This window comes from Danio rerio, chromosome 5, assembly GCF_049306965.1.
Source record: "Danio rerio strain Tuebingen ecotype United States chromosome 5, GRCz12tu, whole genome shotgun sequence".
In the NCBI taxonomy this organism is placed as follows: domain Eukaryota; kingdom Metazoa; phylum Chordata; class Actinopteri; order Cypriniformes; family Danionidae; genus Danio; species Danio rerio.
This window is the reverse complement of record NC_133180.1, coordinates 13,971,884-14,043,972: the sequence shown is the minus strand read 5'-3', so window position 1 is coordinate 14,043,972 and position 72,089 is coordinate 13,971,884. Positions and strand designations below refer to the sequence as shown.

General features: G+C 34.5%; 3 protein-coding genes and 4 non-coding genes across 18 annotated transcripts in view; 2 read left to right on the top strand and 5 right to left on the bottom strand.

Moving 5' to 3' along the window:
• Positions 1-6,273, top strand: part of ube2l3b (ubiquitin-conjugating enzyme E2L 3b) — a 16,376-nt gene extending 10,103 nt beyond the window's left edge. The window contains exon 4 of one of the 2 annotated variants that reach the window (XM_005165039.6): positions 4,516-6,273. In XM_005165039.6, the coding sequence (XP_005165096.1) occupies positions 4,516-4,670 (155 nt within the window). In that variant the 3' untranslated portion in view covers positions 4,671-6,273. 2 annotated transcript variants of the gene reach the window in all.
• Positions 3,061-29,702, bottom strand: ydjc (YdjC chitooligosaccharide deacetylase homolog). Of its 9 annotated transcripts, XR_012406062.1 has the most exons (8): positions 29,588-29,702; positions 20,102-20,280; positions 17,096-17,252; positions 15,664-15,763; positions 13,111-13,288; positions 10,837-10,871; positions 9,140-10,750; positions 3,061-6,759 (listed from the first exon to the last, which is right to left on the bottom strand). XR_012406062.1 is itself a non-coding variant. In XM_068221293.2 (7 exons), exons 2-7 carry the CDS (start codon positions 20,263-20,265, stop codon positions 10,611-10,613), a joined length of 774 nt encoding a protein of 257 aa, XP_068077394.2. In that variant the 5' UTR covers positions 20,266-20,280; positions 29,588-29,702; the 3' UTR covers positions 8,073-10,610.
• Positions 29,703-38,637: 8,935 nt separating this feature from the next.
• sdf2l1 (stromal cell-derived factor 2-like 1) lies at positions 38,638-45,881 on the top strand. 3 transcript variants are annotated; one of them, XR_012405850.1, is made up of 3 exons: positions 38,638-38,908; positions 41,499-43,101; positions 43,327-45,881. XR_012405850.1 is itself a non-coding variant. In NM_001003730.1 (3 exon segments), coding segments are annotated over 3 exon segments (657 nt in total). In that variant the 5' UTR covers positions 38,715-38,727; the 3' UTR covers positions 45,114-45,881.
• An 8,643-nt stretch (positions 45,882-54,524) lies between these two features.
• mir130b (microRNA 130b) lies at positions 54,525-54,608 on the bottom strand. The gene has a single exon (NR_030077.1). It is a non-coding gene; the product is annotated as a microRNA 130b (primary transcript).
• A 2,890-nt stretch (positions 54,609-57,498) lies between these two features.
• Positions 57,499-57,614, bottom strand: mir454b (microRNA 454b). The gene has a single exon (NR_030135.1). It is a non-coding gene; the product is annotated as a microRNA 454b (primary transcript).
• Positions 57,615-64,693: 7,079 nt separating this feature from the next.
• On the bottom strand, positions 64,694-64,774 carry mir301b (microRNA 301b). The gene has a single exon (NR_030126.1). It is a non-coding gene; the product is annotated as a microRNA 301b (primary transcript).
• A 438-nt stretch (positions 64,775-65,212) lies between these two features.
• mir130c-2 (microRNA 130c-2) lies at positions 65,213-65,293 on the bottom strand. The gene has a single exon (NR_030079.1). It is a non-coding gene; the product is annotated as a microRNA 130c-2 (primary transcript).
• Positions 65,294-72,089: the final 6,796 nt, after the last annotated feature.

Here is a 72,089-nt window from a genome sequence, read left to right as displayed (position 1 = left end):
AACGATTATATGACGCTGAAGACTGGTGTAATGATCTTAAATTCAGCTTTACATTAATGTGTAATTTGAAATTTGTGATTTTTCAGAAACCCAAATCATTCTGAACCCATCATAGTTGAATGGTAGACTGCTATTGTTGCTTGTGTATAATATTGATGTTATCTGTTATCGTTTGGTTAGATGAGTTCTTTTAACATATATGTGGTTGTTCTACTGCATTCTCATGACGTCACCCATTTCTTCAGAAAACCCCATTTATTTCTAGAAGTTTAACTCATGCAGTACTTAAACGTATAGTTCACTCAAAAATAAAAATTGTCATCATTTACTCACCCTTATTCTGATCCTGTTTGACCTTTTCTTCTGTTGAGTACAACTTGTAACTTGCATAGTATCTATTTTTCGAGTTACAGGTTTTCAGCTCTTTTTTTATTATCTTTTGCGTTCATTGGAAGAAAGAAGCTCATAAAGGTGTGCAACCACTTGATTAGTAGAATACATAGTGGGAATTTTCTTTTTTGGGTGAACTGTCTCTTAACTTAGTATATACAGCCCTTTAAATGAAGTTTAGTTTTTGTATCATGTTTTGCAACAAATGTTTCCATTTTCTTTCCTGTATAAACTAGCACTTTTAACACTAGAACTACAGAAGCAGTCATTTAGTCCGTTTATTTTGTAATGTAATAACTTTAAAATAAAACAGATATAACTAAAGCACCCTCTCTTTTCCAAAATGTATGTATATTTCATTCTAACATTATGAGTTCTTAGTATTTCTGTATTTAATGGCCATTTCAGCATCTGAAAATTTTTCCCATGCCTTTAAATATTTGAGTCACTTTTTGCAAAAAGTCTTTTAAACTTTCAAAACAACATTTCCACTGAGGTTTCCCTCCCACTTGCTGGACCAAGTGCGGTGTGCACCTTCTCAAGCAATCTAGTAACTTAATTACTAGATTTTTTTAACACAAATATATTACAAATTATATTATTATATTACAAAAAAGGTTGTAATTTTTTCATAAAATATGAAGACAGACATTTAAAGCTTAAGTCTAAAATCTCAATAGAAGCTTTGAATGTAAATATGACCCTTAATTTCTATTTGGTACAGTCTTGTATGAACAGTCAGACTGACAGATATGGCCATTCTTGTAATTATCAGGCTTTCTGTGGGGTCTTAAAATGTCAAAATCCAAATTTTAGGCCTCAAAGTCTTAAATTTACTGAAATATTGTGTTGTAGTTCTTAAATCTTATGGATGCAAGTAGTTTTTTTATATTTAAAATATTTTGCTAAGAAATTAAATCTTAAATATTTTTATTATTAATGTATTATTGTTTTTTTTAAGGTAATAAATATTTTTTGAATGGGCAAATGAAAATCTTTTCCCTCTGGGCCATTTGAAAAATTCCTTTGAGTCTAAAATTTCATTCATAATGGTCTTAAAAATGTCCTTAAAGTCTTAAATTTAAATGTAGAAACCCTAAGTTGTAGTCTCAAAGTGATTATTCACCCAAAAATGAACATTCCATCATCATTTATTCTCTCTCTACTTCTTTTAAACCTTTTTGAGTTTCTTTCTTCTGTTGAACGCAAAAGGAGATATTTTGAAGAATGTTGGAAACCTGTAACCAATGAATTAAATTGTATTTTTCTCCTTCAATGGATCTCAATGTCTACTGGCTTCCCACACTTTTTAATATATAAATATTATTATTGTTTTGTGTGTGTGCTCAACAGAAAGTTTGAGGAAGAGTAAATTGTGTGCATATTTTCATTTTTGGGGTGAACTTTCCCTTTAACCTTTTGCCCAAAACACATGGATGGTGTCTCTAGAATATTTACTACAAAAAAAGGCAACTTCTGCATTTTATCTAATATTTCAGAGCTCATTTGTGAAATTTTTTTTTTCTTCAGAATTACAAATTATACATGTAAAATTACAAATTACGATGTGTAAGATTCCGCTGAACTGTCATGCCATTATAAACTCCCCACATTTGAGTTCTGTTTTGTTTAAAATCAGTCATCTTCACTGCCTGATTGAGATGCAATATAAAGTAGGTCTCACACAGGACAAGAAGCACAACATTAAACTACATTGTTCTGTGTCATGTCTTAAAATACAAACATTTATTTTGCCACAGTATTATCAAAGAATTGTCTGCATTTGCTGCTCCTCACAATGCTTGCCTTTCAACTTGTTTTACACCTGACAAAACTAAATGAATGCTTAAGGCCTTGATCACAGCGAACACGTTTTCTGCATTGAGAGGCGCCGTATTTTAATGGTTTTCTAATGGCTGCGAGCATTTAAGGCATTTTTGCCATTGTGCTCTGTGCGCCTGCAGTTGAAAAAAAAAGGTAATTCTCTGTGGAACAACCACGCTACTTCAGTCATGTCTTTTGATGAGAACAGAGGCGGGGTTTCTGTTGAGCTAACAGCAGTGTTGTCAAGACGACTCCGGAAACTTTTAAAGATGGAGCAGAGACTAGTGCTCGCTGTTTAGAGTTATCTGGAGCTGTATGACTTCACAAATTGTGAATATCACAAAGTTATAAAATTTTACAATTATAACAATATCAACAGCAGCACTGATGCACAACACGCAACTGATTTAGTGGTTGCCTAGCAACATAAAAAGTGCAGCACACTTTAAAAAAAAAAAAGGCAGTACGGTCCACCTTGCATTCCCAGCATGGAAAAGCATGTTCAGTGTGATCGGCCTTTTACTGTGCATTCACTCGGGCTGTCAGTGTTAAAAGGTTCCATGATATTAAAATAAAGTTTTTTAAATGTCAGTATCAGTATTGTTGTTTTTTTAGGATATCTATAAGCTAGTGCGCTCCGAAACAGTGACAATTTGCGTTAAGAAGATGTGAAACCGATATAATCCATGGTTTTCACTACATTCGTTGTTCCATGGCGGGCGCCACACAAAAATTCCTCCCGCCACGCCTACATTACAGCTTCTCATTCAAAATATTTGTTGTTGTTTTTTTTAAATAGCATTTTTTTTTTACGTTTTTTCATTATTATTTTTTTTTTTTTAAATAGTGGGTTACAATCTAACCAAAACGTATTAAAAGGTAAGTGAATTATAACAGCGCAAACTTTTCTGTAACCGTAGTAGAGCTGTGTTATTTGTTTAACCCTTAAAGGTGACATACTGGCTGACAGGTGTGTGATGCTTGAGCCTAGCAAACAACAACGTAGCTTTCAGTTAAGATGAACACAGCTTCCAGAATTATACTTTTCTTTTTAGACAAAATTCTGTGGTTCTGCATACAATGACTTTATCTTGCTGGAGTTTACAGCCGTTTCACTTTACTTCATGACGCCTATTAATAATGCCACTCTGTAAGTCTACTGGAGACATTCATAAATATTCCTAGCCAATTTAATAAATCTTGAAGACATACTTGTTACATAAACGCACTAACTCACACTTCAGCATTGTTTATTTGAGAGCGCACAAGAAAATCTGCACTTGAGCAGCGTATATTTGAGGGTGTGCAAGAAGTTTTGTGCACGAACAGAGGAAATCGGCTCAAGCAAAGAGATTTACATGCTCGTATTACATTAATGTGATCTCGATTTGTAATAATGCACTCCCGACATTTGTCAGTGAAATAAAGCCATAGATCTGTGTATAAGGCCTGCCGCCACAGCTGGAAAAAATCCTAGAGGAAACATTGTAAACATTTAAAGCCTGCAGTTTGTCACTTCCGCCTGAATGGATCAATGTTTTTCAGTTCCTCGTCAAATCTTGACCAATTAAATGCTCTTAGTATTTGAAATGCCCTGCCCCCTTCAAGACGCTTCACATTTGATGCGCTTTCACATTTTGATCTCACTGGCAGAACTGTGATAAAGCAAAACGCTATTGGCTGGTTTTTAAAAAGGGGAGGAGCTACACCATATCCCACCCACTCTTCGTGTTAAGGTTGAAATTGCGTCAAACATCGAATAAAACTGCTCTTTTTAAAGCACTTCACAGGACTTTTAACACTTGACAGAGGGCGTGTCTGAAGCTTGGCGCTAACACGATCATCATAGCACCGTCAGCCAATGAAATTAGACCACAATTGGCTACTGTCTGAGGTGGGGTATTTGCATAAAGCGATTTGATTGGCTGACGCTTTCATTGGCACTTGTAAAGTTGAAAAATTCCCAACTTCTGCAATGTGTAACACCACTGACGCAGTGCCGACGGATCCACGTTAGCCAACGCTTTATATCACCCATTTAAAGTGAATAGGAAGCATTGACGCTAACGCCCATGTGAATTTAATCAATCTATTTGACTGTATTTTGATTAAGTTACATTATCAATGCTGTAAAAGGAACCATGCAAACTGAAGATAGTCACAGGAAGTAAAACAAAACAGAAGTGTCCCAATACCCTTGAACGTTGTAGTCCCCTGCAGCGATCTCCACTGGAATGTTAATATGTTTTTGCAGTGACCGGTGATAATGTACATTCTTTCCTCTCTCTCTCTCTTCTCCAGTAATCCAGTCGCTCATCGCCCTGGTGAACGACCCACAGCCAGAACACCCTCTGAGGGCCGACCTAGCAGAAGAATACTCAAAAGACCGTAAAAAATTCTTTAAGAACGCAGAAGAGTTTACAAAGAAACACGGCGAAAAGCGGCCAGTGGACTAACAATACCTGACAAGTGTGTAGCCCCAGACCCCCTCCTCCTCCTCCTCCTTTTCTGATCCTCTCCCCCTTCGCTCTGCTACCCAAACGCCATCCTTTATCCCTTCCTCCAGCTTTTCCCCTCCTTCTCCTTTCCACGTGTCACTGTAGTCGAGCTGGAGAAGATCAGCGCCGCTGCAGCCTCCGTCTTGAAGCAGGACGCCCTGAGGACATCCCATCAGATTCTGCTGTTAGCTTGAGGCCCTTATACTAACTTTCTTACCATGTTGTTCATTTTGGTTTTAATTTGTTTTCTTTCTAAATTTGGTTCGAGGATAACTTAAAAGACACGGAAGTCGGAAGTTGTACAGGGGCGTTTCAGTTGTACATGCTGTTGACCCTTTTTTGTAATGAAATCCAATCATTGCGTTGTTTATTATTATTATTATTATTATTACACACAACTTTCGGAAAGTACTTTTTGGAAGTGACAGTTCATTTAAATCTGAATGGATTGTAATTTATCATGTATATTATTATTGTTACGTTGTTCCCTTGCATTTTATTAACTTTTTTGATTTCTGCAAAGTGAAAGGAGACGTGTAAGGAGGTCATGCAGCTGGAGGATTTCGGCGACGGCGACAGATTATTTCATATATATCTTTTTACTTTTCACTGCACTTGTTGGGTTGCACCGTATGTCTGAGGAACAGGCTACTTTCAGCCCTTTACCAAGCCTCAAATCGGCAAAACCACTGTAAAGTCTGAAACAAGCGGCGGCTTAAGAGCCGATGTTGCTATGAAATACTTTTGTTTCACAAATGAAAAAAAAGGAAGGATGAAAACAATGCTCTTTGTGTGAGTGAACGTAATTTTTCCATGATGATCACTAATTTTAAACATCTTTTAACACGTTTCATAGGAAACTCTTGTATATTGTTGATTATTTGGGTTTAAACCTACAAATGGCCCCTAGGATTACGGACATGTGTGCTACTGAGGATTATTACTCCCGTTTTTTTTTCCCCCAGCACAGAATAAATGCAGTAGTTTACCATCAGTTTTCTAGAACATTCTCTTGGAAGTATATTATCCTGTCGGATTTCATCTTAATGGTTCCTTACGCCACTCTTTCTAATGCAAATGGACATTCGGGCTTTCTCTAGTTAAAGATATTCAAGTAATATTTGCTTCTGGATATGGGTGAAGTCTCGCGGTATGCCTCAAAGTTTTTTATTTTCTCGTTAAAGGCTTTCTTTTCGGTCATTTAAAAAGCGCTCCAGATTTTGTGTACCAAAATAAAGGAAGACCAAATGCAGGAGAAACTCGGGTTTGATTGACTTTTAGGTTTTTCTTATTGAAGTCAACCGATCCAAATATCTTAAAAGAGCATTACGGATTTTGTGTGATGAAATCAAATCCAATCTTGAGAGTTTAGCGATTTGTTTAACCTGAATATATTAGCATTAGTGAACTGTATGAAGACTACTAGTTAAACCCCCAAACTTGTTGCTTCAATTACAGCTTATTCTGAATTAAGCCGTCAATGGCCTGAATAACACACACAGGTTATAAACATGTTAACCCTAATATGTGACAAACTCACCAAATAAAGGCTATTTTGACCTAGTTTTTGAATGAGTTTCAATAGGATGGATGGATGAATACGTACATGTGCACATAAGTGGATCAAAACCTTTCATTGTATTTGGCCTTAAACTATTGAATGGGGTGTAAATGAGTAATACAGTAGTCAGCGCTTGATGTGGATCAAAACATTTTTCAAAATTGTCAATAGACAAGAATAAGTGTAGGACAACTTTGAAGAAAAGTGATGACCTACTTTAAATGTTGATCTTACGCCTTATCTAAAAATAAATAAATACATAAAAATTACACATACTTTCACATTACATTTTTAAAAAATAAACATATTAAAGTGTTTAGTTGCTTTTTATTTATTTTAAGTGACTCAGGATTTAAATATATTGCTTTTGTTTTTCCATTTATGTCTTAGGTTAATTTTGATAAACTTTTTTTGATCCATTTCTAATGTTGAGTACTGAATATTTCTGATTGGTTTATCTTTTCATACTGTAAAATCCTAGTCAATCTTACGCCTAATCTAAAAATACATAAATAAAAATCACACTTTTACGTTACTTTGCACAAAAAAAAAAATTGTCATAATAATTTAATGCTGCACACTGGTGTTGGATGACATTCCTTCCCAAAAAATGTGTGAAGCACTTGTAAATAAAAATCACACTTTTACGTTACTTTGCACAAAAAAAAAATTTGTCATAATAATTTAATTCCTTACATTTACAAGTGCTTCACACATTTTTTGGGAAGGAATTTCATCCAACACCAGTGTGCAGCATCCACCTAGATGATGTGACAGCTGCCATATTGCGCCAGACTGCACACCAGCTGATTGATGAAACCAATTATGTTATGAAGAGATGGTTACGAGGCCATGATGGACAGAGGCCAGAGGGCAAATTTGGCCAGGATGCCAGGATTAAACACCTACTCTTTTTTTTTTTTTTTTATATCCTGGAAGTCTTATCCAAAAGACGGTGCTTACTGATCAGTATAGAGCAGGGGTCACCAATCTCTGTCCTGGAGGGCTGGTGCCCCTGCAGGGTTTAGCTCCAACTTGCCTTAACACACCTGCCTGGATGTTTCAAGTATACCTAGTAAGACCATAATTAGCTTGTTCAGGTTTTTGTATAGAGTGGTAGCTAAAATCTGCAGGACACCGGCCCTCCAGGAACAAGTTTGGTCACCACTGGTATAGAGTCCCCTCCTCCATACTGGGGCATTAGGACCCACACAGACCGCAGGTTGAGCGCCCCCTGCTGGTCTCACACCTGGATTATTATGCCAGACCACACACCAGCTGATTGGTACAGGGGAGAGTGATGAAGCCACATATGATATGGGAATGGTTAAGAGGCCATGAGGGACAGTGGCCAAATTGGCACCTACCTTTTTTTAAAACCCCTGCATTTTTTTGAAGGACATCCATTCATGTCTTAGTTCATTTTTGATCCATTTCCAATGTTGACTACTGTATATTTGATGAGTTCAGATGCAAAAACCTCTAAATACCATCTGAAATTTTGTCCTAAAATGGGCATTTTTCTCAGCCTATGTTCAAGTATTTCACTTTAAAGCCAATTTTAAAAACGTATTTGTTACTATAAAAGTAAAATTTCTGAGCCAACACAAGAGTCCGACAAAAATGCTCATTTCAGAATATATCAAACAGCATTGAAGTTTTTGTATTTAAACTTCATTTCTGATTGGTTTGTCTCTTTATACTTATTGTAAAATCTTAGAATTAATCACCGATACAGAAACAACCTTTTTGATTTTTATATTTTTTGCGATCATATTATTTGTCCCAAAGAAAGAAAGTAAAAGGGACTGTGCTTTTAATTCAGGTTCATAAAAATATCATAAATATATTCATTACAAACAGTGTACCCCAAAAAAACATCTTTTTTAAATATATAAAGTAATCGCTACATGTTCAGTTGTTAAAATCTTCACATAGTACATTACGGTCATTAAAACAGTACTGCTATTGGAGTGTACAGTTCTCTATAACAGTGTTTCTCAACCACTTTCCTGGAAAACCACCAACTCTGCACATTTTCAATGTTTCCTTAAACACACCTGATTCAGATCATCAGCTCATTAGCAGAGACAAAAACCTGTAATGGGTGACAGACGAAGGAGACATCCATGCAGTGCTGGTGGTTCTCCAGGAACATGGTTGAGAAACACTGCTCTTTAATATCAATATGGATTTCAGAGAATTTTTCTGATCAAATCCAGGCAAAGTTGCACATTCCTCTAGTAAAAACTACGCCGGAGCAGCTTTACTAGATAATATCACGTTAAAATTTGAAAAACTGCAATCTAACTTCATCTTGGAAGGTTTTGTTGAATAATTACAATAATACAGTGTTTCTCAACCACTTTCCTGGAGGACCACCAGCTCTGCACATTTTCTATGTCTCCTTAAATAAACACACCTGTTTCAGATCATCCTTTCATTAGCAAGAGACTGAAAGACCTGTAATGGCTGTGAAAAAGGAGACTTCCAAAACATGCCGAGCAGGTGGTCCTTCAGAGACATGGTTGAGAAACACTGCTCTAAAATATCAATATAGATTTGAGAGTTTTTCTGATCAAATCCAGCTTAAATTGCACATTCCTCTAGTAAGAACTAACCCAGGGCAGCTTTAATAAATAATAGCATGCTAAAATTTTAAAACGGTGCAATCTAACTTCATCTTGGGTGTTTTGTTGAACAATTATTATAATACAGTGTTTCTCAACCGCTTTCCTGAAGGACCACCAGCTCTGCACATTTTCCATGTCTCCTTAATCAAACACACCTAACTCAGATCATCATTTCATTAGCAGAGACTGGAAGATCTGTTATGGGAGTGACAGACAAAGGAGACATCCAAAACATGCAATGTTGGTGGTCCTCCAGGATTGTGGTTGAGAAACACTGCTTTATAATATCAACATGGATTTGAGTTTTTCTGATCAAATCCAGGCAAAATTGCACATTCCTCTATTAAGAACATACCCAGAGCAGCTTTACTACATAATATCATGTTAAAATTTAAAAACTGCAATCTAACTTCATCTTGGGGGTTTTGTGGAACAATTACTGCAATACAGTGTTTCTCAACCACTTTCCTGGAGGACCACCAGCTCTGCACATTTTCCATGCCTCTACATCAGCTCATTAGCAGAGACTGCAAGACATGTAATGGGTGTGACAGACAAAGGAGACTTCCAAAACATGCAGTTTTGGTGGTCCTCCAAGAATGTGGTTGAGAAACACTGCTATAATATACTTCTCTACTTTAAAGGGATAGTTCACCCAAATATAAAAATTTGGGTTTCAGTCACTCAATATTGTCTTGTTCCAAACCAGTTGGAGTTTTGTCCTGTTGAACACAAAGGAAGATATTTTGAAGAATGTTAAAAAAACCTGTAACTATTCACTTCCGTAGTGTTTGTTTTTCCCAAATATGGAGGTCAATAGTTACAGGTTTTCAGCTTTCTTCGAAATATATTTTCTTTTAGGTTCAACAGAAACTTGTAAATCATTAGAACTATTTCATGGTAAGTACATTTTCATTTTGGGGTGAACTAACCCTTCAACATGTAGCAGCTTAAGATGATTTAGCATGGCTTTGGAAGCAGCACAAAAAAGAACCGAATGCCATTTTTCTGGCTTTTCCCAAAATCAAGCATTCAGTCTATTTCGGTGTTTCTCAACCACGTTGCTAATGAGCTGATGATCAGAATCAGGTGTGTTTGGTTAAGGAGGCAGAAAACATGCAGAGCTGGTGGTCCTCTAGGACTGTGGTTGAGAAACACTGATCTAGAGCAGTGTTTCTCAACCTCGTTCCTGAAGGACCACCAAACACTGCATGTTTTGGATGTCTCCTTTGTCACACCAACTGCAGGTTTGTCAGTCTACTAATGAGCTGATGGTCTGAATCCGGGTGTGTTTGGTAAAAAGTGCAAAGCTGGTGGTCCTCAAGAAACGTGGTTGAGAAACACTGATCTGGAGCAGTGTTTCTCAACCACATTCCTGAAGGACCACCAACACTGCATGTTTTGGATGTCTCCTTTTTCACACCCATTACAGGTTTGTCAGTGTACTAATGAGCTTGATGATCTGAATCGGGTGTGTTTGGATAAGAAGACATGCCAAAATGTGCAAAGCTGGTGGTTCTTCAGGAACGTGGTTGAGAAACACTGCTCTATATAATAATCTTTTGAGGTATGAGTCGAGATCTTCTATCCTTAATGTTATCCAACCGAATACTCTGAAGTGTTTAAAAGTCTTTGAAAGCACACAGATGGATTCCTTGTTGCCTGTAAAAGTTGAGCACCATTGGGTCTCTTAATGTGTTCAGCTCATGTAGTCGATCTGTGGACTGTGAAAAGTCGTCCGGTCCTTCTCCGCATCCACCCTGCTGAGGTTGACTGGGATATCCTGGATGCACCATGAGCTCTGCCGTAACCGGTCGGTAGCAGTTGCTCGCTGCATTGTTGGACTGTGTCAGAATCAATGGAGAAGATACACCGTCGTCCAGTGAAGCTTCCAAAGCACGTTTTAGGTTGGACAAACACATGTTCTTACCCATGGTGCTTAGGCCCAGGTACACATCAGGCCATCTGAGGAGCCATACAAAAACAGCAACGAGTTCATTCGGTTTCATCTGGGAAAATTAGATTTGATTAAACATAATACAGTGGAAAAAACGTGCTGAATAAGTTGGCGGTTCATTCTGCTGTGGCGACCCCAGATTAATAAAGGGACCCAGCCGACAAGAAAATGAATGAATAATACAGTGGAGAAAATAAGTATTGAACGTGTCATGTTTACTCCTGGGAATATTTGTAAAGGAGCTGTTGACATGGAATTGAACCAGATTTTGGTAAAAACCCAAACAATACAATTATAAAAATAAAACAAACAAAAAACTGTCATACCGATGAAACAACACAAGAAGAAAGTGCTGATCAACTGAAATGAATTTAGTACTTTATATAAAAGGCTGTTTTGGTGATGGCAGCTTAAATACGCCTCTCATATGGAGAATGAAGTCACATAAAGTTCTCAGATGTGAGTTTTTCACAGACTTCAACAGAGTGTAAAAATCTGGATGTTTCTGTGGGTCTCATCTACCAAATCGGATCTTTAATTTGTGTTCTTTATTGGATTCGTATCAGGGGATTGGCTGGGCCATTCCACAGCTTGATTTTCTTTCTCTGAAAGCATTTGAAAGTTTCCTTTGCTGTGTTTTGGATCATTGTCTTGCTGAAATGTCTCTTCATCATTCTGCTAATGTAGATGTTGGACTGAAGCAGCTGATATTCATTTACAAATGATGAAGGGTAGAAGGTTGCTGAAAAACCAGCTGCTGTCTGGGCTTTTACTGCCTTTTTACCTCTCCCTTTCTTCATGTGTTCAATAAATTTTCCCTGTGTCATTTCATTTTATTACACATAACTTAATTTTTTAACTAATTAGATTTGTTTCCTTTGCATATATGGATTGCTTTGGTTGTTACCAAAATCCAAATAATAAAAAAAAATCAACGGCACCTTTAGAAATATGTTTCGTATTCAATACTTACTTACCCCACTGTATGGTTGGCCAGAAGCCACAGTACACATCTAATTTGTAGAATCACTGCAAAGTTTAACCATAGCACGAGGAAAGTTTATCATCTGCATGTGTTTTTAAAGCCTATGACTGCTCACTGCAAAAAAAATGCTTTTCTTACTTGATATTTGGACTAGAAACAAGTCTAAAAATCTTAAATTAAGAAGCATTTTCTAGACAAGCAAAAAATATTGTCTTGTTTTCAGAAGTAATATGGTGTTTTTTCTTAACGAGCAAAATAATCAATGCAGAAAAGCATTTTTCTATTTTAGACTCCTCAGATAACTGTCAGAGCCATCTATTCATACAATCTGGTGAAACTGTAGTCATATCACAACAGTTATCACAGAAAAATTTAATATCGCAGATTTTTCCAATATCATGCAGCCCTAAAATGTAGACAAGATTTAAAACACGAAATGCATGTAGGAAATATTTTATAACATTTAGCAGTAATTAATACCAATTTTCATTTTTTTGGGTGAACTAACCCTTTAATGTGGGCTTTTATTCTTATTTACACACTAATAAGCAAACATAAGATGAACAGTACTTTCTTGACATGAGAGAACAAACTCACTGGTTGCATATCAAGCAAACATCATGACCAAATTTAAATTCTGCTGTTCATCGATTGTTGTTCAATGATTTATATGTGAATAAAACCAACTAGTTTATCATAAAATGAGTTTGTGTTACCTGGTTTGACCTGGATTAAACCACTTCATTCATTTTTGTTTTATACACGTGACCCTGAATCACAAAAACAGTCATAATTTTCATTGTCATTATCAAAATTTGACAATTTAGAAATATTCATCACCCAAAAGCTGATTAAATGAGTTTTCCCAGTGTCTTATGGTTTGTTAGGACAGGACATTATTTGGTTGAGATGCAACTATTAGAACATCTTGAATATAAGGGTCCGTAAAAATTTGAGTATTATTAAATATGCATTTAAAGTTGTTCAAATTCCCTTCTTAGCATTGCACATTACTAATTAAAAATTTAGTTACAGAATTATTATTTTTTTTCGATAATTTTGACTCTATTCGCAAATATATACCCATGCAATCAAAATAGTTTTCTGATCCAGGGTCATTTATGTGTTAATATAACTTCATGAATAATTGGAAACATCAAAGTTTTGTGTTAACTGATACATTAGGAGGGACAAAAATCTCAGATTTTATTTATAAAAATCCTCATTTATATTCCAAAGATGAACAGCGTTGCATCACAAACCTGATTCCATTCCGATGAAAAACCTCAACAGATTCAAGGGCATCTTTTTCCACCTGCGCGTTGAATTCTCTCAGATGGGATGGGAGGAAGTTGCAAAACCTCAGACCGGGCTCTATAGGGACCCGGGTGTAGGTGATCCCAAAATCAGAGAGAACTTGTGCAAAGACCTCTCGCACATCTGAAAAAAATATTTTTTTTTAATTATATTCAGCAAGGACTCATTAAATAAAAGTAAAAATGACAAAGACGATATCTTTAATGTTACAAAAGATTTTAGCTTAAAAAAATATCTTCTTTTGAAACAAATTTAATAGTTTCCAGAACATTATTAAGCCCAATGAACATTGAAAATATAAAACAAAACATTTCAGTATATCAAGTCAGTATATTAGAACGATTTCTGAAAGGTCATGTGACACTAAAGAATACAGTGGTAAGGCTTAATTCAGCTTTGCCTCGCACAAATAAATGTCAATTCAGACCATATTCAACTGCATAACATATACTTTAAATAGTAATAATATTTCACAATATTTACTGTATTTCAGACCAAATACAGCAGGTAAAATAATTAAGCACATCACCAATTTTTTAGAAAAACATATTTCTGAAGGTGCTGTTTTCTTTTGATGTTGGAAACAACCAAAGTAATCCATACATACAAAGAAAAGAATTGTTTAGAAATTGTGTATTAAAATGGAATGACACAGGGAATAAGTATCGAACACATGAAGAAAGGGAGGTGCAAAAATGCATGGAAAGCCCAGACAGCAGCTGAAATATCTCAGTAGTTTTCAGCAATCCTGCCCCTCAGCAGTCTAAATAAATATTAGTTGCTTTAGGGCCGGTACACACCAAGCAGTCTCGTTCCAACTAGACCAAAAAGCAGCACGTGAACATACCGAATAGACGAAAGCAGACTAAGCAAAGAGTGCGCATTCGGTGCCTGCGTGGGAGGATGCGTCTCTGCGCACACAGTAGCTGTTTATACAGCAAGAAACCGTTATCTAGACAAGTGGTACCCAACCTTTTTATCATTGCGCACCACGAGCCATGTGACAAGAACTGACCAATCAGATTTTACCCGGTCCACGGTAAAATTTTCAAGCGTTGATTGTTTGCTAAAAAGGTTGGGGACCACTAGTCTAGATAATGGTTTCTTGTTATAGAAACACCTACTGTGTGTGAAGAAAAAAAAAAGAATAACAATAACACTGAGCAATGCCTGTAGCTGTCATTACAAAAAAAAGCCTTTTATACAAAGTATTACATTCACCTCAGTAGTTCAGTAGTACACTTCGTGTAACCTTATTGTTATTACACATGATTATTTACAAAAAAAGGTTTGGGTTCTAGCTCTTTTATATATATAGGAGCTACAAGCATTGCTCAGGTGCGATTGTTATTCCTTTATTTTTCCAAACTTCAACAGAGGTTAAAAATCTTGACGGTTATGTGGGTCTCGTCTATAAACTCTGATCTTTAGTTCTAATTTTCTATTGGATTCAAGTCAGGTGATTGGCTGGTCATTCTAGCAGCTTTATTTTCTTTTCTGAAACCAGTGGAGAGTTGCTCTTGGCTGCTTTTGTGATAATTGTCTTGCCGAAATGTCCAGTTGGGGGCAGTGGCGTAGCGCAAAATGCGGAGGCCCCCCTGCAGGGATCGCTGATGGGGCCCCCTGATGAAGTCATACGTCAATTTGCATATCACTGACGTCATCACGTTCTACCGTTTCTGTTTAACAGCCTATGGTTAATAAAGGGGTATTTATAATTGCACTACACTTTATATAAGGATGTTTATTTAACTACATATATTGCTGTTTGAATACAGTATATCATTATAGATGTGTAACGTTAGTGAATGTGCAGTAATCTCTCATATGAAATAAACTCAGACAAGTTCAGAAACTGTCACTAAAATATCTGTGATTGTGAAAAAGAAAAGAATAAACGGTCCAAATAAATTGTTAAAATAAAGTGGAAGTAGATCGATTTGACATTACAAGTGAAATACCTTCACACTGCCTGTGCTAAATCATTTGTCGTCGGTACGCAGAGGGGTGATCTGCTCTCGGGCTGCAGGTGGGAGAGGCTGCTGTACGAGGACTGACTGGGCCGCCTGTCAGTGCTGTGAGGCGGGGGAGGGGCCGGCCCATCACACGCAGCTCGTTGAGAAGAGTAGGGACGGTACAGTATGGAAAAATGACAGTCTAAAAAAATCTCCAATAACACACAAAAAAGTCGCTAGGGGGTCTGAAAAGTCGCTAAATTTAGTGACAAAGTCGCTAAGTTGGCAACATTGGCGGCAAGCATTCAGAATGAAGTAGTCCACCGCTTGAGAGGTGTTCAGAGAACACAGACGTGTGAACTTTGGTTCCGACCACAGTTGTCCCCAACAGTTTATTGAAAATCGCGACGACGCGGGGCCCCCTAATCACGCGGGGCCCCCCCGCGGTGCGTGCCCCGCGGGCCCGTCCGCTACGCCACTGGTTGGGGGCTGTTTCATGAGGGTCAAATATAAACGCTGGGATATATATATAAACACCATTACCTGGCAAAACGTGCACATGCTGGTGTCCGTCCATATGGTAAGGCATGTGGCCAATCAGTTCAAAGAAGCGATCCACCTGGGCTCTAAGCTCCGCCTCCACCTTTCACAAAGAAAACACAACACAGCTTAAGCAAACAGTATGAACAAATCAGACAAACAGATTTCAAATAGCAAAGCATTGAGGAGTGTTTCATGAATGACTAACTTGTCCTTGAACTTGTAAATATAAAAGGTTAATTTACAATAAAAACAGTCCAGAAAGACCAGTAATTGAAACTAAGCTTCACTAAACAACATGTATGGTAGCAAAAAAAAAAAAAAAGTCAGAGAAACAGTGAAAAAGAGTAAAAAAATATATATTACGTGAGTTTTTGGTGCAAACATACTGATACTACAACTGATAAGGAAAATGTGTATATTAAACGGCCACATTTTTTGCTGTTTTTGAGTGCCAACTTCAGTTCAATGAGTACATCAGTCATAATGACTCCTTATATGAGTAAGATAATAAAGCTCTTTCATGCAATTGACTTGAGCAACCTTTAACACTGCTATATAACATCAGATGTTCAAGTAAAATAACACACAGGCACACACACACTCAAGTTTGAATGCATTACATGTGTGTATGTACAATATTTTGCCTCAACTATTGCATATGTTTGCTTATTTTGTAGCCATTTGCTTTTGGGGTTGGGTCGAAAGACGATGCCATCATCCATCGCCGATGGCCAGTAGACATCAAGATGCAGAGTCAGCATCGCAATCCTCCACACCGCCCCCCTCGCAGCAGCAACCCGCTCACAAAAAATAATTTAAAATTGGTAGACATCGCCAAACCCTATTTGCTTTAGCAATATCGCAATGTTTCACCACATTTTCCACAGTTAGAGCGAGATCATGTCTATCAGCTCATAGTAACCTGTGTTAGCTACCTCTTCGCAAATACTTGGTTGATCACCATTGGCCACCAAGATCGTAGTCAAAAAAAGACGAATAGTCAGAACAGGCGGCAAAGAATCAATAACAAGAAAACAAGGCAAGGATTACAACACAGAAAGACTAGACAGGGTTAACGCTTCTTAATGCTACAAGTTAACAGGGAATAAGACTCAGCCAAGAGTGTGAGAATGTGAGGTGTATAAATAGTCCAAGTAATAAGTCAATCATGAGCTTCAGCTGTCTGTGAAAGTGTCTGAATGATTGTCAGCTGTGGCAGGAGTGATGAGTGCAAAGACTTCTGTTCTGGGAGTTCATATGAGTGGCACATATGAAGAGTTCTCCAACAATCTCCACAGGCTAGATCACTGGTGATCATGACACAATGGGAAAAATATTACATTGCCCGAAAGTTTTTGTGGTTAAGTCTGTATATCACACCATGTTCCCATGTGACATTTGGTTTTTTAATTGTTTGCTTGTTTCTATTCACCTCTGACATCTTGAGCTGACCACTGTGCAAAACTTCCCTGAAGCCCATCTTGCCATGAAAGAAACCATCCTTGTTGAGGAGTGTTGAACCCTTCAGTTCCTGAGACACTGGAAGACCTTCGGAGAGATTCGCATGGAGTCCAATGGGGATGTGGTACCTGTATGTCACAATCAAAAATGACATTTTGAGATTCTGTATTAGATTTTATTTATCTGGGGTCCACACAACAGAATGAACTGCCAACTATTACGGCATATGTTTTACACAGCGGATACCCTTCCAGCCGCAATACAGTACTGGGAAATACCCATACACTCACATTTACACTCATATACTACAGACAACTAGTTCACCTATAGCACTTGTCTTTGAACTGTGGGGGAAACCGGAGCACCCGTAAGAAACCCATGCCAACACAAGGAGAACATGAAAACTCCACACAGAAACTGGATCAGCCAGAACTTGAACAAGCGACCTTCTTGTTGTAAGGTGACAGTGCTAACCATTGAGCCACCATGTGGCAAAAAATATAAAAAATGTTTAGCTAGTTTTAGCCTGTTTATTTAGTTAATTAAAATAAATGTAATTTAAATGAAACGATTTTTATTAATAGGTAGCCAATTTGGTTCTTCTTTGATCCCTTTCTAACGTGGGTTTGGCAAAGTGTACCAAAAGCAAACATTTTTACCCAGCGTCCTACCAATTTTACCATAATTTTACCACAGTTTCACTTTCATAGTAAAAACACAGTTGCACAACTTGTTTAAAGACTTATTTTTACTCTCTAGCCTTTGAGTGATGCATGCATTTTATGTTATACCTGTATTTCAGCTCATACATATATTATTTTTCTCTTATATTTTTAATACTAATTTATATTTTATTTTTATTACTGTAAAGCATTTTGGATCAACTATGGTTGTGGAAAATTGTGCTCTATAAATAAAGTTTGCTTTGCACCGGCAGCCAGCTCTCTGGACTCTCACATGGTCGCCCACTGAAGCTAAGCAAGGTCAGTACCTGGATGGGAGACCACATGGGAAAGCTAGGTTGCTGCCGGAAGTGGTGTTAATGAGGCCAGCAGGGGGCGCTCAACCTGTGGTCTGTGTGGGTCCTAACACCCCAGTATTGTGAAGGGGACGCTATACTGCTCAGTAAGTGACATCTCATCTCAGATAAGACGTTAAACTGAAGCCCTGACTCTCTGTGGTCATTTAAAATCCCAGGATGTCCTTCGTAAAAGAGTAGGGGTTTAACCCCGTCATCCCAAATTTGCCAACTTGCCTCTGTCCATCATGGCCTCCTAACCATCCCCATATCATCACTCTGTCTCCTCTCTACCAATCAGCTGGTCTGTAGTGTGCAGTCTGGCCCAATATGGCTGCTGTCACATCATCCAAGTGGATGCTACACAATGGTGGTGGATAAGGAGATTCTCCCCAATATGAAAAGCACGTTGAGTGTCTAGAAAAGCGCTATATAAATTATTAGTTATTATTATTATTATTATTATTATTATTACATTATGCTTTCAGTTACACTTATGAAAAAACAAAAACTTATATTATTTAATCAAAAAAGTGCATTACTCTAATATATTCCTAACATAACATTTCATTTGAATATCCACTATTTTTTGCAAGCAATGTTTTCTGGAAGCATGGTAATAGTTAGTGATTTGTGAATTGTAAATTATCCTGATTTGTTGCACAAGAGCCCCTTTCACACAGTGATACCGGTAAATTTCTGGAAAATTTCCGGAACGACTTTACCGTTATATTCAAAAAAGCGCTGTCCACACAGATGAGGACGTTACGGAAATTTTCCGGAAAAGAGCATTCACACATCCATTCCAAAATACCGGTAAATTCTGACATCATTAACCACAAATGAGCTTTAAACGGCTGCGCTTGTATTTGTAAACATTTTACTAAATTACAAACTCTGTGGATGATCAATATTGTGAACAACTTTCGCAGGATCACTTTCGCATGTCGAGATGTTCATAATATGTGCGTGTGCAGGCGCTTTTCACAGGCGCACGCAAAGCTTGAAGGTAAACAAACAACGGCTTATCATAAGCATCTCATCGATGATTATTTACACAGTTGGCATTAAGAAGAACATATAAACGTGATCTGACTAACTTCTAGCAGCTAAATGTGTCTGGAAAAATATTCAAAGGCTTTTATTCTTACAAACCGCGCGGACGTAAATGCGTCTGACTGTTGTGATTGGCTAAAGCAGACGTCTCACGTCAGCACGTTCTAGACATGCACGCGCTTATTATGGCAATCTTCCTTCTGCATTCACACAGCGCAGCATTCCGGCAAATTGCCGGTAATGTTACAACTTCTCTTTTCGGAAAATAGCCCGAACGAATTTACCGGTATTTTCAAAAAGGACCTGTTCACACATACAACCTTTCCGGAAAATTGCCGGCAATTTTCCGGAAAGGTCTGTATGTGTGAAAGGGGCTAAGGTTTCTGCTGGTTTTCTGTGTCATTGTTGTGTTGTAAATTAGTTTTTAATTTGTGGTTTGTGTCAGACGGCTGTGTAATGAATGCAAACAGCACTGTTTAATGCTTATGTAAACAACCCATTTGCTTAATCTAAAAGATAAACAGTCCATACAGTATGCAATTCAAATAAGTAATGTTGCATTCTGTGACGCATCTGCAGAGTACTACAATGTTACAGTTTATCAGTTTGTAAAATCAGTCATGGCACCAGCACAGCCTCCAACATTATTACACAGGCAGCACCACTGATTCACAATCTGGAGCCCTGAAACACGTCCTGCAACTTTGTAGTAAACAAACATTGTCAGCACATGTGCACAAGAACTTACCTCTATACTATCTACAGTATCTACCCTATCAGCTTTTACTGTCGGCCTACTCTTATCTTTGGCAGGAGGTTTAACCTGTTCACTTGTCTGAAGGGAGTTTTGTATAAACATAAGAGACTTGAAATGAAAAGTAGCGACAGTTTTAACAGCAGTACCTTTTAGCCAGGTCTGCCGCGTGTTTCGCTGACACTGCATTCACCAGGAGAGAGACATTGGAAATGCCACCAGCTCTGAAACAATCCACAATCCCTTGATTTCTCCTCTCGCAGTACCCAAAATCATCTCCTGTCACCACCAGCTTCACTTTGGGTTGAGGCATCTTCTCCTCGCCGAGCTGATGAAAGAGAAAAACACAAACTGGTATCACTTCTTATACATAGGGCTGCACAATATATCGCTTCAGCATCGATATCACAATGTGCGAATCTGCAATAGTCACATCACAGGATCTGCAATGTTGCGTAGGGATTGCAATTAAGCAGAAAACACAACAATTTTTAGGCCTCCATGTTACTATGCAGGATTTCAAGCGAATTTAAACCATGTGGGCACTAGAAAGGATCAAATGTATAGCTTTAACAAAGAATAACTGCATTTAATCATTTCTACAATGAAGACTATAGTAGTCAACATTTAAAGTGGATCAAAAATGTCTTTCAAATATGATCCGAGACCAGAACGGATGTTGTTGAATGCTTTAATGAAAGGTTTTAGTGTTATTTTACATTTGATATTTTAATTTCTGTGTCTTAATACTATTAGACTCTGCAGAAAACCAGACAATACTGTATATTTAATTTGTATCTTTGTATTTATTATTTATGCTTGTTACAACATTGAACTCGCGATTGAGATTACTACAATATAATTGGGTAATGAGACTAATATTACTCCTGGAAGATTAAATAAATGAAACCCTAATATCCTGGATCGTTGCTTTTAATGCAATGTACATTTTTATTGTGTGTGGGAGTGTGAGGAGGAAGAAAAAGTTTAGGTGGAGGTGACTCGATATATTTCACAATTTTACTTCCATTCCAATTCTGTATGTCCAGGATTATGTATATTGAATATGTATGAAGACAGTTGTGCTTTGTCTACTAAAGAAAGAAAATTGATTGATTTATGTTTAATACAAGCAAGGCGTTGTATTGCTTTATGATGGAAAAATGTTTATTGCCCTACATTGGACTTTGGTTAAGAAACCTAATAACATGTTTGACTCTTGAAAAGAGAGAGAGAGAGTGAGAGAGAGAGAGTCAAAAAAAATTGAATTCATAGGGGAGCTATTAATTCTGACTTTAACTGTATATGGCAGAAAAACTAAATCTCACAATGTCCATTTTTTCCAATATTATAATATATATATATATATATATTTTTTTTTAATTTATATATATATATATTATGTATGGTATTGTTTATGTTGTGTGTGTGTGTGTGTGTGTGTGTGTGTGTGTGTGTGTGTGTGTGTGTGTGTGTGTGTGTGTGTGTGTGTGTGTGTGTGTGTGTGTGTGTGTGTGTGTGTGTGAATATATATGTGTACAGTTGAAGTCAGAATTATTAGCCCTTCTTAGAATTTTTTTCTTTTTTAAATATTTCCCTAATGATGTCTGATTATATTTTTTCTTCTGGAGAAAGTCTTATTTGTTTTATTTCGGCTAGAATAAAGGCAGTTTTTATTATTTAAGGGTCAAAAGTATTAGCCCCTTTAAGCTATATATTTTTTTCTGATAGTCTACAGAACAAACCATTGTTATACAATAACTTGCCTAACTACTTTAACCTTCCTAGTTAACCTAATTAACCTAGTTAAGCCTTTAAATGTCTCTTTAAACTGTATAGAAGTGTCTTGAAAATATCTAGTAAAATATTATGTGCTGTCATCATGGCAAAGATAAAATAAATCAGTTATTACAGAGGAGTTATTAAAACTAATATGGTTAGAAATGTGTTGAAAAAAAATCTCTCCATTAAACAGAAATTGGGGAAAAAATAAACAGGGGGGCAAATAATTCAGGGGAGTTAATAATTCTGACTTCAACTGTACATAGACATACATGAATCTTTAGATGGCATGACAATATCATTTTAAATATTTTATAAACATAATAAGTATTACTAATTGTTTTGCAAGAACTAAAACGTCACTAATTTATTTTCATCTTTCTTGACAACTATGTCAGTAAATCTATTAATTTTCTACCTGAAAATGAATAGTTGTTATAATCTTACCTATTATTTTTGTGCTGAACTCAACCATAATAAAACGTTAGAGTAATTAAATATTGTTTTACTTTTTAAAATACTGGCTAACTATACACAAATACATTAAGTTTACTCACCTGTCTTGTGTTATACTTTAGAGATTCAACAAATGGTGGTAGACTCAATAACAAATAAAATATCTCTAAATCTAATTACCGACCTTAAATAAGACAATTGTCACCGCAGTCAAGTGAGCCGCCACATGAGAACAACCGGTCAAGCTAGCCACCTCCAGTATTTTAATGCACTTCTGTTTGAGGAATTACGGTACAGAAGCTAGAGCAGTCAAAAACCTCACAAAGACATATATTTCAGCGGTTATTGGCCAAATGTGTCTAGTAAAAAGAAAACATGCATTATTTAAATCATAAATGTACCTTTTAAAATAAATATGAAAATATAAAACATTGAAATACATTTATTGCAGAGTTTTTTGAAGTTTTGCAAAAGTCTGCCAGAATAATTTAACACTGATTGAACTCATGCTTTTTTCACTGATATTAATAATTTCTTTAGACTTGACATGACATTTATGCCAACTTACAAGGCAAAAACAAAATGAAGTCTGCAAAAAACACCTGTTTTTTACTGCTATTGCTGAGAATTCTGCCATAGTTGACATGAAATATTCAATTAATTCTATTTCAGGATGACCTTGAATCAATTTCCATGCCAAAGGTGATTGGCATTTACAGCTGAATATGGCAGAAAAATAAAGGCAAAGTCTGCAAGAATACATCACTGATCATTTTCTGCTTTTTATACATGCACTAATAAAATTTCTTCAGAGTTGACAAGACATTTCAATAAATTCTAATTCAGGATGACCTTGATTCTTTCCATGGGAAATTTTATTGGCATTTACAGCTGAATATGGCAGAAAAATAAAGTGTGGAGAAGTACATTACATCACTGATTTTTTTTCTTGCTTTTGAGTTGACATGAAATATTCAATGAACTCTGAATCAGGATGGCCTTGACTCTTTACACACCAACTTTCATATAGAATTACTGCTGAATTTGGCAGAAAAATGGAGACAAAGCAAAAAAATTACATCACATCATCTTCTGCTTTATTTACCTGCACTATTGAAATTCTGTTAGAGTTGACAAAAAATGTCTAATCAATTCTAATTCAGAATGCCCCTGACTCTCCCCATGCCAACATTCTTAATGATTTACAGCTGAATTTGGCAGAAAAATAAAGATAAAGTATGGCGAAGTACATTACATCACTGATCCTTTCTTGCTTTTTCTACTGCTATAATTAAAAATTCTTTAAAGTTGACATGAAATAGTCAATAAATTCTCATTTAGGAGGACACTGACTGTTTACATACCAACTTTCACAAAGAAATACTGCTGAATTTGGCAGAAAAATAAGGACAAAGTCTGCCAAAAAATTACATCACTGATCCTTTCTTGCTTTTTCTACTGCTATAACTAAAATTCTTTCAGAGTTGACATGAAATAATCAATAAATTCTCATTTAGGAAGACACTGACTCTTTACATACCAACTTTCACATAGAAATACTGCTGAATTTGGCAGAAAAATAAGGACAAAGTCTGTAAAAAAATATTACATCACTGATCATTTCCTGATTTTTCTAGTGCTGTAATTAAAGTTCCTTCAGAGTTGACATGAAATAATTAATAAATTCTCATTTAGGAGGACACTGACTCTTTACATACCAACTTTCATATAGAATTACTGCTGAATTTGGCAGAAAAATGGAGACAAAGCAAAAAAATTACATCACATCATCTTCTGCTTTATTTACCTGCACTATTGAAATTCTGTTAGAGTTGACAAAAAATGTCTAATCAATTCTAATTCAGAATGCCCCTGACTCTCCCCATGCCAACATTCTTAATGATTTACAGCTGAATTTGGCAGAAAAATAAAGATAAAGTATGGCGAAGTACATTACATCACTGATCATTTCTTGCTTTTTCTACTGCTATAATTAAAAATTCTTTAAAGTTGACATGAAATAGTCAATAAATTCTCATTTAGGAGGACATTGACTCTATACATACCAACTTTCATATAGAAATACTGCTGAATTTGGCAGAAAAATGGAGACAAAGTCTGCCAAAAAAATTACATCACTGATCCTTTCTTGCTTTTTCTACTGCTATAACTAAAATTCCTTCAGAGTTGACATGAAATAATCAATAAATTCTTATTTAGGAGAACACTGACTCTTTACATACCAACTTTCACATAGAAATACTGCTGAATTTGGCAGAAAAATAAAGATCAAGTATGGAGAAGTACATTACATCACTGATCATTTCTTGCTTTTTCAAGTCATATAATTAAAAATTCTTCAAAGTTGACATGAAATATTCAATAAATTCTCATTTAGGAGGACACTGACTCTTTACATACCAACTTTCACATAGAAATACTGCTGAATTTGGCAGAAAAGATGAGACAAAGTCTGCAAAAAAATTACATCACTGATCATTTCTTGCATTTTCTACTGCTATAATTAAAAATTCTTCAGAGTTGACATGAAATAATTAATAAATTCTCATTTAGGAAGACACTGACTCATTACATACCAACTTTCACATAGAAATACTGCTGAATTTGGCAGAAAAATAAGGACAAAGTCTGTAAAAAATATTACATCACTGATCATTTCCTGATTTTTCTACTGCTATAATTAAAATTCCTTCAGAGTTGACATGAAATAATTAATAAATTCTCATTTAGGAGGACACTGACTCTTTACATACCAACTTTCACATAGAAATACTGCTGAACTTGGCAGAAAAATAAAGATAAAATATGCAAAAGTACATTATATCACTGATCATTTCTTGCTTTTCTACTGCTATTACAGTCGACAGAAAATAATAAATAAATTCTCATTTAGTATGAAACTGACTCTTTACATATTAACTCTAGGCTATACAACTGAATTTGGCAGAAAATTAAACATAAAAATCTGCAATAATGCATTACTGACCGTTTCCTGCTTGTCTACTGCTATTTATTGAAATTCTCTCAGTTGGCAAGAATTGTTCAACAATTTATTCTTCAAAATGACCTTGACTGCCAACATGCATCACTGATTATAACAGAATTTTTTCTTATGGCTTTTTATGCTTTGGCGTTAACATGGTGTTTTTGATAAATACTCTTAAAAAAAAAGATTCTGTCTATTTTAAGTTTCAGACGGTTTTATGGTAAACATTTTATATAAAGTATCTTAAAATACATTACAACACACCTAATTTCATATTCTTTATTCATTCATTTTCTTTTTAGCTTAGTCACTTTATTAATACGAGGTCGCCACAGTGGAATGTACCGCCAACTTATCCAGCACGTTTTACACAGTGGATGAACTTCCAGCTGCAACCCATCACTGGGAAACACCCATACACATCCAATCACACATACACTATGGCCAATTTAGCTTACTCAATTCCCCTATAGCACGTCTTTGGACTTGTGGGAGAAACTGCAGCATCCTGAAGAAACCCACAAGGACAAGGGGAGAACACGCAAACTCCACACAGAAATGCCAATTGACCCAGCCGAGGTTTCAACCAGCAACCTTCTTGCTGTAAAGTAATCATGCAACCCACTGCGCCACCTTACGCCCTAGTCTACAATTATTTTTTTTATTCAATTTCATTTTTTGCAATATGAGTTGCATGAGGACAATTGAGGACAAACTAATAGCTTATTTGCTTACAATTGTTCATCTTTTTCTTAGCCTACTTAATTAACATTGAAAGATTTGTCCTTTCTGTGGCGACCCGATTAGTCAGGGACTACGTAAAATGAATGAATGAATGAATGATGTTTACTTTCTTTTTATAATATTATTAATAATCATCCATATTTTTCTATATTGTTAACAAAATAAAAACCACTTACAATAACATTTACTTTTATATAGCCTGGATACAAATGATTTATTTATTGTCTAAAAAATTACATTTGGTTTCAGAAATTAAATTTAACAAAAGTGATTACTTGTATTTTTTAAAAATTACTTTTAACATTATACTCAAAACACTTTGGAAATTGTGCATATAGGCCTAAAATAGCAACGTAGGCTATAGCCTACTGTTTAAATTAAAAACATTCTGAAGACAAATTTTCACAAGCTTCAGAAAACTTTTTCAACTTGTAAATCATAGTAAATGATTTTGGCCTAATGACTGAACCTGTGTTTTAAGTTGGTTAACATTGGTTTTGGATAAATCTTTTTTTCCTTCTGCACAATGTTCTCTTGCACACTTTATTTTTCTAAAAAAATCAGCTGTAAATGCTGTAAATTTAAATCTAAATAAAAAAATGCCATGGAAAGAGTCAATGTCATCCTCAATTAGAATTTATTAATTATTTCATGTCAACTCTGAAGGAATTTTAATTATAGCAGTAGAAAAAGCAAGAAAGGATCAGTGATGTATTTTTTTTTTTTTTTGCAGACTTTGTCTCAACTTTTCTGCCAAATTCAGCAGTATTTCTATGTGAAAGTTGGTATGTAAAGAGTCAGTGTCCTCCTAAATGAGAATTTATTAATTATTTCATGTCAACTCTGAAGGAATTTTAATTACAGCACTAGAAAAATCAGGAAATGATCAGTGATGTAATATTTTTACAGACTTTGTCTCATCTTTTCTGCCAAATTCAGCAGTATTTCTATGTGAAAGTTGGTATGTAATGAGTCAGTGTCCTCCTAAATGAGAATTTATTGAATATTTCATGTCAACTTTGAAGAATTTTTAATTATATGACTTGAAAAAGCAAGAAATGATCAGTGATGTAATGTACTACTCTATACTTTGTCCTTATTTTTCTGCCAAATTCAGCAGTATTTCTATGTGAAAGTTGGTATGTAAAGAGTCAGTGTCCTCCTAAATGAGAATTTATTGATTATTTCATGTCAACTCTGAAGGAATTTTAGTTATAGCAGTAGAAAAAGCAAGAAATGATCAGTGATGTAATTTTTTTGGCAGACTTTGTCTCCATTTTTCTGCCAAATTCAGCAGTATTTCTTTGTGAAAGTTGGTATGTAAAGAGTCAGTGTCCTCCTAAATGAGAATTTATTGACTATTTCATGTCAACTTTAAAGAATTTTTAATTATATGACTTGAAAAAGCAGGAAATGATCAGTGATGTAATGTACTACTCTATACTTTGTCCTTATTTTTCTGCCAAATTCAGCAGTATTTCTTTGTGAAAGTTGGTATGTAAAGAGTCAGTGTCCTCCTAAATGAGAATTTATTAATTATTTCATGTCAACTCTGAAGGAACTTTAATTACAGCACTAGAAAAATCAGGAAATGATCAGTGATGTAATATTTTTTTACAGACTTTGTCCTTATTTTTCTGCCAAATTCAGCAGTATTTCTATGTGAAAGTTGGTATGTAAAGAGTCAGTGTCTTCCTAAATGAGAATTTATTGATTATTTCATGTCAACTCTGAAAGAATTTTAGTTATAGCAGTAGAAAAAGCAAGAAAAGATCAGTGATGTAATTTTTTGGCAGACTTTGTCCTTATTTTTCTGCCAAATTCAGCAGTATTTCTATGTGAAAGTTGGCATGTAATGAGTCAGTGTTCTCCTAAATGAGAATTTATTGAATATTTTATGTCAACTTTGAAGAATTTTTAATTATATGACTTGAAAAAGCAAGAAATGATCAGTGATGTAATGTACTACTCTATACTTTGTCCTTATTTTTCTGCCAAATTCAGCAGTATTTCTATGTGAAAGTTGGTATGTAAAGAGTCAGTGTCTTCCTAAATGAGAATTTATTGACTATTTCATGTCAACTTTAAAGAATTTTTAATTATAGCAGTAGAAAAAGCAAGAAATGATCAGTGATGTAATGTACTTCGCCATACTTTATCTTTATTTTTCTGCCAAATTCAGCTGTAAATCATTAAGAATGTTGGCATGGGGAGAGTCAGGGGCATTCTGAATTAGAATTGATTAGACATTTTTTGTCTACTCTAACAGAATTTCAATAGTGCAGGTAAATAAAGCAGAAGATGATGTGATGTAATTTTTTTGCTTTGTCTCCATTTTTCTGCCAAATTCAGCAGTAATTCTATATGAAAGTTGGTGTGTAAAGAGTCAAGGCCATCCTGATTCAGAGTTCATTGAATATTTCATGTCAACTCAAAAGCAAGAAAAAAAATCAGTGATGTAATGTACTTCTCCACACTTTATTTTTCTGCCATATTCAGCTGTAAATGCCAATAAAATTTCCCATGGAAAGAATCAAGGTCATCCTGAATTAGAATTTATTGAAATGTCTTGTCAACTCTGAAGAAATTTTATTAGTGCATGTATAAAAAGCAGAAAATGATCAGTGATGTATTCTTGCAGACTTTGCCTTTATTTTTCTGCCATATTCAGCTGTAAATGCCAATCACCTTTGGCATGGAAATTGATTCAAGGTCATCCTGAAATAGAATTAATTGAATATTTCATGTCAACTATGGCAGAATTCTCAGCAATAGCAGTAAAAAACAGGTGTTTTTTGCAGACTTCATTTTGTTTTTGCCTTGTAAGTTGGCATAAATGTCATGTCAAGTCTAAAGAAATTATTAATATCAGTGAAAAAAGCATGAGTTCAATCAGTGTTAAATTATTCTGGCAGACTTTTGCAAAACTTCAAAAAACTCTGCAATAAATGTATTTCAATGTTTTATATTTTCATATTTATTTTAAAAGGTACATTTATGATTTAAATAATGCATGTTTTCTTTTTACTAGACACATTTGGCCAATAACCGCTGAAATATATGTCTTTGTGAGGTTTCTGACTGCTCTAGCTTCTGTACCGTAATTCCTCAAACAGAAGTGCATTAAAATACTGGAGGTGGCTAGCTTGACCGGTTGTTCTCATGTGGCGGCTTACTTGACTGCGGTCAATTGTCCAATACGACCTCAGGCAGTCTGGGAGAGTCTGTTAATGAAAGTCATTTCCAACAGGAAACGCATCAATATTATGAATCGTTACTATGAAACCCACGTCATTCAAACGATAATGATATCTGTTCAAATATAAAACGAAGCGATGATGCGTTGTCTCCGCCGCAGAAAGCTGATTAACGTTACCGGGGAAAACACCGGCTGGTGGAAAAAAATACAGACTAACCTTTTAATTCACTTCAGCGGTGTTAGCACGGACAGCTGCCACTGAATTTACGATGTACACTGACAATTAAAGACCTAACGTAACTTATACACGTATACTGATTAATGGATAGCGTTTAATGTAACCTTATGAATAACCAGGATTCTTAGAAACAAACCAGTGTCCTATCATTTATCATACGGGTTTGTTCTATACGCCTAGCTAGCAGTAGTGATGTAGAGGTAGCTTACCCATTTTATAACGCGGTTTTGGCCATTATAAGTGCCTCTTTAGTGCCATTAGTCCAGCGCTGAGGAGCGAATGACCGACTGAAGACATCAAAATGTAATTTCCTTTTCCGGAGTTGTAGCGCCCTCTACAAGGTGTGATTAAAACAACGCCACATGTACAGGGCATTTGATGCGGGGATGGATGGATCTTTGTTTAATCTTGTTTAAATGCCAAATTCTGGCCCTACCATCTAAGGAACGGAGAAATGAAGACATTTTTAGTCTTTTATTGTCTAGTTTTGGTGTAACCATATGAAATGTAGTCTCAGTTTGCTTTTTTAATCTGACAAGAGTCCTTGCTGTGTGTTCTTCTGCTGCTGCTGTTGCTGTAGCTCATCTGCTACAAGGTTAAATGTGTGGTTACCATAAGTAAGCAAGAACTATTTATATTGTTTATAAAATTACTAGTGCTGGGCAAAGATTAATCATGATTAATCGCATCCAAAATAAAAGTTTGTTTTGACATGATATATGTGTGTAGTATATATATATATATATATATATATATATATATATATATATATATATATATATATATATATATATATATATGTATATATATATATATATATATATATATATATATATATATGTATATATATATATGTATATATATATATATATATATATATATATATATATATATATATGTATATATATATATATATATGTATATATATGTATATATATATATATGTATATATATATATATATATATATATATATATATATATATATATATATATATATGTATATATATATATATGTATATATGTGTATATATATATATATATATATATATATATATGTATATATATATATATATATATATATATATATATGTATATATATATATATATGTATATATATATATATATATGTATATATATATATGTATATATATATATATATATATATATATATATATATATATACCACACAGTGGTGCAGTAGGTAGTGCTTTGCCTCACAGCAAGAAGGTCGCTGGTTTGAGCCTCGGCTGGGTCAGTTGGCGTTTCTGTGTGGAGTTTGCATGTTCTCCCCGTGTTTGCGTGGGTTTCCTCCGGGTACCCTAGTTTCCCCCTGAGTTCAAAGACATGCGGTACAGGTGAATTGGGTAAGCTAAATTGTCCATAGTGTATGAGTGTGAAAGACTGTGTATGGATTGTTTTCCAGTGATGGGTTGCAGCTGGAAGGGCATCTGCTGCGTAAAACGTGTTGAATAAGTTGGTGGTTCATTCTGCTGTGGCGACCCCGGATTAATAAAGGGACTAAGCCGAAAAGAAAATGAATGAATGAATTAATATGATACACACACATACATATATAATTATACAAAACAGTTTTGTTACAGAGATATTTAAATTTTATTGTATCTGCATCACATACAACACAGTCTCATGGTAATTCGTAACTTTTGATTTAGTTGCTAATTCACATGAACTTGTTCAATCTCATTCATACAATTTAGTACGATTTGCTTATCCCACAATAACGGTTGGGTTTAAGGGTGGGGATTGGTGCCACGCCTCCTTTTTAAAAAGGTTAATTTTCGTACAACTGAACTTGTACGAATTTGTACAAATTAGCCACTAAACTAACAAAAAAAAAAAAATAGATACACTTTCTCGTGAGATCAGGCTGCAACAAACATAGATTTATTATCTAAATATAAATAGACATTTTCTCAAATATGCATGTGTGTATTTATATATACAAAGTAAAACATACACAGCACACATACATATTTTAAGTCAAAACAAACTCTGGATGCAATTAATTGCGATACATTTTTGCCCAGTACTAAAAAAAATTACCCATGACCAGTGGGAAAAAGTAACATTAAATGTTAAAATCTAAAGTTGCTTAAAAAGAAACTGTGTTACTTAGAACAGTGTCACAAACAGTAGCCTATGCTATGTTCATGTATCCATGCTCATGTATCCGCAGCTGTATCCCTTTTACCATTTAGTTGTGTTGTGTGTTCAGAGATGCTCTTTTGCTGACCTTAGTTGTATCAAGTGGTTGAGTGACTGTTGCCTATCTATCCTCTGACTAGAGGCATTAACAACGCAATCTGCCCGAAATTAATCACCTTAGTGGATAATTCGTACACTGTAGAAAATACTAATTACGTTACATTTTTAAGCTGAATCAAATTACACTCATAAGTCATTTTAACTTAAATTACATTACACTGACTTCAAATGGCTTGTATGAGTTTTTTTTTTAATTGTTAAAACATTATAGACTTATTTGAAATAGTTATAATTAACCTAAAACATCTGTTGTCGTGGTGTTTATAAATTTTGGTATTACCCTTTAGTATCAATTGGTCAAACCCAGGTAATTTAAGGCGGGGTTAGGAGCATGTCATGTTTTGAAAGGTCATATATTTAGTATGACTGACATCATATGCATTTGAATGAATTAGCCACTTTTTCGTCAATATGTTAAGTACAGGGCATCCAGAAAATATTCATAGCACTTAACTTTTTCCACATTTTTTTATGTTACAGGCTTGTTCCAAAATGGATTAAATTCAATTATTTCCTCAAAATTCTACACACAATAGCCCATAATGACAATGTGAAAAAAGATTTTTTTAAATTGTTAAAAATTTATTAAAAATAAAAAAAAACTGAAAAATTACATGCGCATAAGTATTCACAGCCTTTGCTCAATACTTTGTTGATGCACCTTTGGCAGAAATTACAGCCTCAAGTCATTTTGAATATGATGCCACAAGCTTGGCACACCTGTCTTTTGGATTTTTTCCCCATTCCTCTTTGCAGTACCTCTCAAGCTCTATCAGGTTGGATGGGAAGTGATGGTGTACAGCCATTTTCAGATCTCTCCATAGATGTTTAATATGATTTAGGTATGGGCTCTGGCTGGGCCACTCATGGACATTCACAGAGTTGTTGTGAAGCCACTCCATTGATACTGCTGGAGGATGAACCTTCACCCCAGTCTAAGGTCATGAGCACTCTTAAGCAGGTTTTCCTTCAGGATGTCTCTGTACATTGCTGCATTCATCTTTCCCTCTATCCTGACTAGTCTTCCAGTTCCTGCTGCTGAAAAACATCTTCACAGCATGATGCTGCCACCACAATTCTTCACTGTAGGGATGGTATTAGCCTGGTGATGAGCGGTGCCTGGTTTTCTCCAAACGTAACGCCTGTCATTCACTCTAAAGAGCTCAATTTTAGCTTTATCAGACTAGAGAATTTAGTTTCTTATGGTCTGAGAGTCATTTAGATGCTTTTTGGCAAATTCCAGGTAGGGAGTGGCTTTCGTCTGGCCACTCTACCATACAGACCTGATTGACAGACCCTGCACAGATGGTTGTCCTTCTGTAAGGTTCTCCTCTCTCCACAGAAGAACGCTGGAGCTCAGGCAGAGTGACCATCCCCCAATCACTTAGCTTAGATGGCCGGCCAGGTCTAGGAAGAGTTCTGGTGGTCCCAAACATCTTCCACTTACATTAGAACTTTCAGAGCAGCAGAAGTTTTTCTATAACCTTCCCCAGCCTTGTGCCTCGAGACAATTCTGTCCCAGTAGTCTAGAGACAATTTCTTTGTCTTCATGCTTGGTTTGTGCTTTGACATGCACTGTCCACCCTGGGACCTTATACAGACAGGTGTATGCCTTTTCAAATAATGTTCAATCAACTGAATTGACCACAGGTGAACTCTAATTATTAAGCTGCTGAAACATCTCTAGGATGATCAGTGGAAAATAATGTACCTGAGGTCAATTTAGAGCTTCAAGGCAAAGGCTGTGAATACTTACGTACACGTGATTTTTCAGGGTTTTTTTTTTTAACAAATTTGCAACAATTTTAAAAATATCCTTTTTCCACATCGTCATTATGGGGTATTGTGTGTGGAATTTTGAGGATATAAATGAATTTAATCCATTTTTTAATAAGGCTGTAACATAAAAAATGTGAAAAAAAGTAAAGCGCTATGAATACTTTCTGGATGCACTGTATTTGTTGTCCTATATAAACATAAAATATCCCAATACATCAGATGCTGCAATCTGGCAACCAAAAAATATATATATATTACATAAATCATATTTATTATATATGCTGATGCTCAATGACAACACTCCTAAATTTAATAAGTTGCTGACATGAGATTGGGCGATTAATATTAATGGGCATTTAAATAGGTTTACCTAACTGCTTACCCACACTTATAAAATGAACAGTACATTTGATTTGTTGCCCAATGAAGGGCATTTCTGAATAAAAACAAGTTGCCATTTTGAAGTGTCATTCCAAACCAAGTACTCAAAACTGGCAACTTCGAAGGGCCCTTTGGAATTAAAGATTTCTTAGGATACAACTGATGGACAATACGGACCCCCATGATTCTTTGTGCAGGGGAAGTTGTTTGGTGTTGCACACAGCGTTTTCAATAAGAAAGGACTCATCCCTATGTCGTATTCCCTTTGAAAGTGTTAGGGCAGAGGGACGAGTCCTTCTGAATGGAATTATTTAACATTAGAAATATCTTTCAGATGTCAGATCAGGGAAACAAATGTAAAACTTTACATAAATGTTTTAATATTTTACATTCCCCACTGCTTCATACTAATAAACATCTATTTAGTGGATGAAAGCCTTGTCTCAAACATTTAAATAAGTTTTAATTATGAATCATTTTACCAAACTATTATGATCTCAATCATTGTCGCTGAGGAGGATATAGCCTTACTCACCAGAGCCAGGAGTTTGCTGTTATGAATGTAAACTGAAGGATATCCTTGTACACAGTCTTAAGGAAGCAGGTGTGACTTTGCTCACGTGTCTGTGGAGGCTTTTGGATGTTTTCCCAAGGCTCGTAACCTCAGTTAGAAATATGGAAAACATCACAATAACACACAGAGAGAGGATCATGTTTACGACCTTTGCTTGTGCAGGTGCTTTCTGATTCAGCCACCTGACATAACAATAACACACATTGCATCGTGTGTAGATTACAGTTGAAGTCAGAACTATTCGCCCCCCTGAATTATTAGCGCCGCTGTTTATTTTTTCCCCAATTTCTGTTTAACGGAGGGAAGATTGTTTCAAAACATTTCTAAGCATAATAGTTTTAAAAACTTATTTCTATTAACTGATTTATTTTCTCTTTGTCATGATGACAGTAAATAATATTTTACTTGTTATTTTTTAAGACACTTCTATACAGCTTAAAGAGACATTTAAAGGCTTCACTAGGTGACTAGGTAGGTTAGGGTAATTAGGCAAGTTATTGTATAACGATGGTTTGTTCTGAAGATTATCGAAAAAAATTAGCTTAAAGGGGCTAATAATTTTGTCCCAAAAATGTGTTTTAAAAAATTAAAAACTGCTTTTATTATAGCCAAATTAAAACAAATAAAAATTTCTCCAGAAGAAAAAATATAATCAGACATACTGTGAAAACTCCTTGCTCTGTTAAAAATCATTTGGGAAATATTTAAAAGGGGAAAAAAAATCAAAAGGGGGCTAATAATTCTGACTTTATCTGTATGTATGAGAATAACACTGTAGTCTAAAACAGCTAGTTGATTTTTACCTGACATTTAGTTGAAAGTTCAAATGTCCCACTTATAAAAAAACGGTGTCCTAGCTGCTTCTTTTAAAATTATTATTAATTTCTTATATTTACCAGAAAAATGCTATATGCAATATGCAATAGCAATATGTTCTTATAATAATGAAATTATAGTTGAAAATATTTGGCTATGGTTGATTAGGATAGATGATAAGAGTTTTTGAGATGAGATATTCTAAGATCCTGTACTAGTTGTTTTATTAATATTAAAACATGCTTAAAATAAAAACAAAAAAACAAATGAACGTCCTGATGAATCCTTCATGAGAAATATCCCATAAGTGCAATTATATTGCTGGCAGCTAGCCCTCTCTGCAACTCTCACATGGCTGCCCACTAAAGCTAAGCAGTGTTACGCCTGGTCAGTACCTGGATGGGAGACCACATGGGAAATCTAAGTTGCTGTCAGAAGTGGTGTTAGTGACCCCAGCGGAGGGCACTCATCCTGTGGTCTGTGTGGTTCCAAAAACCCCAGTATAGTGAAGGGGACTCTATACTGCTCGGTGAGCACCGTCTTTCGGATGAGACGTTAAACTGAGGTCCTGATTCTCTGTGGTCATTAAAAATCCCAGGATGTCCTTTGAAAAGAGTAGGGGTTTAACCCCGGCATCCTGGCCCAATTTGCCCACTGGCTTCTGTCCATCATGGCCTCCTAACCATTCCCAAACCGTAATCGGCTTCATCACTCTGTCTCCTCTCCACCAGTATGGCTGCTGTCGTGTCATCCAGGTGGATGCTTCACACTGGTGGTGGATGAGTAGATTGCCCCCAAATGTGTAAAGCGCTTTGAGTGTCCAAAAAATATATAAATGTATATATAAATACACTATATAATACATATACTATATAAATGTAAATAATTTTAAATATTTTTATTATTATATGTTATAGGCGACGCAGTGGCACAGTAGGTAGTGCTGTTGCCCCACAACAAGAAGGTCGCTGGTTCGAGCCCTGGCTGGGTCAGTTGGCATTTCTGTGTGGAGTTTGCATGCTCTCCCCGTGTTGGCGTAGGTTCCTTCTGGGTTTCTTCTGGGTGCTCCTGTTTCCCCCAAAGACATGGGATATAGGTGAATTGGGTAAGCTAAATTGTCCGTTGTGTGTGTGTGTGTGTGTGTGTGTGTGTGTGTGTGTGTGTGTGTGTGTGTGTGAATGGGAGCGTATGGGTGTTTCCCAGTGATGGGTTGCAGGCGAAAGGGCATCCACTGTGTAAAACATGTGCTGGATACGTTGGCGGTTTACTCCTGATTAATAAAGGGACTAAGCCGAAAAGAAAATGAATGAATGAAATTCTTATGAGGAAGGCATACTACAGTCATCTAAGCTGACTAACTATATTTTATTAAACCAGTTATTTAAAAAATAGATTTATTTTTATATTTAATATTTTTATTGTTCCAAATTTCCTTTTTTTTATTTGTTTTATTTTTTTATTCAAGAATGAAAATATACAACCACAATCAGGAGATCAACATAAGAGTGATACAAAAGAGGAAAAATACAAACTACATTAGCTGCAGACTAACGAAACAAAGGAAGGGGTGAGTAAATTACAATTGTATAAAAGTGTATGAAAATAAATAAATAAAGAGCATTACAGGAAAGCTATCTAAATCAAACCAAAGTCAATAGACAACAGTTCTTCATATAGAACCAAGAATCTGACACATTTTTTGTTGTTACACATACGGAAAGATTTGAGCAGTGAGTCAACTTCAATTAGAAAATGTCGAAAGGTAGAGACTGAAGCCAGGCATTTTTGCTCATGTATTAAAAAAATACCAAACAAGATAAAAAAAATTTGAAAATTAAAAGATTGTGCAAAGGTAGGAGAAGTGTTTAAATAATGATAAAGGTCAAACCTAAATTTCTGAACAAATTCACACATACAAAATAAATGTATTACAGTTTTATCATCCTTTCCACAAAATCTACAACTACTCGAAATATCAACATATTTGGAAACAAATGAGTTAGCCGGATATATTTTATGCAATATTTTAAAGTGGATTTCTTTAGTTTTATTAGGAAGGAAGTATTTATTAGGCAACAACCAAGTTTTTTTTCTCCAATCTATATTATTAATTAATGCAGCCAAATGAAATTTGCCTCGCGGAAAAATACGATTTCTTTGCTGAAGAATTAGATGAATATGCTTATTATTATATTTCTTATCATGAATGTCAATGCCGTCCAGCACTAATGCTGATTCCTTCATATTTTTGTTGTATTGTATTGTATATGACTTTTGACCAGATGCATTAAATCTGTGGGGATAGCCTCTACGAACAGTATTATATTCACTAAAGGAAATAGGAAAGTCATGAAGTCATAAAGCGCTCATAAGACAGTAAGTTACCAAAATCATCAAATAAAGAAAATAAATAAATTAATCCTCCATCAAACCAATTAGGATACAAAAAGGGATTTATTTCTAACAGTTAAATCTATATTATTCCACAAGATAGTTTTGTGAGGTGAGAAGTTGTGAAGGTAACACAACTTCCATGCAGGAAGAGCCTATACTGATGAAAACTGGCTAACTTAACTGGAAGTTTACTATGCAAGAAATTACATTTTAAAATAAAGGAGAGACCACCGATTTTATTAAACATAAAACTCGGAATGAAAAATTTGGGTTTAATAAACATCTTCTTAGACAATTTATTCTAAATGCATTGACAGATCTATAAAAAATGTCTATGGCTTCAAGTCCCCCTCACTTCTACATTGTGATATCACATCTTTTTTTTTAATTTGTGGGGGCTATTTTTCCATAAAGGGTTAAAGAGAAGTTTATTAATGCTTTTAATAGTACCATCATTTGTACACAAGGAAAGTGAAGGGTAGACAAAGCGAGAAAGACCTTCCGCTTTTGAGAGAAGAACCCTACCATATGGAGATATATCTCTTTGTAACCAAAGATTAAAAATATTTTGTGATGTCTTTAATCTACTAGTAAAATTAAGATGCTGCTTGGCTATTAAATGTTGTGATATGTAAATGCCTAGATACTTTACTGAGTCTTTAACTGGAATACCTTCAATTATTTTGTTATCATATAGATGCAAAGACATTATTTCACATTTGGAAAAGTTAAGTTTTAGCCCAGATGCACATGAAAATAGTTTAACTATCTGAGTGGCTCTAAATATCATATATATATATATATATATATATATATATATATATATATATATATATATATATATATATATATATATATATATATATATATATATATATATATATATATATATTATTATATATATATATTTTTTTTCTGTAAATATCATATGTTTTCATCCCATCAACTACAACGTGACGTCACACCACCCGTCGACCAATCACTTGCCTCCGTGTATGTTCTCAGATCGCTTCCTTGTTTTCGGACTTGTCATGCTGCGATTGGCTAGAAAGCGTGTCAGCGTTTGAATGGGACTCTCCGTATCCATTTTTCTGTGATGTACATAGACGCCGGCTGCAATGATGGGGCCGTTAAGAGTCATGTCCGTGTTTTTGGATTTAATTTTAGTGTGTTTGGTGTTTTCTCCGTGCGGCGCTCGTGATGTGGACTCCAGCTACGTGACGTGCGGGTCTCTGGTCAAACTGATGAACACTCGGCACAGCGTCAGACTGCACTCGCATGATGTCAAATACGGCTCAGGTACAAATGTTACCGGTGTAAACTTAACCTGTGTGGTCCATGTAGCCTTTAGAGGTCTGCTAGTCTACTGTGTAATCCTCACTTCAAGTTTTCTATTCACTTGAATTGATTACAGTGCTGCTCAGTGCCATAACAGCTGGTGCATGGATGGATTAGCCAGGAAGCTAATGATCAGTTTTGCTAATGATAATCATTTTTGACATTATTGTTTAGTAGAGTTGTGTATCTGTCTTGTATCGACCCATTTCACCTTTATTTTGTTTACGATATATTGTGTTACATTTATTATAAACGATTTATGTAATCATGACAACAGGTGCACTACAAAATACTAAAATGTACAATGGTTGTAACGTTAACCATTTTGTCCATGAATGGATTAGCCAGGAAGCTAATGATAATTATTCATTCATTCATTCTCTTTTCGGCTTAGTCCCTTTATTAACCGGGTCGCCACAGCGGAATGAACCACCAACTTATCCAGCACATGTTTTACACAGCAGATGCCCTACCAGCTGCAACCCAGTACTGGGAAACATCCATACACACTCATTCACACACACACACACACACACACTTCTGACAATTTAGCCCACCCAGCATCCGGAGAAAACCCACGCGAAGACGGGGAGAACATACAAACTCCATACAGAAACGCCAACTGACCCAGCATATGTTACACACAGAGGATGCCCTTCCAGCTGCAACCCAGTACTGGGAAACATCTATATACTCTCATTCACACAATTCAATTCACCTATAACGCATGTCTTTGGACTTGTGGGGGAAAGTGGTGCACCCAGAGGAAACCCAAGGCAATGCGGGGAAAACATGCAAACTTCACACTGAAATGCCAACCCAGCCAGGGCTCAACCAGCGACTTTCTTGCTGTGAGGCGACAGTGCTAACCACTGAGCCACCATGTCGCCCCGATAGTTGTTATGCTATTTATGATGTATCTATCAGCTACTATGGGGCTGATATCTGTTGAATGAACTGTAATCTGTAAGAGTAAACAATAATTGAAACTATAGATTTAAAATAATATTTTTCTTTAGGTGTAAAGTATTTGTACAGTGCATCCAGAAAATATTCATAGCGCTTCACTTTTTCCACATTTTTTTATGTTACAGGCTTATTCCAAAATGGATTAAATTCAATTATTTCCTCAAAATTCTACACACAATACCCCATAATTACAATGTGGAAAAAGATTTTTTTAAATTGTTGCAAATTTATTAAAAATAAAAAAGCTGAAAAATGACATGCACAAGTATTCACAGCCTTTGCTCAATACTTTGTTGATGCACCTTTGGCAGCAATTACAGCCTCAAGTCTTTCAGAATATGATGCCACAAGCTTGGCACACCTGTCTTTGGGAATTTTTGCCCATTCCACTTTGCAGTACCTTTCAAGCTCTATCAGGTTGGATGGGAAGTGACGGTGTACAGCCATTTTCAGATCTCTCCAGAGATGTTCAATAGGATTTAGGTCTGGACTCTATGTATGTTGGCAATAATTTTGAGTGTCTTTGCAATAATTACCTAAATAAAATAGATTATTAATAAAGAACAAATGCACATTTCACTCAGTGGACGCAGATATTTTAGCAGTTATTTGGGTAAAATATTTGTCTAGTTATCTACAGTATATGTCCTTACAAAAATTATCTAAAATATTAGTTTAATAATAAAAAAACAAATGTATATTTCACTCAGTGGATGCAGATATTTTAGCAATAATATATCTGTATAATCGAATCCTGATTTGATGCTGTTAACATTATTTATAACAACATTATTATAGCAACAATTACTGATTGCAGATGTTTCTAAATGCAGATTCTAGTGTACGTCTAATAATTTATTAACTATAGTTTTATCATTGTATTTTAATATCATACTAAAAGTACTACAGACTATGTTAATTATTGTTTAATAGTCGATTATTCTATATATACTATGGTAATAAAGTAAATACCACAATAAAATGGAGATGTTTACAGTTTAAGTCAAAATTTTTGACCCTCCTCTGAATTTCCTTTCTTCTTCAAATATTTCCCAAATGATGTTTAACAAAGCAAGGAATTTTTCACAATATTTCCTATAATATTTTTTATTCTGGAGAAAGTCTTATTTGTTTTATTTTGGCTACAATAAAAGCAGTTTTTAGTCTTTTAAAAACATTTTAAGGTCAATATTGTTAGCCTTCTCGAGCAATATTTTCTGTTGTCTACAGAACAAACCATACCATAACCATTGTTATACAAGGACTTGCCTAATTACCCTAACTTGTCTAGTTAACCTAATTAACCTAGTTAAGCCTTTAAATGTAACTTTAAGCTGAATTCTAGTATCTTGAAAAATATCTAGTAAAATATTCTGTACTGTCATCATGGCAAAGGTGAAAGAAATCAGTTAGTAAAAATTAGTTATTGAAACTTGTTTAGAAATGTGTTAAAAAAATTATTTCCATTAAACTGAAATTGAGGCCAAAACAAAAAAGAGGGGGGCTAATAATTCAGGAGGGCTAATAATTCTGTCTTCAACTGTATATGTTCAAATTTCACAAGCATTGTTTACACCTGCAGGAAGCGGGCAGCAGTCAGTAACGGGTGTGGATTCAGCTGATGATGCCAACAGCTACTGGCGTATTCGTGGAAAGCCAGGCAGCGTTTGCCAGCGCGGGGCACCCATTCGATGTGGACAGGCCATCCGAATCACACACATGACCACTGGACGCAACCTGCATTCCCATCACTTCAGCTCGCCGCTGTCAAACCACCAGGTAAAGCACAATACTCTCCTGTCTTAAAACTGCCGTGAAATAGAAGCTGTGATCGTATTTTGCTCTCTATTGTGGCGTCTCTATTGTGAAGAAAACAGGTTCTTGAGTCTTAAAAAATGGACTGGGTATCTATTTTCATCAACCCAGTCGCAAGTAAACAACATTAAATCTCATTGTAAATAAAGTCAGAAATTTTTAAGCTTTCCACTTCTATATTCCAGAGTTGAAAGAGAGGAGATGTCATTGACTGAACAGGGGAAATTATGTTCATTTTATATTGTAAATGTTTGTACATATAAATAATAATTGTGCGCAAAGGTAAATCATTTACACTATGCAATGCAGTGTTCCATTAAAAAAATATCCTTACATATACCACAGAGCTAAATGTATTCGTCAGTTCACCTTTTCTGTTCTGTACACCTATTATGGCAAGCAGTTTTATCATTTAATCTATAAAATTTACTAGCATCAATTTCATAGTACTAGTACTTATTTTTCAGCTACTAATTTATTTAACATTAAGTACTAGTATTTATTCTTTAATATAATAATAACACTTTTACACCTTTAGATAGATTGTTTTGCTCTGAAAAATTTAAATTGTATTATTTTTGTTCTTGGTTCGGTTCACTTTTACACGTCAAAGTTTCTAAATTGACCAAAATCGCTCAAACAAGTCATGTGCGAGTAAACTCTCCTCGCATTGAGTTTCAGGGTTTATTTCTCAGAATCCTACTATTCCGCTCAGCTGTCATACGTCGTTATTTTAATTTATGATAATGAGAAATACGACATTAGACACAGACTTAGTCACCAAATATAAATCAGAGAGGTCAGACTTTCTCATACAGCCTCATTTCAGTTGTCAAGTTTTGTAAAAAATCAATCTATTGAATTAATCTATTTAAAAAACACATTGGCCAGAATTCTGCATTATAGGCTTAAATTATAGAGAGAAATAACAGATAAAGCGAGATGGCAGTCAGATCATGAAGCAGATCAGTGATGATCTTTCTTCTGAGGTGTCAGTGCAGAAATGAAGAAAACAATAGGCCTGATACAAAAATTTACAAGATTAAAATATGAAAAAATTATCTGATGGTAATTTCTGTCAATTTCCCTAATAGATAAACAGCATTTGGTAATATTTCGCCATGCTTTCACTTTCATATTCGACATGAAATACACATTTACCAGTATAAAGGACATCCCGCCCTACTTGTAATTCTCTCTACATATAGCTGTAAATATGGCTATTACACAACCATAATATACTGTGATATGGCCTGGTTCGTTTTATCGTTTTGCTTCCTCACTACAATCGATCCGCACCAGAGTTTGTTTCAATTGAGCTGTTACAAAAATTGCATTCTGCATCAATTCCGAGATTTTAATAATGCATTGTTGTTCTCTTATAGTGGTGTCCAAAGTGGGGGTCGTGGGGTAATGAGCGGTGGTGTTTTACCTTCTATGCACTGGTTGCCTGTGCAATTTTCAGTTCTTTTAAAAGGGTCATGACCCCCCCCCCCCCTTTGGTTCAGGTCTACCTCAGAATTTTTTTTTAAAAAATGCATCGTAATGGCCGTGGAGCTCCACGAGCAAAGAGCAGCAGTGGGCGTGGCCAGCAGGGGAGAAGGAGGGGAGCGAACAACTTCTGTCAGTTAGCTCACAAAATAAGACACAAACCATGAGGAGACGCATGAGTTTATAGTTTACTAAGTTAAAATGCAAAGAAATAAACAGTGATATATTACCCTGCTACATTTGTTTTTCGTAATTTCATATACAGATAACCACAATTTATATCATTATAAAGGTAATTGTGTTTAAATAAACAGTATTAATAAGGACTTTTCCCTCAATCCCGGGTCTGAATGCAGACTCAGTGCTGCAGATCTCTTGCCCTGTCTATTTTAACCATTAGCCCTGTTGGTAATCTAGAGGATTTAGGCAAACATAGCAGCACGGCGATGTGTCTAAATGTGAACGAACACCTGCTAAAAGACAACGTCCACCATTCTCCAATTCGCATACTGTTCTCCCGATAAAAATGCTTGCTGCACACAAACAGCTTTGCTGTATCGGCCCTGACAGCATCGCGGGGAAAATGATTTCGCCGATTTTGATCCCATCCCAAAAATCCTTTTAAACCAGGAATCTGAAATTAGGTGACAAAAGCTCAAAGTTATCCAGTTTTTCCCACAATTAAAGTTAACAGGTGCTAACATTGTCTTAACTGATGCTCAACACAAATCTGTTAACATCTCAAAAAAAGTACTCGAGGGTTTCGTGAACCTTTAAATCACACAACGGTTTAGCCTTTCCGTATCTGTCAAATTCATTGACTGAACATAGGCGTGGGCTGGTAAAAGATTGTGACTGTATGATAACTTTGGATGTAAATATTATGGTTTCACGGTATCACAGTATTGTGATTACTGCTCTAAAATAAATTATTTTTAAATGTCTGGGTAAAAACAAAAACTTTTCCCCCTTTTGTGCTCAATATATTTTAATTTGAGAAACATTTAAAATATTTTGGAGCAGTAAATGTATCAGGCTAAATAATTTAAATGAATCATTGACTTCTGCCGTCTTCATTTGTTTTAAAAACACAGATTTTTTAAATATAAAACGGCATCTTTGTAGATCTTTTCTGCTGGAGATACTGTTGTCCTAAAAAACCAAACAATACAAAAAAAGGAAATAAAAAATCTTACTCAAACCTTAGGGACAGTATATTAGAGAATTTTTACGGTCCTAAAACCTTGCCTTTTCCAAACCGCGGTATACCTTGAACACGGTTATCGTCCCATGCCTAACTGATCATCAACCCATCTGTCTCTTCAGTCGTCAAACCAGAGAGTATTATGCAGGGGTGAATGGATTGTGGTACGCTCCACCCCTCTGTATTAGATCTGTTTTTAAATCTCAGTTGAAAGCCTACCTTTTTGATTGGCTGATTTATCATTAAGAATGGTTTGATTTTAGTAAGTATTTTATATTGTTTTTTCTGTGATTTGTATTGTGCACCACATTAATGAACACTTGGTTGTGTTTAATAGTGCTGTACAAATAAAATGGACACACTAGAGCAGCGTTCAGAATCATTCTTCACAAGCTCCTTTGTTTGCAGGAAGTGAGTGCGTTTGGGGAAAATGGAGAAGGAGACGATTTGGATGTGTGGAACGTCCAGTGCAGTGCAACATACTGGGACCGTGAGGACGCAGTGCGATTTAAACACACCGGCACCGAGGTTTTCCTCAGCGTTACCGGTGAGCAGTACGGTCATCCAATCAGAGGCCAGCGTGAGGTCCATGGAATGCCTTCGCCCAATCAGCATAACTACTGGAAGGTGATGGAGGGGGTTTTTATTCAGCCCAGCAGTGACCCTATTCACCACGATGAGCTCTGATGATGCTGATACATCATTATTATGAGCGACTGAGAACTGCGCTAAACTTCTCTATATACATTTATCGGTCCAATTCTTATAGATGTGTTGCAGATTTATCACATTTGCTTTGAAGACGTCACACGCAATATGTACATCACAGACAAATAGATGAATTGGTTTGTTTTACTGGATTTCTTTTGAATGGAATTTTGTTATTTGTACATAAGGGAGTAAAAGGGCAAGGTTTCGGGCCACAAAATCTACTTATTTATTTTAGAATTAAATATTGAACTGGAACAAATTACATTATTGACTTGCAAAATCATTTTGAGCCACTGTGAAATCCTGAAATATTTCTGGATTCACTGTGGGGAAAATGTAAAATGGCCTTTTCTGTTTTTGGTAACACTTCACAGTAAGGTTCAGTTGGTTAATGCATTAATTTAATACATTTATTACATGATGTACTCATTTTAAACTGATATGAATGATATTGCTAAATCCGATACATTGCATTTATGTTCAAAACAAATACATTATTTGATTGTAATAATAAGTAAACATTAGAATGAACATGCGTTGATGAATGAACGCCTTAGTAGTTTTCATTTCATGTGCTTAACTAATGTCAACAAATGAAACCTTATTGTAAAGGGTTACAACGTTTTTATTTCCTAATATGACTGTTTTTCTGTAGACTGTAATTTTCAATCCCTTTCATACTGTATGTGACCTGATATGTACATAAATTGATAAAAGCGTGAATAAATTTTTTTGAAATATTTACATTTGATGTTGTCATTTGGGTTTAAACGATGAAATACACTTCTGACTTATTTTAATCATAAAGTACCATGTATTATTTCAGTTCATCCCCTTTTTCTGGTAAATGCACAGAGCATCCAAATGGGGGCAGCATTTAACTACAGTTCTGACACATGTAGATTGAAAAAGAATGAGGTAGAATGTGTGTCTAGTACAACTAACCGCTACATGCACCAAGCACCAGATAAAACGCTTATGAAAAATGCTGGTCGAAATAAGTTATTGGTAAAACGGACAGCTCTTAATTACAATTTGTTGGTGGATTCAATCTGTTTACGCCTTTTTACTTCAGTCAGTTGTTCGTACAAATTCAGCATACATTCCCGCCAAAATGTCGTCGCGTTTTCAATGAAATTGTCACTGAAAATCAAACAAAATAACATTTTTGAAAGACCCTATCATCCTTAAGGAGGTAATGATGATAATTCAATAGTTTTTGAAGGAATGTTTTTGGTGTAAATAGGGTGAATATAAGATGCGCCCCAGTAAGTTGTTCCAAATGGTTTAGTCCATAATGTTAACCGTGTACAAAAAAGAGCCGCAAGTTTACAAACTTATTAGCCAACACAAAATCTCAACCGGTGACTAGTTTTTTTTTAATTACAATACTTAAAGTGTATCTATTAGCCTATATGTATACGTTTATAGCTAATAGTTGTAGGTTTCACATATTTTACCTGCATCATGTAGTGGGTATAGGCCTATATACACGTTTTACCAGAACGTGTAGCTGCTTGTAGGTGTTTTGATTTGTTTTGGTTGTACTTTTATTATCTGTTAAAATTTTACATTTCATTTTAGGGTTATTTTACGTACAATTTTGTGCTATTTAAATGCAGAATTACAAAATATATTATAGCCTGTATTTGTGTGTATGACACGCCCTCGTGATGATGTCACAACCATACTGTTTTTGGTCGTCCTGGTTTGGTTTCAGATTATATTTTACTGCTCGTTTTGTCAATCGAACAATATGATGAATTAAGCTGATTAGTAGTGTTCAGCAGATGGTTACGATTGTAGACAGCACACACACAATCACACATACGTTGGGCCGACGTCGGCCGAAGCTCAAAAACGTCGACCCCTTTAATTCTAATAAATGGTCGGCCAAACATACGCATGATAATTCGGTCGTGTGTTCTTGTCCCAGCTCATCCAACGTCGGCTCTGCGTCGGTTGAGGTCCAGAAGCCGATAAAGCACTTCATAAGCACGTTGTCTCGTGCCATCCGGCAACTTGGTTTACAAGTAAGTTTTCGCGTGCATATTAAATTAACCAAACGCAACATACATCATGTCTTTGCGTCGGTCGGTGCAACTTTAAATAGCCTACATAAACGCACTAAAACTGACCAAAATGCCTGCAATACAGTATTTCAATTGTTTTTTATTATGTCTTCTAGGTTAAAATCAAAGTCTGTTCTGCAAGCTGTTTAATTAAAATAAACACCTTTTTTACTGTGACATCCTAATTTTAGAAATACATGTATTCATATTTATTGCTTATTTATTTTTTTACAGTGAACTGAGGCACAAATAAAGTGTGACTTTAGTAGGCTATAAAGTACTGCAAGTACATTTAAAATATAATAGGTGCGTATATAAAACTGCTAAAGACATTTCAAATTCAAGATTTAATATAAAAAGTTATTATTTAACTTGTTTATGTAGTGATCGTGTTTATTTTTGTAAATGCTGCGTGACGTACACACGCAAGTATCATCAAAGAGCATAGAATCACCTTTAAGCTCTTGGTATCATTCAAACACTGGAGAGGGAGTTGCTATGGAAACGAGGCAATGACACTTCACCTGCAAGACAACATAACTTCTCTCATGCTGCTGTTTTCACTGTTTTCAGGCAAGTTTAGTCCCTAAAACAAAACAAATATCACATAAAACTGTTCTTCACACTTTTATTATTGGTAATTGATCTGTAGTCTGTTGAATATTCATGTTATATAAATGGTTAGTCTTCGGAAAAAGTCGGTTAGCATCTTAGCACCGATAACGTTTAATTTTGGGCTACCATTGCGATAACTTAACTTTACTGAGCTCTTTTTATACTTGTCTATTAAAGTTTTGGCTTTTTATTCTTCATGTATAGGTGAGAGGTTTTGTCAATGTTTTATTGAAAAAGAGTCTACTTTGCTACGAGCACAACTAACTGCTACATGTACAGTAAGCACCAGATAAAATGCGATGTTTATGAAAAATGCTGGTTGAAATAAGTTATTGGTCAAACGGACTGCTCTTACTTACAATTTGATGGTGGATTTAACCTGTTTACGCCTTTTTACTTCGGTCAGTCGTTCTTACAATTCCAGCATACTTTCCCGCCAAAACTTCGTCGCGTTTTTAATGAAATTGCAACTGAAAATTAAACATAATAACATTTCTGAAAGACTCAATACTTCCTCATGGTGTTCATGATATTAATTCAACAGTTTTTGAAGGAAAGTGTTCAATGTAAATAGCGTGAATATAAGAAAAGTTCCAATAAGTTGTTCCAAACGGTTAAGTCGTTAACGTTTTATACAAAAAGGAAACCTCAACCTGTGACGCCTATATTAAATACAATAGTAAATAGTTATCTGTTAGCCTATATGTGTACGTTTATAGCCGATAATTTTAGGTTTCGCATATTTTACCTGCATGTAGTGTTTGTAGCTGCTTGTAAGTGATTTGTAAGTGATGTGTGGAGTTTGCATGTTCTCCCTGCGTTCGCGTGGGTTTCCTCTGGGTTCTCCAGTTTCCCCTACCGTCCAAAGACATGCGGTACAGGTGAATTGGGTAGGCTAAATTGTCCGTAGTGTATGAGTGTGTGTGTGAATGTTTCCCAGAGATGGGTTGGCTGGAGGGGCATCCGCTGCGTTAAAATATGCTGGATAAGTTGGCGGTTCATTCCGCTGTGGCGACTTCGGATTAATAAAGCGACTAAGCCAACAAGAAAAAAAAAATGAATGAATGTTGATTAACAATTTTTCTTTGATGATAAGGTTGTAAAGCTCTAAAAGTAACAGGTTTGAGAATCGAGATAACCCTACTTTTATTGTTTTCCCAGAAGATGGCGCCATAATATAGTCCATATATTATATATTCAGTCGCAAATCCTAACCATTAAATCTACAGCGATTAATTTAATATAGTACCTAGACAATAATTAGCACACAATAACTACATCTCCAGTTGAATCTGTAGCTAGATTTTGATCACAAATGGAGCTTTAAAATTGACATTTTTGAGATTTAAATGACAATTTGTATTTTTGGGCTGCCCACATGAAAAAAATATTATTTTTCTTTGATGACAAAGTTGCATTGCTAAAGGTAACAGGTTTGAGAATCGAGATAATCCTACTCCTATTTTGTTTTCCCAAAAGATAGCGGCATTATATAGTTCATCCATATAGCTAGTCGCAAATTCTAACCATTAAATCTACAGCGATTAATTTAATATTGTACCAAGACAATATTTAGTGTACAATATCTACATCTGGAGTTGAATCTGTTGCTAGGATTTGATCACAAATGGAGCTTTAAAATTGACATTTTGGAGATTTTAATGACAATTTGTATTTTGGGGCTGCCCACATGACAAAATTACCATTTATTTGATGACAAAGTTTTATTGCTAATGGTAACAGGTTTGAGAATAGAGATAACCCTACTTTTATTTTGTTTTCTCAGAAGATGGCGCCATAATATAGTCCATCCATACAGCCAGTCAAAATCTAACGATTAAATCAGGGATTCATTTAATATTGTACCTAGACAATATTTAACATACATGTACATCTAGAATTTAATATGTAGCTAGGTTTTAATCACAAAAGTGGCTTTAAAATTGACATTTTGGAGATTTTAATAACCATTTGTATTTTAAGGCTGCCCACATGACAAAATTACAATATTAATTTATAATAAATACTATTGTATTCGAACCATACTATAATAAAGTACTCAATATAGTAAATATAGGTAAATATAGGTCTGTGGTAACACAACAACAATGCTAATAATTATGTGTTGTAATAAACATCAGTAATAAACAAATTACACAATACTGTACTGTTTTCTACAACTATATAAATTATACACCACATTTTACTGTAGTAAATACTACAGTATGCTTCTTATTATGAAATAAACATTAATAAGAGTTATAAAAACTATAATATACTCAGTATACTGTAATAACCTTCACTGTATTAAAATCACTATAAAGTATTGACTACAAATTACTATAGTATTTTATATGTGGGTGCACTGTGATTCTCAGTATATAACCTTACACTGAATGACATTTGAATGGGTGTCTTGTGTAAAACATAGTATGTTAATCTTATTTGGATGCTTTTTTTTTCTCCACCAATTTTCCTATTATGCAAGGCATGGCTATCATTATGCACTCAATATGATTTCATTGCCCATTCTGCACATTTATTGCAGCTGTTTGTTGACGTAGATTATATAGGAAAGCTGTTAACCGGTTGTCAGTATTACCCATCAGGGCTGCCTTGACGCAGTGCCATATTCTGCATCACATAAGCAGAGCCACAGGATTTAAATAACTCTAAAGCTCACCGTTGCACTATTCATAATAAAAATTAATAGCTGGATTGAGTATCCAGACGGAGAGATGGATGAAGTGTAGCCATGAAAACTCACTTCTCACAGGGTCAAGTGAAGAGCCATGAAAAACACTCCAGAGAAGACAAGCATTTAGGTTACATCATAAAGGTGATGGAGGGCCGACGGTGCGAATGACCAGCAAATTGAAGTGTCTGGGGTTGCAGTATTACGTGAAACACTTCTGTGCATGGGCAGACCGAGAGAATGCATCTGAAATTTGCCTTCATAAAGTCACCTTGGATGCAAAAATGATCCGAGAGGCAATTTCAGCAGCACAGAGAAAGCACACACGATATCATTTGTCATTAGCAGTTAATAATTGCACATTTATTTTCCCATTTCAATTCATTTAACGTAAGAAAAATTATGTTTGGATATTCAACAAACATTTGGAGATAGATATAAGAGGTGAAGACTTTATGAGAATGAACAAAATGGGTTTTTAAATAGACAAGCAATTAACAATTCCAAATAATAATGATATTAAAAGTGCTGGGTTGTCCATATTTGACCCAACGTTGGGTTACAGTAATCTAGCATGTTATACAGTGTTCATTTTAAGTTTCAGGTATATTTACATATAGCTGTTAGGATTAATTGTACAGGAATGTACTGTTTTTCCTCCCTTTATACTACATAAGATCATTCTAAATAATAACTAATGCAGATTACGCACAATTCTTTTAACAAAAATTTGGCTAAAATATGGACCAACCCAACTGTTAGGTTCAATACTTCTTCATTCAGTGTTTAACCCGACCAATGGGATTGTCATAAGAAAAATGACGTTTGGATATTCAACAAACATTAGGAGGCAGTATAAGAGGTGAAGACTAACTGAGAATGAATATAATGTGTCCTTAAAGTCAAGCAATTAACAATTCCAAATAATGATATTAAAAATGCTGGGTTGTCCATATTTGACCTAAAATCTAGCATTTATTTAGTGTTTATTTTAGGTTGGTATACATATAGCTGTTATGATTAATTGTACAGGAATGTGTTGTATTGCCACCATTTATACTACATAAAATAATCAAAAGTAATAATTATTATAAATTGCACACAATTCTTTTAACACAAATTTGGGTAAAATATGGACCAACCCAACTGTTAGGTTAGTTTTTCTTCATTCAGTGTTTAACCCAACCAATGGGATATTTACAAGAAACAAGATGTTTGGAAGTTTAACAAACATTTGGAGATAGATATAAGAGGTGAAGACTAACTGAGAATGAATAAAGTGGGTTCTTAAATAGGCAAGCAATTAAAGTTGGGTTACAGTAATCTAGCATTTTAAACAGTGTTCATTTGAAGTTAGATTTACATATAGCTGTTACCATTACAGGAAGCTATTGTATTTCGTCTCTTTATACTACATAAGATCATTATAAATAATATAAATTACACACAATTCTTTTAACATAAATTTTGTGTTCAAAAAGTTTAATATTTCGTCATCCAATGTTTATCCAACTATAAGATTTTTGCCAGATTTGGGTATAAAGAATTGTGTGTCATTTATATTAATTATTATCTTATTGGAAATACAATAAAATCCTGTACCAACTAATGCTATACCAGCATTGTGTAAATATAACTGAAATTTTTAATGAACACTGTAAAAAAATGATTTATTTTAACTTTTTCTAACCCAACATTGGGTAAAATGTGGACAAACTAACCTCTGAGTACATTTTTTTTTTATTATATTTAAATTACACGTTTAACCCAATGTTTGTGACACAACATTAGGTTACAACAATCCAGCATTTGTAAGTGTGTTCATTAAAATAAAATATATAGAAAACATTTTATGCAAGCTATTTTGTAATGGGGTATTTTGCTGTCTCTTTATTAAAGATTTTTAATACCTAAACTAAAATAAATTCAATTATTCGATTCAATAGTAAATTCAATTAAGATAAAAGGACACATTCTACTGATGGGGTAAAAAATAAAGCTGTATCCCACTATTAATTTAATTTAATCAATCCAGCATTGGGTTTGTCCATATGACCCAACATAGGGTAAAACAACCCAGCATTTTAAGTTTTAGCTCTTTTGGAATTTGACAGACTTAAAATAATAATAATAAACAACAAAAAGACCTGTATGAAAATATTAATAGCCTTAAAATTATTCAATTTTATTAGCTATATATTTTTTCGATAGTCTACAGAACAAACCAACATTATACAATAACTTGCCTTATTACCGTAACCTGCCTAGTTAACCTAATTAACCTAGTCAAGCTTTTAAATGTCACTTTAAGCTGTATAGAAGTGTCCTGAAAAATATCTAGTCAAATATTATTTGTTGTCATCATTGCAAAGATAAATCAGTTATTAGAAATGAGTTATTAAAAGTATTATGTTTAGAAATGTGTTGAAAAAAAAAAAGTTAAACAAATTGAGGACAAAAAAATAAACGGGGGCAAATATTTCTTGCTTTAACTGTATATATTATTTCAATAAGACATGATAGGAAACAATTTAACAACATTTTCAATAAAAAAAGATATATCTTTGTCATTTCTATTCATTTTTATTAGACAAACTAACTTTACCCACAAACGTCTCTGTCGGATCAGAAAAAAAGCTTTTTTAGGAGTGGGATGAAAGCTAATTTTAAAGAGCATAGAAATTCCTGATGTTATAGCTCTCATAACAGTGGGAAAAATGTTTTGGACTTACAGTTATGTAATATTCCGAAATAAATTAAAAGTAATTCATTAAAAAAACCTGTTGTCAATGACCTAAGTTAGCCATCAATATTCTTAACCACACCCCTCTTACCATTTAAGGTTATGAGCAAAAAAGCCCCGCCCCCTACTCGATATTCAGTTTTAGTGGGTTATATGCACAGCTAGTGTTTTTCAAAATTAATATTAATAATTAATGTGGCCTTTTACAGCATTGTGGTTTTAATTTCATTACAATACATTTGGTTAAATAGACTTAAGCATTAATTTGGCTGTTCAAGCATAAAACGAGATGAAAAACCGCGCTAGCACAGTCATGATCAGCAGGTGTGCGCAGAAACTCCATTGATAATACTTGGGTAAAATAAACTCCTATTTTAAAAGACAGAGGCAGCATGGTGATGCATTGGGTAGCACAATCGCCTCACAGCAAGGTCGCTGGTTTGAGGTCCGGCTTGGTCAGCTGGCATTTCTGTGTGGAGTTTGCATGTTCTCCCCATGTTGGCGTGGGTTTCCTCCGGGTGCTCCGGATTCCTCAAGTCCAAAGACATGTGGTATAGGTGAATTGGCTAAATTAAATTGTCCGTAGTGTATGTGTGTGATTGAGTGTGTATGGATGTTTCCCAGTGATGGGTTTCAGCTGGATGGGCATCCGCTTCGTAGAACATATGCTGGATAAGTTGGCGGTTCATTCCGCTGTGAAGACCCCAGATTAGTAAAGGGACTAAGCCAAAAAGTAAATGAGTGAATGAATATTAATGACATGGCGAGGGAAATGTAATTTAATTCATATTGTATAGCTATCAGGCAGTGAAGATCACTTATTTTTACAGAAATCAGACCTTAAATGTGACAAATTTACAATGGAAAGACCTGAGACTGGCTGGCTGAAAATAAAAGTGCGTGCAAATACAAGTACATCAACATACTGAAATAAAGGTTTCAGCAACCTCCGATTCACTCAGAATATAAAGATTTTACACTAAAACAGCACTGTGTTGTGCATATAATAAACCTATAATACACAAGGCAAGCAAAACAAACAATACTGCATTTAATACAATTTAAATAAGACAAAAACCAAACAGTTTAATTATTGAATGCTTTCTTTGCTTTTATTTTTAAAGACAAGTACATGGCAGGTCAAAATCAAACAAACAGCAATGTATGGACATATAAGTGCTCTGCGAATCAGCTGAGTGAGAGCGAGCCTTTGAGATTAGCCATAGGTGTCTGTGTATGTGTGTGTGTTTGCTGGTCTGGTCCAGTGGACTGATGCCCTTTCATTATTGCACTGCTTTGCTGCAGCTCCCACAGTAGTGCAACAGGGAAAGAGTGTCAGGCAACAGACATCAATAATAAAAAAAAACATGCATCGTAATATAGGGCTCTCACAAAACAGCCATTTTCAAGCACTTTCAACAACGGGATGGAAAAAAAACCCACACTTGTTCAACATCCTTTGAAAATACACCTGTCAGTCTCTGAGCGACAAATGAAAAGCTTTACCGTCATCTCTCTCTATTTAAATCATGGCCATTCTTCAGATCTCTGTACTGTAACACACGCAGAATCACTCAAGGTGAACCTATTGATTATGGGATTATGATGACATGAACTAAATGATAACTGCACTAAGAGCTAGATTTTTGTTGTACTGATGCATTGAATAAGGAAATGCTGCTTTTGACTGGTTTTACATCGATTTACTGTTAAGACTTAACTGCACCATAGGAGTATTTAAAGTATATTAATGAAAAGTACGTTTGGTTTATGTTCAGCAGTCAATGGTAAAGGTTTTATTTACACGTGAAGCAATAGACGCTTAAAAGAGTTACAAAAAGGATGATTATCAAACATTTTTGCTATGATTTACAGCAGACACCTAGTAAAATGTCTCCGTAAATATCAGTCATATTTAAAACAGGATTCATTTGATTACATATTAAAAGCCACAATTTATGGATCAGAGTGCAGGCCTAAAATACTAATAAGTTGTCATTTTATATCTGAATATTATCCTTCAAACCACTAGGTTTTACTAATTTGTCAACAATTATATTTAATAATTTATTTTCCTTCAGCTTAGTCCCTTTATTAATCAGGGGTCCCCATAGCGGAATGAACCACCAACTTATCCAGCATATGTTTTACACAGCGGATGCCCTTCCAGCTGCAACCCATCACTGGGAAGACAACAATTACAAATAGTATAAATTGTACATTTTAATAACATTCAATTTTATTATATTTTCTTTGTGTTGTTTTATTAATATGTATATTGTTTTATTCTGTTGCATTGTTACATGACAATGGAAAATAGTTACACATCTAATTTTAGTCACAAAAATCATTTGAAACAAATATAGAAACTTTTCCCCATGTACAGCATAAATTAGTACACCTCACACAAATCTATCCTTTTAAATGAATTTTATAGTAATATTACAATATTTTATTTGTGCATATACAGTGCGCTCGGCATAACTGAGTACAGTCCATAGTGAAAATGAATATTTTGATCCATTTCCCATATTTTGATCACAAAAACTAGTAGCCCAGATGTTAGGGAATTTTTAAAAATAATTTTACACAAAATAATAATAATAATAATAAGTATATATATTAAATTTAGTTGAAATTTTTGAGTTTATATTTGCTATATTTCGTTTTAATTAAATGTATTATCTTTCTATTTTTAAAAGACATTCTGTACCAAATATATTATCTCAATGAATATATGATATATAATATATGAATAGAACTATTTATACACATAACTATTGTGTTTATGTTTTATATATATTTATATTGTTTTAAATTTGTTTTTGTTGATGAATGCATTCTAATATATCTTCTATATTCACTATGATTTGGATAAGAAATGTAGATTTTCAAAATAGGACGTACACATATATAGAATTACTATTATATTTATTATTATTATTATTATTATTTTACTTTGTTTTTAATTTTTTTTATTGCAGACACTTAAACCTCATCTTTGTAAAACAGTTTGGACATTTGCGTTTACTATATTTTACAATTTAAGTGTGACCAATGCCAAAAATCAAAAACGTTGACTAACAGTTAATTTCATTTCATTTCCATCTCTTTTTAATCTCTTTACTCATCAGAGGTTGTCACACAGGAATGAATTGCCACTAACTGTTCAATAAAACCTAAAATTAAAATATTAAAATAGATAATTAAGGCCAACAGAGAAGCAAAGGTTTCTGAGCTCTATTCTAAAGTCTAGGAGTCATTTATTCCTGACAATACGGGGAAAGTAACATAGTAACCACATGCATGTTGAGGAAATATGAGTATTATTAAAAACACAAAAGACGACAAGTGTTTCTATTTCTAAAGACGCTCGGGAAATAAACTATTATTTTAATAAATATATCCATTTAAAAAATCAGTTTTTTTCAAATGCACCAAAATACATTGGCTATATTCACTTAGAAATGGATACAAATTTTCATTATCAAGATGGGATGTACTCATATATGCTGAGCACTGTAGATTGTAATTAGTATTGTTATTATATCTTATTACTTAGTTTTTATTTTTTTTATTTAGATGCAGACACTAAAATCTCATCTTTGTAAAACAGTATGGACTTACTATATAAATTACGATTTAAATTTCACCCATCATCCATATCAGAAACGTTGACTAAGAGTTACTAACAAATCGAAAAATATTATGGCCAAAAGAAGGCAAAGGTTTCTGAGCTCTATTTTAAAGTCTAGTACAAGTCTAGTGGAGTCATTTATTCCCATTGACCTGAGAATACAGGAAGGTAACAGCATGGTAACCACATGCATGTTCAGGAAATATGAGCATTATCAAAAACACAAAAGACGACAAGCAGAAATAACAGACTTCCACTTTACAGATACAATGCAGGGTTGAAATTAAGTCTATATGTTATAACTTAAATTACTCGCGAAAACAGCATGTTCTTTGACCTAATGATAGAATTCCTATTAGCTTTAAAAACGTGAATGGCATGATTCACTTTAAGTTTGCATTGCTGAAAGCAAGCCTACCATATACAACCACATCAAAATATTTGTGGGCCGTTAAGTTTTAATATTAAACAGGTGTTATTTATCGTGTTTCAAATGCAATTGTTTAGAGCCCTACAAGAAGAGAAATTGAGATCTTGTCAAGCCTTTGCATGAAATCACTGCACATATGAATAAAAATGACAATCCTTCAATGTTTGCTGATATTGCAGATTAGCCTTAAAGTCAAGACCCTATAAGCAATATTGCACTACTCCATAAACAGTGAGAAAAGCAGAGGCAATATTGATAGGGTCTCGCCTGCAAGATGCATTTATCATGATAATCAGGAAGCACTTTGGGGGGGATAACACGGCTCTGGAAAACACACGATCTGGGAATTTACAGACTGAAAATGGTTCCTGCTCTACAACACATGATATGCAATCCTCTTTGTGACATCTGACCCTTCACAGTGAGGAACAGCCTACAAACAAATCAGCCAAAAGTCAATGGTACAAAGCAGAAGTGCGTTTATTTACCTGCTTAAATAGACAGTGGGTATATATATATATATATATATATATATATATATATATATATATATATATATATATATATATATATATATATATATATATATATATATATATATATATAACACACTCAAAAAATTATGTTTGCTCTTTGTTCAGACTATTTATTTCAAATAAGCTCAAACAACAAAGGTTTTTTGGAACAACCTAATTGGTTTAAGTTCAATCCAGTTAAAAGAATTAAAACTGAAAACTTAATTCCTTCATGTTGCCCCAATACAAATCGATCATGTGTATTTTTACAGTGTAATTACCTTCAAATTGAATGACAGAAAGAAAGTATTAAGACTGATGACGTATAATCATACATGGGTTTCTGATGCGACATTGCATTTTCACTCTCACACGACAAAAATGAACATAATTAGTATGGTCTTCATTTTAATGCAGTAAATGGTTAAACATTTTTGTCTTGCACCTCTTTTTTAGTCAAATCTCAAAGCTGCAGTTATGCAAGCATGGTTTAATAAATTACAACACTTAGAAATTTAAAAGAAAGTCATAAAATCATTAATAAATATTTCATATTCACACACACTGAAAAAAAATGTTTGCTTTTTGTTCAAACCATTTATTTAAAATGAGCTGAAACAACACAATTCTTGAGTTTTTGGGACCACTTAATTTTTTATAAGTTCAGTCCACTTATATTTGTTAAAATTATTAAGTTAACTTTATTCAATACAAATCTATTGTTTAACCCAGCATTTTTACAGTGTAATTAACTTAAAATTGAATGCCCTTTTGCAAAGAAATTAAGACTGATGTATAATCATACATGTGTTGTTGACGTGACATTGGATTTTCAGTCAATCAAACATGACACAAATTATTTAATTAATATTGTTTTCAATTTAAATGCAGTAAATGCTTAAACAATTTTTTGTCTTGGTCCTCTTTTTTTTTGCCAAATCTCTAAACTGTCCGATGGTGTAACTGTTTCAAGCATAGTTCAATAAATTACAACACTTAGAAATTAAAAAGAAAATCGTAAAATCATTAATAAATACCTCATATACAGTTGAAGTCAGAATTATTAGCCCCCCTCTTATTTTTTTCTCCCTAATTTCTGCTTAACGGAGAGAAGATTTTTTTTTCAACACATTTCTAAACAATAGTTTTAATAACTCATTTCTAATACTTGATTTATTTTATCTTTGCCATGATGACAGTAAATAATATTTGACTAGATATTTTTCAAGATACTTCTTTACAGCCTAAAGTCACATTTAAAGACTTAACTAGGTTAATTATGTTGACTAGGCAGGTTAGAGTAATTAGGCAAGTTATTGTGGTTTGTTCTGTAGACAATCAAAAAAACATACAGCTTAAAGGGGATTATAATTTTGACCTTAAAATTGGGTTTAAAAATTAATAATTGCTTTTCTTCTGGCTTAAATAAAACAAATAAGACTTTCTCCAGAAGAGAAAATATTATCAGACATACTGTGAACATGTCCCTGCTCTGTTAAAAATCATTTGGGAAATATTAAAAATAAAAATAAGAGGAGCTAATAATTCTGAATTCAACTGTATATATACACACACCCCCCCAAAAAAGATGTTCGCATTCAAAATAGTATTTAAAATAAGCTAAAACAACAGTTCTTGATTTTTTTTTTGGGAAAACTTAATTTTTTTAAGGTTCGATCCAATTCAATTTGTAAAAACTATTAAGTTAATTTAATACAAAACTATTGTTTAACCCAGCATTTTTAGTGTAATTACCTTGAAATTGAATGTCCATTTGCAAAGACATTAAGACTGATGTATATTCATACATGGGTCATTAACATAAGGTTGCATTTTCACTGTCACACGTGACAAAATGTATATAAGTAGTATTGTCTTTATTTAAATGCAGGTTAAGGTTTGTTATAAAGCTGCTGCATTATTAAATTTTTAGCCAAATCTCAAAACTATTCTATGGTGTGCCTGCCTCAAGCACAGTTTAATAAATTACAACACTTTGTAAATCATAAAGTCAATAATAAACACCTCAGGCCTAATTTTATGAGTGGCTGTTTTAGTAAATGGCCATTTTTGTCCATATATATCCAAAAACACAAGAGGTTGTTACATTTTGTCACTGAAAGTCCACTGGTGTGACAAGATATGCTACTTTTAAATCAGGCAATTCCACTGAAGACCTTAATTAGTTGAAGGACCCCATTCAAGATCATGTGACTGAAGCGCTTGTGAAGCCCATGATGTGCACCTGTTAAGTTTATGTCAGAATTTTTCACACATTATTTACATAAAATTGTTAAGTTTTGTTGTCCTTTGGTGTCACACCCCTATTTACTGAAAATGTCTTAACAAGCCTGGCAAGTAGTGGAAAAAATGATAATTTTATTCATTTTTTTATTTGATATAAACAGCACTATATGAATATAAGTGTCCAACAATGTGCAGTGCTCAGCATAAGTACACCCCTCAAAAATATCTCTCTTAAATTCATATTTCGAATAGGAAGCTATACAAAATTATATTTGTGCATATTCATTAGATCAGTCAGTACTGAAGCCAAATCTGGAGCTTATCTAACTAAATAACTTGCGATAAAAGTCCAAAAACTAGTACAGCCAAATTTTTATGTTAGAGAAAAATATTAAATACTCAATTTTAAAAGAGGAAAAATTAAGAGAAGCAAAAAAGAATTGAAAAATTTAGTTGAAATTTTGTAGTTTGTAATTTTTTGGCGATAATTTGCTTGAATTTAATTGTATTATCTTTCAATTTCTAAATATGTTTGGTGACTAAAATAATATTTTAATAAATATATTTGTTAAATAAATCTGTTTTGTTTAAATGCACCAAAATACATTGCCTATATTCACTAAGAAATGAATAAAAATATTCATTTTCAAAATGGGCTGTACTCAATTATGTTGAGCACTGTAGATAAATGACTGACACTCTTTGTGTATTATTTAGAGCCATTTACTCACCAACAAGCCCAGCAAGTAGTTAAGAAAATAATATATAATTCACAATTTCACATAAAATAAATAGTAATATATGAAGATAATTGTAGATAAATGATTGACACTATTTGTATATTATTTAGAGTATATTATTCACCAACAAGCTCGGCAAGAAGTGGAGAAAATAATAAATTATTCACAATTTCATATAAATTAAATAGCGCTATATGAAGATAAGTGTTGATAAATGGTTGACACTACTTGTATGTTATTTAAAGTACATTACTCGCCAACAAGCCCAGCAAGTATTGGAACAAATATATTATTCACAATTTCATATAAAATAAAGAGTGCTATATGAAGACATGTCCAATAATGTAGATAAATGACTGACATTCTTTGTATATTATTTAGAGTATATTTGAAATATATATATATATATATATATATATATATATATATATATATATATATATATATATATATATATATATATATATATATATATAAGCCAAAAGAATTCATAGCCAATGACCCTTTATAAATGCATGTTCTCAAACAACAGACTTCAAACTACATGTTTTTTTCTACAAAAACACTTTTACTGCCTGTATTTGTTAATTACCCATATAATAAACATCTCTGCTCTGTCTCTTTTTTATATACATCACATTTAGCATTTAAAAAAAAAGCTTCTTAAAAACAATCATATTTCCAAGATAACTACAATAAACGCATGCCATTAATAAAGACATCAGTTCTTCTATAGTTGTGCTTGTGGACTGACTCAGGCTTTCAGATGTGAATGGAGGCATATTGTAGGCCCTTTGGTTATCTGCGTCCAAAAGCAGTCTTGGTGCTTTGCAATTCTTCGCATACCAGCTTCTGCCTTGGAGTTAACGACATGCTCCAACAGGATGTTTTTTTTCTCCTTTGGGAATTTCGCATTGAACTCACATGCATGATCTTACTTGCCCCCCTCGGTAATAAAACACGTTAAACAATTTACCAATCAAGTTACATGCAGTGAAAATGTGGAATTATGAGAATAGGGCGAGAAAACGGCGCCCTTAACGTGTGTATAATAGAGGGACCACACTAGTAGTGTCTGCAGGATAAAAACAATACGCGCTGTTAAATTATGTTACTATGAAAATATGCCGAATTCGTATTAACGTTGCGTATTTATATTCTTCAAAGCCTACGTAAGATAAAGAATTAGTTACTATCTGCAGGTAAAAGCAAACTTACCACCAAAAGGTGCCTTCAAATGAAGCTGCAAAGCTGTCTAGTTCAGTGCTGGACCAGGATCATGAGAACAGAGGAGCTGTAGTAGGCCTCAGTATGCTATATAGTGCCTTATGAATACGCTGCGCATGCGCGTTGCGGTATTTAGCGCAACATTCCTCATACACCCAGTTCAGACCGGTGAGTGTCAATTTTACCTTCTACTTTGAAAACGCAGTATATAGGCTATGAGTCAACGTCACATGTTTGACACGATGAAAAATCTTGTTTAAGACCAAGTAGCTTATATCAAGCTCCAAAGTTGCCATGCTTTTTTTCCTTTTTACTAAAATGTGGCGTATCCATACATTTAAATGTAATTTTTCTTAGGGTGCTCAATGTGTGCGTGAAAGTAGCCTAAACATCAAATTAATAAATACAAATTTCTTGGGACGTTTTCTGTGCTCTTTTCGTATGGTTAGGCCTCGAACGAATGTAGCCTACATAAAACTTTTTTTTAATATAAAATCACATGTATTTTAAAAACCTGAGTGATTGTCTAGTTCAAACGATTCATCTCTGTTTTTTCTAGTCATTTGACAACAATATTACTCATGTTGGTTACACTATTTATAGGGATATTTACTCAATCTGTTGTTAGAACGCACGATATAATAACTATAGGCCTACCAGTTTATTTATGCAAAATCTGATTTTATTAAAATAATTTCAGTCGTTGTATATAGACTAAATTATACAAGACGCACATTTTCCATATTTAAAAATAATAATAATCAAGTCAGGAGTAAATAGGCCTGTACTTCATTTTTTCTTTCTTTTCTGTAGTCACTTGATAACAAAATGGTTTCCAAATATTGGTTGGGATAAGAAATAATAATAAAGGACTATTCAAGACTACGGCAATAGGCCTACTGATTTTGATAAAACTGTTATGAGCCATTATATTAACGTTTAATCGTCAAAAATTAACTTCGTTTGAACAAATTAAACAAAAACACGTGGTTTTAATAAACTGCAGTCTAACTGAGATTTTACATTATAGTCTCAATTTTTCATGTCACATGACAACGAAATGGTTCCTACATGGGACATTATTATTAAATAAATAATCCAAAACGACTACACCCGAATATTAATAATAATACTGATTTGTTACAATTATTTTCGCCATTAAATTATTTTTTAAATTTTACAAATATTCTAATATCAAAAATAAATAGACCTATATTTAAATAGTGTTCTAAGAAGACATTTGGGGGTGTCTAAAAAAAGCCCTTTTAGCATTTAATTTTTCATTAGCCTATTATTTAAAGAAATGTAGCCTATACGGCACGCCATTGACTCGTACATAGGCGCCTATACGCAAGTGTGTATTGCGCCTATTCACACACACACACACCGAACTGCTTACGTATAAGCAACCAATTGATGACCTTTTTATGGGCAGACGTCCACTCTTTTGATGAGACAACCAAAAAGTCCAACTTGCATAACCTTACAGATACTGACCATGAGTAAAATGTCACTATGGGCGACCTACCCTCCTCACATTCCCTCCCTTTCCTCCCCTCTTGGAAAGGGACCTGCCCCCTACATTCCTTACAAATAGTCCCATCCCCCACCGATCTGGCTCAAACAAGAGAATCATCCCTTCCTTCTGCCTTCTGGAAGAGCTCCTTCATTATAAATAAAAATCTAAATATATTGTAACACACCTACCAGCTCTGCATATTATGGGTAGATCGTAACACTAGTGGTTCTTTATGTTTTGCATCAAACTGCACAATTCCAACGACACTAGTACATATTTCGGTGTGAGTGTAAATAATAATGATAATAACAATAATAATTATAAATGTTTAGCGCCGAATATAAAAATAGCTCAACTTTCTGATTTTGAAATACAAATATATAAGTGCAAAGCAGTTGCACTCTGATTGCATGTAAATTAAAAATAAATAAATCATCAAACACTCAAAATTATATATTACATTTTACATTAGGAATGTAATAGCTCCCCCAAAAGTAGGTAATTGAGAAAGTAAAAAATTCAACACACATATTTAGCATATTTAAAGCTGAAAGGGACAGTAATTAAACTTTAAATAAACATCATAATGAATCATATTTAGTGTTTTATAAACATTTAGTGCGCTTGTAACATTTACGCATCGACAAAAAAACAAACATTTACAATGCGTTATTTACGTTTGCTGGGTATAATTCACTGCTTTTTTTGCACCTCGCTGTCAGCAGGCCTCATACAGAAGTTCCCGAAATATGCAAAAGGTTGAGAAACTCACTTCAAAGCATTGTTGGAGTGTTACTTAATCGAACACGTGGTTTTCAATGCAAACGAAGACGACCTCAGTCGTACAAAATGTTCTTTCGAAGGAGGCGTGGTCTGTGGGCATTTTCAAATAAGTGGAAAAACCTGGTGTCACAGATATACCATAGGTCAAAATCTGCAGTTCACACGCCTGCTGCATGCGCTGCAACAATGCTGTTAAGCATGGAGGACATCCAATATCGCAGCACACATCTGGGCCCATGCATCTAGGTGGTCTAGACTCTAGTTGAAATATTATTGAATACGCCCTTAACCATACACCGCTCTCCCCAGCTCTGTATAGTGGGTGAGTAGGCGAAAGCCGAATGCAATGACAATACTATTGCACTGCTTGATTAGATGGTTCAGTAGTGCAACATCGTCAAAGCAACAGACCTTAGCACAGCCGAAAAGCATGGGCCATCTTTCAACAGGCCTCGAATAAGTTAAAAGGGCCGAAATCTTTCCTCTTAGTTGCATTTTAGTCGAGTAAATATATGAAATAGTATAAATATTAACCAATTAGCCATGCTTGACGTTAGTAAATAAATCTACACGACTGTTTAATCATCAGCGTAAAAGTATTACGCTTTATTTTATTTTACGCAAGCCAAGCGCGTCTGCATGCATGTTGCCTTATATAGTAGGCCAAGTATACATGCTTATTCTATATTTGAGCAGCGACATGGTTTATACGCCCTAATGCTATTTTACAGAATCAATTAAATTACACCTGTTATATTAATAACAAATTTTAGACCGACATAAAGACGAATTGAGGGTGGGAGAACTTGAAAGGGGAGGGGTGGAGGTTACTTTTCTTTCTTTCCTCTTTTTTTGTCAGCCAATGCCCTTTTAATATTGCACTGCTCATCTGACTGCACAGTAGTACAACAGAAAAAGGGCCCTGGTCAACAACAACAGTAAAGAAACTGAACGCATTATGCTTTAAACTGATTTATCAAAATGACGCGTGCCTAACAGAGCCAGCAATTAGCATAGAAATCTCTGATTGTGGTCTAAATCAAACGATGTTATTTTAACAATTTAAGCAGTTCGTGTTACGCTCAAGTCTAAAATAAATCTGGCGTAATGGAGGGCAAACATTTACAACAAATTAAAAATCTTCAAACCTTCCAACTGAAGCATGCTGATTGTTGTTAAGCTGAGGAAAACAACACACATGTATTTAAACAAAACCAAGCAAGATCTGGCTTACATTTACCAGCAATTGTTTCTTTTCTTTTCTTACACAAATTCAGCATAAATAAATAAATAAAAAAATAAATATCGTTGAACACGTCGCTTTGGAGACACAAGGAAGAGAGGAAAATAGGGCAAAGAGCACATTCCGCGATTCTGTATATGAGAAACCTTCGTTTAATACGTATTATTTTTTTCTTCTCTGCCAAGGTGGCAATTTGAAACCCCCCTGGTTAGGGGACAAGGTGAGGGGGGGCGGGGGCTCCTTAAGGTTGTTATTTTCAATGCATACATTAGTGGTTTGGACACTTGGGTGGGAAAACACGGATTTTTTTTTTTCCTAAAACAAGCAATTAGTCTATTTTGGGCTGAGATGTGGAGATTAATCCGAACTGTACTTTTTTTAAGATTACACACATTAAGAAACACACATTTATGCAGAACCTCGTGCAAACATCCAGTGCAATTTGACACATTAATTGAAACAGAAATTAAAACAAAAATTTCCCCCAACACAACAAACACACACGCAAAGCCTCGATTTAAATGCATTCAACAATGTATCAAAAACACAGCAGTTGCACCAAAATTACAATGGTGAAAATACAATTTAGTCTCTGTTGAAATTAATTTCAACCTGCTTCTGCTATATATATTTTAAAATTCTCTTTCACATGGGTTTACATGTATTTGTATTGCCCTACTTTATTACAAATGCACATATATAGACTGCATAGAGAAAAGAAAAGGAAAACACGTGGAAAATACATATTAGGTTTTCAGAGCATTTAGCAAGTTAATCATTGGCTTCTTGGGGGATATGGTGAAGTTGCATGCTTTACATGAATTCCTCGGACTAAATCCCCAACCAGGTGGCTTCAACAGATCAACACTGATGACAATAGATGAGAAAGAAAGGAAACTGCTCTCTCTGACTGACTGACAGACAAGACTTCTCAAACGCGATGCCCTCCTGATATCCTCACCAGCGCGCGCGCTTCTCGTTTCTAACTACAGCCATGTTCGGGGGCTTCATTGGCACCCCATTCGTCGTTCTCCCCACCCAAGCCGACTCAACGCTGTCGTTTTTACCCCTGAGCTCCCGCCATTTCCACCAAATCACCCGGATGCTACTCACTAACAGAAAGAGGACCCCCTAAATTTCATGAATGGTACCTGGCCAAGGGAGGGACAATCCTTGAAAGCAGAAGACACCGACAAAAAGAGAAAAAGTTGGACCGAAGGGTTACAAGGCAAGGAGCGCGAATTTCTCCAAATGTCTTCGCGTTCATCCTGCTTAGCATGGTGCCATCTCGCCATGCTCGCGCGTTCTTTCTCCGCATGGTCTGAAAAATCAAAACCGTAATTTATCCATGGCAAGCCAATGGCCCTCTTTCCTCAAGACTCCATCTTTGACTAGTTGACATTCAGCTCTTGCTGAAGCAAATTCCTCATTTGCATGCGCCTTTGCCATTGGCGCGTTTCTGCGCTAGTCTTTGCCGCTTGAAGGACCATTGGTTGAAGTCAAAGGCATTTAACTGTCTTGCGAAACCCGCGATAGGCTCCTCCGAGTGAAACGTCATGGTATAGTTTTAGTTTAACAATGAACAGTCAAATTCTGCTCTCCATTCACAAATTTCTTCTTATGCTAGATTGAAAGACTACATGAAGTGCAGTTATAAAGTAGGCTAGCAGGTTACATGAACGCGCTTATCAAACCCCAAGCAGCATGGACAAACTATTTAATGGCGAACGCCTATTACGCACAGAACTTTATAAAAATAATTAATCTGAATTCCTGAAGGAATTTAAATGCAGTTTAATTAGCATTTGGAACCTAAATTCAATTATTATCATACAATTAAGCTTAAAATGAGACAACTGAAGCAAAAAAAGAAGCAAAATTAGTAGCCTACAACAACCAGAAAGACTCGCTCATAGAGGATTTTTGCTTTTTAATTTCATTTTTTATCATACTCTCATAATCTATTATGGATTTAAATTAAAGTTTGTTTGTTTCTTAATACCCTCACAAGCTTTTCATCTTAAATTAGGGAATTTGCACTACAGCATAAACTCACATTTTAAAAACTTTCAGTACATTTGATTTAATTATTGGTTTAGTTATGAACCTAACCTACTTTGTTACATTAAACATAAACTAGACAGTAGAAATAAGTGTGGAAAGAAAACACAGATTCTAGTTGTCTTTGCTGAGCCTCCTGCTTTGTAAGGGTTTGACGGGCCTGCTGATTTTTGTAGAGTCTCAGAGACGACAGCTTAGAGAAGCAACTGTGGAATGCACTGAGAAAGCTATAGGTCTCTGGGACAGATATGGTGACCCGAGAAGAGAGAGGAGGGGGGCCCTCAGTGCGGAGGGCCTTTGGTTGACGCCTAGAGGAGGGCAGCGGTCTGTAAAATCCGGCATTCCTGACCAATGGAGCTTAAATAATGGCATTGTCCGGTGGAAAAGAACCGCCTCTCTCTGTCTTACTCTCCCCCGTTTACTGCGGGGACCTGATTGTGTAGCTAATCGGCAGAGAGCGTTTGATCCAAAGCAGAGCGTGAATCCAGTATGCAGTGGACGTATCAAGAGGGACACCCTCCTCTCCCTCTCCCCTTCTATAAAAAACACGCTCACACAAAAGGCCTATATCATAGCTACCTTCGAAATGCAGTGTGTGTGTTTGTTTAGGGAACACTCTTGGAAATGAAGGCTCTTTCTTGGCATTGATGGGTCCAGGAAGAACCTTTAACACCCATGGAATTTTTCCATTGTAGGTTTATTTAAAAGTGGAAAGATTTGTTTTCTTTTTATTCTCTGAAAAATCTGACCTCTGAAATTTGGTTTTCACTGTGAACTTTACATTTGGAACAATCAAGTCAGGTCGAGCTTTATTGCCATTCCGCTATGTGTGGACATGTTTTCTTGCAGGACGACGGTGCTATATAATTTAATCATAAATACAAACACAACACTGGACTTAAGAGCTATTAAAAATCCTTTGCATTACATATACTGTAAGATACGTAACTATACACATAAGACAGGCTATACAAGTACTTTACATGAGATTGAATAATGTTGTGCTGGATATTTCTGTATTTGTGCAGGATAAGGGTGTGCAAAAGAGGTATTTAAGGTTTAATATTGTGCAAATCATAAACATGTAACAGATTAATGTTCTGTGGATCGGTTTAAAAAATAAATTCTAAATAGAACATTCCTGGAATGTTAGGAACTAGTTCTAAAAATAACTTGAACTGACTTTTGAAAATAAACATTCTTTTTTTTTTTTTTTTTGGAAATGATAGTTGAATGAATCATTTAACGTTCATAAAATTTAAATAAATAAATGCTTTTCATTTAATAAAATATATTTTGTGTGTTAAAATTCTCTACTTACTAATAAAAATAATTCTAACTAGAATGTTGTTTAAGATATCAGAAATTGTTCATCTGCATTTACATTTCGGAAGCTTTAAATTAAGAATTTAACTACAGTGCTCAGCATATATAAGTACACCCCTCACAAATCTATCTTTTATGTTCATATTTTTAATAGGAAGCTATAATATTATATTTGTGCATATACATTAGATTAATCAGTACTGAAGCCAAATCTGGAGCTAATCTAACAAAATAAATTATGATAATGCTCCAAAAACAAGTACACCCAAATTTATATATTATGGAAAAATATTAAACACAAATAAAAAAAGAGGAAAAATCAAGAGAAGCAAAACAAAATAAAAAAAATTGTTAAAATTTTGTTGGTTGTAATTTATTTTGCGATATTTTGATTGGATTTAATTGTATTATCTTTCAATCTATAAACAGGTTTGGTGGCTAAAATATAATTCAAATAAATATATTGGTTTAATAAATAAATTTTTAAATGCCAAAATACACTGCCTATATTCACTGAGAAATGGATTAAAATTTTAATTTTTAAAATGGGGTGTACTCAATTATGTTAAGTACTGTATATAGAGTGGATGTTGTTTGCTGGGCAAATGAAAACCCCTTAAATCCCTCACTCATCATTGTGTGTTGTATACTTGGGTAGGATGGTCTGCTTTGTCCACTCGTAGGCTCAAGCATTGGCATATCATTGTTTAGAAATCTATTGTGGGTTTATTCCCCTCATATCTCCAAACTTACATTTGTAAAAAAGCTTTCGGTCTCAGGAAGTTTATTTATTGTCTGTATCAGTGGTGCAAACTGAAATGGGGAAAAGACTTTTAAATATGCAGCACCTTTAATATCCTCCAAACAAAATTGCAGTTTAAAGAGTTGGTTTCTACATGCTTTTAAAAAGACTTTAAATGATTTAGTTTGAATCATTGACCTGTAGATGTTCTGAATAGATTTTAACTGTATGTGTTTTGATGGATGAATGATGCTACATGTTATTTGTTTGTTTGTTTTTTTGTTAAATCCATGTGAACTGTATTCTGCCTACACTGAAAAAAACGTCAGCAAAATTGTCACAAACGATTTATATGTTGAATTTAATCAAACAAATGATATATAGTAATGTTCAACTTAATTTGTTAGTTTAAATTTAGCCCAAATAAATTGTTTATAACCAATTCTATTTAAAAAAAAAGAGTAAATCCAAGGAATCATCTTTGAATAATTTTTCATAATTTTTCATGATTTTTTTCATAATCTTGGCCAGGACGCTCTTGTAGAGATTTTTTTTATATTTGTGTGCTTTTGCAGGTATAATAAAGATGATAATAATAATAATAATAGCCTAATTATAATTAACGTATTGCCCGTAGCCTACCTTTTAGCAAAATATTATGTGCAAATTTGCATCCACTTCTCAACAGTCAATGAACCATTAACCACCTTCTACATGTCCGTAAACAAAGGTTAATATATAGCTCGTGTTCTTGTTTTGTTCGGGGTGCACGTGCTGCCCTTTGTGTCCATGTGATCTACAGAACGGCACGCGCTCAAACTTTCAAAACACGCACGCATGCGCACAAGCAGGAGTTTACCCTGATTATTTTTACACTGTAAAAAATTATTTAATCAATTAGTCCTGACAGCATGTGTTTTATGTCATTATTAAACTAAGTTAATCATGTTCTAACATAATTTTATAAGTTATGCAAGCCGTTTTAAGTCAGTTTAACAAAAATTAGGTTCAATAAACTCATAAGATTTATTTGATTTAGCTTAACTTTAAGGCAACCAAGATTTTTACAGTGTACATGATTAACATTTCTTTCTATAGTATAGTTCGTGTTTGAATTCTTTCCATGCATCAGCAAACATGTAGCCTGAAGCTGGGTAGTATTTAAAATAAACTAAAGTATCAGCTCCTCCATGATTATGAGATGCTGGAGTGTTTCATAACCCCGTGAAAGAAGAGAAATTAAGCTTTATTTTAACTCGTGTTGTCTATTCTATCCATGAATAAAACATTTCTCATCCATCCAGTGTCACACAGTTATAGTGGAAGAGAGAATATATAGAAAATCCCCTCCTATCCGGTGACCATGTGACGCTTCCCAAACTCTGTTGGCCACGCCCACGTCCGACCAAAATGAGTGAACGCTCATGCGTGTTTGATAAAGGCTCATTTGCGCATACTTTTCTGTTCATTCTCACAGCTCCGTTATTGCTTTATTATCGAAATGTCTCTATAATTACATTGTTTTAAGATATGTTTACCGACATATTTCGGTACTTTTTTTTAAACATTAACAAAATTACAGCCCTTACTTCACTAGTTCAAAACTAAGTGCTTTTAGAAAAATTTATCTGAAACATTTGTGAAAGTTTTCCACGAAAATCTCACCGAAATCTCACAATACACTTGTGTTTTTACTCATAAAAGCAGGTGTAGGCTGTGTGTTCTTCCACACATTTGTTTGTTAAAATAAACCATGTTTAGGCAGTATGGTTAAAACTAATTATCTGACAATAAATAAAGTGTTTATAATAAAATAAATTTGATTCTTTATGTGTCCTTGTCTGTTCGTGTTTTGTGACAAAACAGTTTAGCTGATATTACAAAAACAGTTTTAACTGCACAGTTTTTAAGCATTAATTATAGTCCGAATTGAAAAATAAATTTCACCATTAAAATAGATAAATCAAGAAGTAAAAAACACTGGTAAGAACAAAACACTTCAGTCAGGCTCCTAATGCATGTACAGTTTTCAGATTTTCTGTATGAATGTCAGTCAGATTACTGATGGTTTTGTTTCAATAATAATCTTATTATGTTTAAGTTTATACACTTTTCTTGTGAAGCACAATTTATTGCTTTAGTTCGCGAAATAAATAGTGTTTAGTAAAAACAGCTAATATCAAAAATACATATTGATTAATATTTTGATTTTGATCTATAAACCAATGTCTACATATTTAAGCTGGACTTTTTATGTCCAATATTTACAATGTTTTATTTTCTTTCTAATGTAACAATTATTTGGTTTAATTGAAAAGTACACCCTTGAAAATAAATGTTCCTAAAAACTATTTTTG

Bases quoted from the DNA above. Each gene is read 5' to 3' on its own strand.
- ydjc (XM_005165050.6), bottom strand. From the start codon at position 20,265: ATGCCTCAACCCAAAGTGAAGCTGGTGGTGACAGGAGATGATTTTGGG. The intron at 13,289-15,663 runs GTAATGGTGTTT...TATTTTTTTCAG, and splicing joins GCATGTGCACGTTTTGCCAG to ATGTGCGAGAGGTCTTTGCA. The intron at 10,872-13,110 runs GTTTGTGATGCA...ATGGCTCCTCAG, and splicing joins TTTCATCGGAATGGAATCAG to ATGGCCTGATGTGTACCTGG.